General features: G+C 35.2%; 1 pseudogene; it reads right to left on the bottom strand.

Moving 5' to 3' along the window:
- Positions 1 to 49,630: 49,630 nt before the first annotated feature.
- LOC119528779 lies at positions 49,631 to 50,077 on the bottom strand (annotated as a pseudogene).
- Between the last annotated feature and the right edge of the window lie 22,012 nt (positions 50,078 to 72,089).

The raw sequence follows: 72,089 nt of genomic DNA, 5'->3' as shown, positions 1-72,089 counted from the left end.
GACAGCCTAGAAATAAAGAGCATGGGCCCAGAATACCTAATTTAATCCTAATTCTTCCATTTTCTACTTTTGCATGTTTTGGAGAATATCTAACTCTTTTCTGCCTCAGTTTCATTATCCATATGATTGATATTAATATAATTACATTAGTCATAGATTTATTTTGAGTACCAGTGAGTTAATATAATTTAAAGCACTTGGGAGAGTACTTGACTTACAGTATGCACTCAAAGCTAGTCATTAAGCTTCTCTCAAATGGAGTTACGAGGTCATTCTGGAGGTTATTCTTATGTATTTTAGAGACATCCCATTTTAGTTTTTAGTGTATTAGGATAAGTAGAAGGAAATACCTGAAACTGTTGAACAGCAACCCACTATCCTTGATTCTTGAAGATGATTATATAACTATATAGCTCATATGTTGTGACTGTGTGATTGTGAAAATATTGTGTCTCACACTCCCTTTATCCAGTGTATGGACAGAGGAGTAGAAAAACAGGTGACAAAAAGCAAACAAATAATGGAGGAGGAGGAATATGAAATGTCATGGGTGTTCTTGCGTACTTATTTTTATTTTTATTCTTATTTTCACGGTTATTTCTTGGAGTAATGAAAATGCTCAAAGAACTGATTGGGGTGATGAATGCACAACTATATGATGATACTGTAAACAATCAGTTGTACACTTTGGATGATTGAATGGATGTGAATGTATCTCAATAAAATCATATTAAAAAGAATAAAATATAGAGAAGCTATATAAGAAAGGAGAAACCAAGTTATGAGATCAGGATGGGATCTATTTTGAACAATGGTGATATTCTGAATATATTTTGAATGATAAAATCAAGGTTACTGATGGATTGAGAGGAATGTAGTGTTACGGCAGTCATGTGAAGAAAGGGTTTCAAGGAGGAGGGGAGTGATCAGTTGCATCAAATATTGTTGCAAGATCAAATAAGGGAAGAACTGAGAATTGATCACTAGATTTAGCCACATGGGTGTCAAAATGAGGCTGAGGTGTGATTAGGAAAGGCAGGAACTATAGACAACAATGGCAGGAAAAATGTACAACAAATTAGACAACTACTCTGAGGAATTTTGTGACAGAAGTTTCAAAGATATATGGTAGTAGCTAGCAGATGAAGTGATGAAAAATTATTTTTATTAGATGTGAGCAAAAAAGAATATATTCATATGCTGATGGGAATAATCAAATAGAAAATTTGACAATAGAAGGTACAAGAAATTTAAGTGGTTACATGCTCAAGAATATGAGCATTTATATATACATGTATAGTTATACATGATTATAGATAAAGTAATTATCATCATCCAGAACTACAAAATTATGGCATTTATGCTAAATATTATATTGTCAGCTATAACTTATCTAATCAACTAGTAATTTTAAATGCATATGGCAAACTTATTAAATGCAACTGCTTTTAACAATTATTTGAGTTTTAAAGTCATTTTAAATAAATAGGAAAATAGTGGAATTCTACTTTCTCTCCAATTTTTTCAAATTGTTTAGTTAATTAATCATAGAGTAATGGTATTAACTGTTATCAGTCAGGTCCTACTAGATCAGAGATGATGCACTCAAAATGTTGTACACTCTGAAGAGTGTAATGAAGAAATAATATGGGCAGTATTTCAGAGAATCAACAAGGAAGGGTGAAAAGTCCAGTAACTAGCAGTAGCAGGAAGCCTTTAGCATTCCTGGACTTACTGGGACCAGGGGAGAGATTAGTGTTATAAGAACTAACAAGGGTTGGACTCATGGAAGAGGAGTTTCAGGACATGAGGAGTGTCCTATTAAGAAATGCAACAACCACCAGAAAAGTATGGAGTCCAAGGAGATACAGGGCAGGATGGGGAGCTGGGGTTGTAAGATGGAGGGTAATGAATACCCCCAATCTCTCTTTTTACATTCTGGACTCCCACTGGTGTCTGCCATTAGCTGGATCAACTGCATAGTATGAATGATTTAGACACTACAGATTAGCCTCCCGGGCACAAACAGAGCAGTGAGGAAAAAATAAAGCAATTGGTTGGGCAGGGGAGCAAGATGAGTGAAAAGGTGAGTGGAGCATAATCAGCACATTACTTTTGTTGTTGTTTATGTTTTCAAATAAAATAATCTATTAATAGTCATCTGTCCATTTTACAGATAATGGAAGAATGAAACAGTTCTGTGTGAATGAACATTTCAGAAATAAATTTCCTAATTTGCAAAGAAAATAAGTTAGAATTTGTTTTAGATTAAATATTAGATGAATATTGTAGTGCATAAGAAATCAACATTTCTTATCATTTAATATGAACATAATTATGTTTATCTGATGAAAATATATATATTTGCTTTGATTTTTCATTATATATTTTATAGACTTATTTGGTAATTATGACTATGTATTGATAGTTGTAATATAATTTGTTTTTACTCAAAAGTCTGGTTTAGATTTTTTAAATGTATTCCTATTGGTATTTTTCAAATCCAACATTATTTCTTGTCTTTTGTCCTTGTTTCTTAAATAGTAGGAAGAGAACAGTGCACAACCGAGCACTTTTTTTTTAATAATACGAACTGACTGGGAATATATCTTTTTGTCTAGCTCTCTTCTTTGTTTCAAAGCAACATAAATCCTCAAAATCACTGAAAATCATTTGTACAGGGTAATTTTTCTAAATATTTACTGAAAGGGTCAGGGGCAGTTGTTTTCTTATTCTACAAAATGTACACAATATTTTACAAAACATGCACATATTGACAAGTGATATAAAAGATTATAATTCATTACTTTGTGTCAGATATCTTATCTGAAACATTGTTACATCATAATCTCATAATATTCATAATATGTCTAAATATTTCTACCAATAACTGTTAATTAAAGTTTAGTTGATAATGGGGATGGATTTATGTTCTCTATTCTGTGTTTGTTTGCTTATTATCATTATCATTATTGTCATTATTATTATTTGGCATGCTACAAAACTAAATGATGCTCCTAATTTGCTAAGAAATTAAAGATAAGACATTGGTTTTAGTTAAAAATAAAACTGTATATTGGAAATCATTCAGAATAAAACTATAGGAGACACAACAAAAATGGAAAGACAATAATGTTAACTATGTTTTACATCATTCTACACATAAATGCATAACAGCTTTCTCCTTACATGAGAAATTGGCAGTCTTTTGTAAATTTTTCAAATCATTCAAATTTTCTCTTAATTATGCATAACTAAAAATAGAAATTATGTTTCAAGCATCCATAAGTTCTTTGTTAGAAAAATTCACTTTTTTTTCTTTTAAATAGATTGCATATTTTAATCCTTTGTAGAATATTATGAATTAAATAAAAGTTGACATATGTTATGGTCTGAAAGTTTGAGTAATTTCATTACTTGGGGTTCCTTTAATTCTGAATTTTTAAAGTGTATCTGGTCATAGAAATTTAGCTTTTCTTTGCCTAACAATAGCAATGTATTTTATCTTGTTTGAATAAGATTGTGTTGAGAGTCTTAAATGTATCCCATCACTTATTTTTTCTAAGAACTTTAGGGATCTGTATTTATCCCCACTTTACAATTGAAGAAACTGAAAATCTGAAAGGTTAAATTGACAATAATAAGAGAGCAATTAAATGGTGTAGATCAATTCAAACCAACTGCACCAGCCTGGTTCTTCCTCATTACATTCATTGTTACCCTAATTATAGGGAGCATGCCAAAGATGATGCTAACTTATTACCCTCTATATAGCACTGAGTTTGTATTACATTCCATCAAGATAAAATAGATTCCCTATAATTCAACTTTCATGAATTCATATCCATCTTTTTTGCAATAAATATATTATTTTGATTTTTAAATTTTACAAAAAGACCCTAATAATTTAAGAACAAACAGAATAGAGATTTTAAAGCATAGCTTATTGTATGTTCCTAAAACTATGCGTACAAAGCTAAGTTGTCATAGATCACTAATTTTATTTTTTAGAATTATATTTTAACAGTAGTATTTAATATATTGTTATGAAAAATTAGATAATTAGAATGAATTCAATTATCTGTTTCCTATATAGTAATATTACAAGGTTCAAAATCCCAATGGATTAAATTTTCTCTCATTATTAATGCTTTGTTTCTACTATTGATAACAGAAACTTGAAGGAACCTAAAGAATTGTCAATAATATACCCACTTTAAAAATGAAAATATTAAGACCTGTAAAAATTCAATGATTCAACTTTGTTAAGCTAAATTGTATACCTCTTTATGGAATATGAGAGCTCATATACATAGTAAAGGTAATAAGGCATTATTTTCAAATATGTTGCTTACTCATACCACTTAATAAAGGGATTGCACTTTCCATGCAGTGAAATTTCCTTGCCAACTTTCAATGACACAAAGGTGGTAATTAAACGTTTCCTAAATGAGTGTATTTTCTAAAAATATAATGTCCTGTACTAAAGAGAATTCCATGAAGCTTTCATTGCAGGCTTATTGTCCCTTTATAAGAAAAGAGTTTTGTAACAGTTATCTATTTCTCTGTAACAAACCATTCCAAATATAATGACTTAAAACAGCTATTTATTATTTCTCACAATTCTTTGTGTGTAGTGAGTATTTCTTGTGCTGGTCTGACCTGGACTCATTGGTTTGAGTAGTTACTCAGTAGTTACATTGATTTGTTGGTCTGGCTTGGACTGGGCACATCTGGGATGGCTGGGAAGGCTGCTCTCTTTCTACATGTGGTTTTTCCCTCCAATTGGTCTATCAACTTCAAGGCAACTAGCCAGGACTTGTTCACAAGGAAGCAGATCACAAAAGAGTGAAAGAAGATAATGCAAGGCCTATTGATCAAAGCAATCACAAGGCTTAGTGCAGAGACAGGGTGTGAGTAAAGAGGATCCATCTTTTAATGAATGAGGCTGCAAAGAATTAAGGCCATAAATTCTTATTTAGTTAATTTCTTTGTTTTAATTTTTGGCATAAATTTGCTCTGACAGAGAGAAATCAGTGAATAATCCAAATTCAATCATGAATAGCTAGATAATGTGTAAGTATAAACTCTCTGAAGCAGCTTGACATAATAATTGCCCAATCGGAGCTCCCCATTATGTACAGTTAAGACTATTAACACATTCATTTAAAAATTATGGAGTGCATGTAATATACGGACCACTGGGATTCCAGTGGTATGCAAAACACTTTATTTTTGAAAACATGTATATATTAAGAACTCAGGTTGTACCATAAATAAGTTTCTGTTACTGTTCTAGTTGTTCATTATACTTTTGGTGTATCCCAGTCTTGGAAGAACTGAGAACCAGAGTGATTGTGAGGGTACAAAGATAACAAAATGTAATATTCCAAATCACCAAGTGCCCTTATCATAAAATCCCCATTTCTGACACTCATTTATATATGCTCTGCTTTGTGAGAATTCTAAATGAAAAAAAGAGACAGGAACTGAACAGGACAATAATTTATGATTTAGACCAAAAAACTCATGCTCAAATATATTTAATATGGGCTACAATCATTTTTTGAGGTTGGTTTGCTCCTACAAGTATGTAAGTAGATAATGTAGAAGAAATGACATAATATCTGTATCTGCTTTTCATGCTCCAGTTTCCCTGGCATCACCTATAAGCACTGGTGAGATGAGTATATAGTCACACTGAAAATTGTAAATTTAAATAAGTATCACCATACATGTATCCACACACACACACACACACACACACACATACACACACATCTTTGAATCAAAACCTTTGCTTCACTAACTTGCACTCTTAGCTGAACATCAAAGTTTATAATTTGTGAAAAAGAAAGATACTTCTGAGACCTTACAGTATGTTCTTCACTTGGAACAAGAGACATGTATTTGGAAAACACAAGTGAAAGTGAGAGTTTAATAATGATGGGTAACGAGTGGCATATATAAATATATATTAACATGTATCAACATCATGCATAAACATATGTGTGGATAGCTATATCTATATCTATCTATATCTATATCTATATCTATTCCACAAGTTTTCCTATCAAGAGCTCAACAATATAGTAGAAATTAAAAAATTTGACTTAAAAAGAAAATGAAATAACTGCCTAACTGAATCAAATTGAAAAGATAAAATGTGTATAAAGTAAACTATACAACACTCACATTATTTGTTTTATAAATGTTAAAAAGAGTAGAATTATTGTTAGTTAGGTAGTTTTTAAGTAACACACAGAACCTGAATTGGAAATTGAGAAAATTCTCCAGGTTGAAGCAGAAATACAGCACAGCCTTAGAAATTTGAATATAACTATTCCAATTCATAATGTTTGCACATAATAATAATTGCTGAACTTCCCAGAAGAAAGAAAACAGCTTCATAGGAAATCATTAGAGCTGATTACATTATGGCTTCTACAGATCAATATTGTATTAGTCTCAGGACACAGATGCCCATAGGACAGTAATGCAAACTATTATTCTCCTGTTAACAGCATTTCAGACATCTAACTCAATCAAACTCCTGATGGCTTTTGAAATACCAAGGCTAAAATATTTATTAAAGGATTCTAATCTCCTTTTGGCATGCCTGTAGTCACAATCCATCACAATACAGACTTATATAATCCTCACTTTATAGTACTGCAGTATGTTTGCTGTAGTAATCCTTTTTGAGGATTACCCTGCCAAGTCATCTAGTTGTAAATTTCAGAATCTAACAGTTTAGGGATGTGTGTCAAATGGAGTTTGTTCTCCTTATTCTCTATAATCTCTGGGCTCTATGCTTGAGTTAGAAATCTTCATTTAAGGTCACTTAATTCAATGCGGTATTGGTTTATTTTTTTTAACCTTTTGTATCTTCACTTAGGGCATTTGTAATAAGATAGTAAATCTAAACCTTAAGAAAATAAAATGGTATTCAATTCTCAAGAAAGTCCTCAGGTCTGAATTATTATAGTATCTGCCGATAGTTTATCTTACTTAAATAGGTATAAATGACAGGGTGACTGGTTATCAAGTTACGTGTCTTGATATATCTTATTATTATTGGTTTAAGAACATTGTACCTATATCAGCACATATACATATATGTGTATTTATTTAGAGTTTGAAATTTTCATAATATTTCCTATAATCCTGAGATACTCAAGAATAGAACTGATGCTTTTTAAATAATAATTACAGAAAATGCCATTTATCTGCAAGATCTAGAACAAAGACATCATATATTAACTGGTCTATATTTCCTGTAATTGGGAGGATTTCAATTGAAAAATAAACATTTTTGAAATTATCTTAATATGCTGTTTTAGAATTATGTCATAAAATACAATTGCAAGCCATAATTTATTTCTATAACATTGCAGTTTAATAAATAATAGCTATTGATTACCTTCTATCTCCTAGGTGCTTCACATGTATTATTTCTATTCTTCAAGCAACTCTGCAAGGCAGATATTATTTCTGCCATTTTTTGGTATTCTTGTGTAAATTGTACCTCTGCTTAATTTGATTAGATGTTTTTGTTTTGCTTTATTTTGTTTTTATTGGTTGCTATTAAGAAGTAGCTAAAGGTTTATGTGTTTGCCTATAATTAAACATATTTAATTATATTTTTATTTTTTAAACTGATGAAGTTTTTGTCTCAGCATATTGCCCTCATTTTTTCATGTCAGAATATAAATCCAGATAATTCTTTGCTATATATCATCTCATGCTTATGTTATAGAAAAAACAAGGGAAATAAAGAAAATGGAGAAGCTTTAGGGAATGAAATGTGTCTATAGACATGCATGCAAACATATCTGCATGCATGAGAATTTGTACTGATTGTTATTTATTTTATAATATGTGGGACCCCCATGCATTAGCAAAATATATTATTTATTTATTAATGAAAAGTTAAGTCTAGAGACTTTTAGCAGTTTTTTAATTAAATTCTGACTTCTAGCAGTTTTTTAATTAAATTCTTTTTACTTTATGCTATGATAGGATGTAGTACCATTTCAGGATCAAACATGACATTTAGTTATTCATGGACTTACAATATGAGGAAAGGCCACAGACCATAATGTGAGAAGATTGGGAAATAAGTAAGGATTTCCTTTTTTAAAAATGTAGATACTTCTTCAATCAGGATTTAAATGCTTATTATATCACTTAAGAAATTAACGTTTCCCTACAAATCTTCTTTGCTTAAGGGAAAGCCAAAGCAAGAGGCATGTAATTAATTTGAGTATTACCTGATTTGTTTGACATGATAAATAACTGGTCTTTATATTTATATGTCACTTGTTAGTAAACTAGTAAACTAGCAATCATGATGAATAGAATTTTCTGAATATGAGATAGGAAAGCCTAATTATTTATTATTAAATTTTATAAATAATCTGCATTATGTTGATCACTGTAGTTGAAGATAAAATGATTACCTGAATGATCATGACCAGGTTATTTAAAAAGTGAGTTTCATTTTCCTCATCTATTAAACAGAGAAACTATATACATCACAAAAATGTTGTTACTACTAAGTAAAATAGAACAAAATAAATTTTAGTCTATATGGTGAAGTGTCTTATGGAAATAATTATTAAAATGGCTTATTTGTAGGTAAAATTGGCATTTGGACTTTTAAGTGAAACTATTAGCATTTAGAAATCCTTTAGTCATACACATAGAAATAGGAAGAAAATAGAGAAGAAGGAAGGAAGAAAGGCAGGAAGGAAGGAAAGAAGGAAGGAAGGAAGAAAGAAAGGAAAGACAGAAGGAAGGAAGGAGGAAGAAAGTTGGACTAGGAAGAAATAGAGCAAAATATTAGTTAAGTACAAAGTTAAATCTATATTTTCCTTTCCAAGCAAACTTTGTGGGAACAGACCATAATTGCCAGAGTTTGAAAAGTTATAAATATATTGCAGCTAAGTTTAGCTGGAGGAAATCTTCATAATTTATAAAACTGTTATTTGAAAAGGTTTTGGAAATGAATACAATAAGCAATTATATCATATTTAGCTGAAATATTGTTTTGTAAAAGTAGTTATTAATTTAATTATGAAAATCTATATTTATTCCATTCTCCTTTCTAAAGAGGAATTGAAGGTTTCAGAAATATGAATTTAAATATTTGCATTTAATTGAGAACTTAAAAAATTTTAATGTCATAGTACATTGTTATAATTTTGTTTTTCATAAAATTAGACCTATGATAAATGGAGATTTTCTTAGTTGTTTTGGTACTCCACCAATATTGCTTATTTCAGAGTATTATAAAGTTAATCAACCAGTTGTTCAAGAAAAAAATATGGGGATCGTTTGCAAAGCTTCTTTTTTACTTACTTTGCTCATACAAATCATTTTTTTTTTTTTCAGGGAGAGACAACCATTTATTCATTGGACAGGCCAAGGTCATTAAAAGAGAGTAAACATACCCTCAAAAAATGGGTTTAGGTTGGTGTTACAAGCATTGACAAATCATTTTTAAATAGTATTAATTTCATCTTAAAAATACATCTGAAATCTAAACACTTTTCACCATCATCTCCTTTCTTTACTTTCCTAATCCAAGATATCATTTATTCTTTCCAGGAGAAATGCAATAGCTCCTTTAATGACCTTCCAGATATAGTTAGCTCTACACTAAATACTTTAACTTATTGAATATTATTTTAAGCACAAAAACATAAAAATATATGCAAATTATAAAACAAAACAATAAACTAATATCCATCAACCTAACACTCAACTTAGGAACAAATTTGTGCTAATGACATTGCATTTATTTCTGTGCTCCTACTTTATTTCAAACCAGCCTGCATTCTTGAAATAATCTCTGTTCTAAAATTTGTTTTAAATAAACATTTAATTTTTAAAATTCAGTTTTATTGAGATATATTCACATAACCTACAATCATCCACAGTGTACAACCAATTGTTCACAGTGCACAGCCAATTGTTCACAGTGCAATCACATCAGTGTGCTTTCATCACCCAAATCAATTTTTTAACATTTTCCTTATTTCAAAAAACAAAAATTCAAAATAAAATAAAAACAAGAATAACAATACAAGTAAAGAAGAATACCCAAAACATCCCATCCCCCATCCCCCTAATATTCATTTACTTTTTCCCAGTTTTCTACTCATCTGTCCATGCACTGGAAAAAAGGAGTGTGAGCCATAAGGTTTTCAAAATCACACAGTCACACTATGTAAACTACATAATTATACAATCATCTTCAAAAATCAAGGCTATGATGTTGCAGTTCAACAGTTTCAGGTATTTCCTTCTAGCTATTCCAATACACTAAAAACTAAAAGGGGATATCTATATAATACTTAAGAATAATGACCAGAATGACCTCTTAACTCTGAAATCTCTCAGCCACTGAAACTTTATTTTGTTTTATTTCTCTTCCGCTTTTTGGTCAAGAAGTCTTTCTCAATCCCACAATGCTGGGTCCATATTCATTCCCAGGAGTCATGTCACATACTGCCAGGGAGATTTACACCTCTGGGAGTCATGTCACACATGGGGGTGGGGGTCAGTGAGTTTACCTGCAGTGTTGGCTTAGAGAGAAAGGCCACATATTTATCATACTGTTCAATGTCTCTAATTCCTTATTGATCCTTTGTCTAGATGTTCTATCAATTGATGAGAGAAGTGTATTGAAGTCTCCATTATTGTAAGGTGTCTACCTCAACCTTAGTGTTGTCATTGTGTGCCTCATGGATTTTGGGGTGCTCTGTCTCAGTGCATATTTATGATTGTTATGTCTTCTTGATGCATTGTTCTTTTTATTAATGTACAGTGTCCTTATTTGCTTCTTTTAATTGTTTTAGGTTTGAAGTCTAATTTTTCTGATGTTAGTATAGCTACCCCTGCTCTTTTCTGATTTTTATTTGCATGAAATCTCTTTTTCCAACCTTTCATTTTCAACATACTTTTGTCCTTGTGTCTAAGGAGAGTCTCTTGTAGCAGCATATAGCTGGGTCCTGTTTTCTAATCCATTCTGCCACTCTTTGTTTTTTTTTTGTGTGTGTGTGGAGTTTAAACCATTAAGATATAATGTTATTACTGTAAGGGCAGTAATTTCTTCTGCCATTTTGTATTTTGGCTTTTATATGTCACATTATATTTTTTTCTCTCTTTCCTTTTACCCTCCTTTATAGTTTTGATTCTACACTCTTCTCCAAACCTCTCCTGTTTTGTTGTGTTTTGTTTCTATCAGTCTTTAGCACTACCTTTAATATTTCTTGTAAAGGAGGTCTTTTTTTTAACAAACCCTCTCAGTGTCTGTTTGTCTGAAAATATTTTAAATTCTCCTTCACTTTTTTTGCCCCCATGATTCTACTCATCCATCCATATACTGGACAAAGGGGGGTGTGGTCCATTTGGCTTTCCAAATCACATTGTCACCCCTCATAAGCTACATTTTTATACAGTTCTCTTCAAGATTCATGGGTTCTGGGTCGTAGTTTGATTGTTTCAGGTATTTACTATTAGCTATTCCAATTCATTAGAACCTAAAAAGAGTTGTCTATGTTGTGTGTAAGAGTGCCCAACAGAGTGACCTCTCAGCTACTTTTGGAATCTCTCTGCTACTGAAGTTTATTTCATTTCCTTTCACATCCCTCTTTTGGTCAAGATGTTCTCCATCCCATGATGCCAGGTCTAGATTTCTCCCCAGTAGTCATATTTCACGTTGCCAGAGAGATTTACTTCCCTGGGTGTCAGATCCCACATAGGGGGAGGGAAGAGATTTCACCTGACAAGTTTGCTTAGCTAGAGAGAGAGGGCCACATCTGAGCAACAAAGAGGCATTTGGGAGGGGGCACTTAGGCACAATTATAGGGAGGCCTATCCTCCCCTTTGCAGTCACAACCTTGCCAAGGGCAAGTCCCGTAATAGAAGGCTCAGCCCATCAAACCAATAGTCCCCTATGTCTGTGAGCACATCAGCAACCATCAAGGTGGGGAAGCCCAACACCCCTGCATTCTCTACCAGCTCCTCTAGGGAGCTCTGCATAGTTTTTTTTTTTTTTTAATTTTTCTTTAAATTAACTCTTTTTGTTTAAATTAACTATGTCAAAAAATTTTAAAAAAAGACATACAATAAAAAAATTTTTCGAACAAACCATAACAAGGGAGTAAAAAAAAGGTAACTAACCAAAAATAACTACTTTACTTCCAACATGTTCTACTCTATCCCAAGAAAATAACCTAATATAGCAACATTTCTGTGAACTTGTTCCTACCATACCCACCAGAAATTAGCAAACCATAGTCATTCCTGGGCATTCCCAGAATGTTAAATTTACACACAATAGCTTATCTGTTCTTATTGGGTTATTTTTCCCCCTTCATTAATTGTTGTCTACCACTAGTTCCCTACATTCTACATTATAAGCCATTTATTTTATGTTTTTCAATATTCACATTAGTGGTAGCATGAAATATTTCTCTTTTTGTGCCTGGCTTATTTTGCTTAGCATTATGTCTTCAAGGTTCATCCATGTTGTCATATGTTTCACGACATCATTCCTTCTTACAGCCACATAGCATTCCACCATGTGTATATACCTCATTTTATTTATCCACTCATCTGTTGAAGGACATTTGGGTTGTTTCCATCTCTTGGCAATTGTGAATACTGCTGCTATGAATATTGGTGTGCAGATATCTGTTCATGTTACTGCTTTCAGATCTTCTGGGTATATACCGAGAAGTGCAATTGCTGGATTGAAGGGTAAATCTATATCTAGATTTAGAAGTGTCAGACTGACTTCCAGAGTGGCTGAACCATTATACAGTCCCACCAACAATGAATAAGAGTTCCAATTTCTCCACATCCTCTCCAGCATACGTAGATTCTTGTTTGTTTAATGGCAGCCATTCTAATTGGTGTGAGATGGTATCCCATTGTGGTCTTAATTTGCATCTCTCTAGTAGCTAGTGAAGCTGAACATTTTTTCATGTATTTCTTGACCATTTGTATTTCCTCCTCAGAGAACTTTTCATATCTTTTGCTCATTTTATAATTTGGCTGTCTGTACTATTGTATTGAGTTATAGGATATCTTTATATATGCAAGTTATCAGTCTTTTCTCAGACACATGGTTTCCAAAAATTTTTTCCCATCGAGTTGGCTGCCTCTACACCTTTTTGGTAAATTCCTTTGAGGTACAGAAACTTCTATGCTTGAGGAGTTCCCATTTATCTATTTTTACTTTTGTTGCTTGTGCTTTGGGTGTAAGGTCTAGGAAGTAGCCACGTAATACAAGGTCTTGAAGATGTTTCCCTATATTATCTTCTAGGAGTTTTATGGTATTGCCTTTTATATTGAGATCTTTGTTCCACTTTGAGTTCATTTTTGTGTAGGGTGTGAGGTAGGGGTCCTCTTTCATTCCTTTGGATATGGATATCCAACTCTCCCAGCCCCATTTGTTGAAAAGACTGTTATGTGCCAGTTCAGTGGCTTTGGGGGTCTCATCAAAGACCAGTCAGCCATAGATCTGGGGATCTATCTCCGAATTCTCAATTCAATTCCATTGATCAATATGTCTTTGCTCCAGTACCATGCTGTTTTGACTACTGTGGCTTTATAATAAGCTTCCAAGTCCAGGAGTGTAAGTCCTCCCACTTCATTTTCCCTTTTTAGAGTGTTTTAACCAATTTAAGGCATCTTCCCTTTCCAAATAAATTTGATAACTAGCTTTTTCAAGTCTGCAGAGTAGGTTGTTGGAATTTTGATTGGGATTGCATTGAATCCATAGATGAGTTTTGGTAGAATTGATATCTTAATGACATTTAGCCTTCTTATCCATGAACATGGAATATTTTTCCATCTTTTAAGTTCCCCTTCTATTTCTTTTAGTGGAGTTATGTAGTTTTCTTTGTAGAGGTCTTTTACATCTTTAGTTAAGTTTATTCCCAGGTACTTGACTTTTTTAGTTGCTATTGAAAATGGTATCTTTATTTTCAATGTCTCTTCACTTTGTTCATTTCTAGCATATAGAAACATAACAGACTTGTGTGCATTAATCTTGTATCCCACTACTTTGCTAAATTTGTTTATTAGCTCTAGTTGCTGTATCATTGATTTCTCAGGGTTTTCCAGATACAAAATCATATCATCTGCAAACAATGAGTTTTACTTATTCCTTTCTGATTTGGATGCCTTTTATATCTTTGTCTTGCCAGATTGCCCTGGATAGCACTTCTAGCACAATACTGAGTAACAGTGGTAACAGCGGGTATCCTTGTCTCATTCCTGATCTTAGAGGAAAGGCTTTCAGTCTCTCACCATTGAGTACTATGCTGGCTGTGGGTTTTCCACATATGCTCTTTATCATATTGAGGAAGTTTCCTTCAATTCCTACCTTTTGAAGTGTTTTTATCAAAAAGAGATGTTGGATTTTGTTGAATGCTTTTTCAGCATCTGTTGAGATGATCATTTAATTTTTCTCCTTTGATTTGTTAATGTACTGTAATACATTGATTTTCTTATGTAGAAAAGTCCTTTCATGCCTGGAATGAACCCCATTTGGTCATGGTGTATGATTTTTTCTAATGTGTCTTTGGATTCGATTTGCAAGTATATCATTGAGAATTTTTGCAACTATATTCATTAGGGAGATAGGCCTGTAGTTTTCTTTTTTGTAGCATCTTTGCCTGGTTTTGGTATTAGATTGATGTTAGCTTCATAAAATGAGTTAGGTAGTGTTCCATTCTCAAAACTTTAAGTAAGATTGGTGTCAGTTCTTTTTGGAAATTTTGGTAGAATTCTCCTGTGAAGCCATCTGGCCCTGGGCATTTATTTGTGGGAAGGTATTTGATGACTGATTGGATCTCTTTGCTTGTGATTGGTTGGTTGAGGTCTTCTATTTCTTCTCTGGTAAGTCTAGGTTGTTCATATGTTTCCAGCAAATTGTCCATTTCCTCTACATTATCTAGTTTGGTGGTATACAGTTGTTTATAGTATCGTCTTATAATTTTTTAAATTTCTTTGGGATCCACAGTAATGTCACCTTTCTTATTCATTATTTTGTTTATATGAGTCTTCTCTGTTTTTGATTTTGTCAGTCTAGCCAAGGGCTTGTCAATCTTTTTGATCTTTTCAAAGAACCAACTTTTGGTGTTATTTATTCTCTCTATTGTTTTTTTGTTCTCTATGTCATTTATTTCTACTTTAGTCCTTGTTATTTCTTTTCTTTTAGTTGGTTTAAGATTAGTTTGCTGTTCATTTTCTTGCTTCTTCAGTTGCTCCATTAGTTCCTGAATTTTAGCTCTTTCTTCTTTTTTAATGTATTTGTTTATTGCTATAAATTCCCCCCTCAGTACTGCTTTTGCTGCATCCCATTGGTTTTGATATTTTGTGTTCTCATTTTCATTCATCTATATATATTTAGCAATTTCTCTTGCTATTTCTTCTTTAACCCACTGATTGTTTAGGAGCATGGTGTGCAACCTCCAGGTATTTGGGAATTTTCTAAGTCTCTGATAGTTATTGACTTCTAATTGTATTCTATTGTGGTCAAAGAATGTGCTTTGAATGATGTCAAATTTTTTAAATTTATTGAGGCTTGTTTTATGTCCCAGCATATGATCTATTCTGAAGAAAGTTCCTTGAGCACTAGAGAAGAATGTGTATCCTGGTGATTTGGGATGTAATGTTCTATATATGCCTGTTAAATCCAACTCATTTATTAGATTGTTTAGCTTTTCAGTTTCTGTATTTGTCTTCTGTCTGGTTGATCTATCTATAGAAGAGAGTGGTGTGTTGAAGTCTCCCAAATTTATTTTGGAAACATCAATTGCTTCCTTTAGTTTTGCCAGTGTTTGTCTCATGTATTTTGGGGCATCTTTATTGAGTGCATACACATTTATGATTGTTATTTCTTCTTGTTGAATTGCCCCTTTTATTAGTATGTAGTGGCCCTCTTTGTCTCTCACAACATCCTTGCATTTTAAGTCTATTTTATCTGAGATTAGTATTGCTACTTCTGCTTTCTTTTAGCTGTAGCTTGCATGAAATATTTTTCCATACTTTCGCCTTCAATTTCTTTGTGTCCCTGTATCTAAGATGAGTCTCTCATATGCAGCATATTAATGGTTCATTTTTTTATTCATTTGGCCAAGCTATATCTTTTAATTAGGGAGTTTAATCCATTTACATTCAATGTTATTACTGTGAAGGCATTTCTTGAATCAGCCATCCTAACTTTGGTTTATGTTTGTCAGATATATTTTTCCCTCTCTTTCTTAATGTCCTTTAATATACACATAATGAATCTCTTTAGTACTGAACCTTTTTCCATATATCTCTCTTCTTTCTTTGTTTCTCTGTCGGTAGGACTCCCTTTAGCATCTCAAGTAGGGCAGATCTCTTGTTAGCAAATTCTCTCAGCATTTGTTTGTGAAAAAATTTAAGCTCTCCCTCAAATTTGAAGGAGAGCTTTGCTGGATAAAGAATTTTTGACTGGCAATATTTCTCTCTCAGAATTTTAAATATATTTTGCCACTGCCTTCTCACCTCCATTGTGGCTGCTGAGTAGTCACTAATTAATCTTATGCTGTTTCCTTTGTATGTGGTGAATTGCTTTTCTCCTGCTGCTTTCAGAACTTCCTCCTTCTCTTCAGTATTTGACAATCTGATCAGAATATGTGTTGGAGTGTGTTTATTTAGATTTATTCTCTTTGGAGTTCACTGGGCATTTATGATTTGTGTGTTTATCTTGTTTAGAAGGTTTGGGAAGTTTTCCCCAACTTACTTGAGTACTCTTCCTAGGCCTTTACCCTTCTCTTCCCCTTCTAGAAAACCAATGACTCTTATATTTAGACATTTTATATTATCTATCATATCTCTGAGGTCCATTTTTTTGTTTTTCCCCATTCTTTCTTTTGTTCTTTCATTTTCTGTTCTGTCATCCTCGATGTCACTGATTCACTGTTCAGCTTCCTCTAGTCTTGTACTATAAGTATCCAGAATCTTTTTAATTTGGTTGACAGTTTCTTTTATTTTCATAAGATTGTCTATTTTTTTTTTCTCTTGCAATTTCTTCTTTATGCTCTTCTGTGGTCTTCTTCATGTCCTTTATATCCTGTGTGATGCTTTTTTTTTTTTTTTGTCTCTTGTTCTTTAATTGCTCTGAGTACTGTATCTTCTCTGATCTTTTGATTTGGGTGTTTGGGTTTGGGTTATCCATAGCATCTGTTTTTTTTCATATGCTTTAAACTTTATATTGTTTCTGGCTTCTTGGCATTTGCTTAACTTGATCGGGTTCTTTTAGGATATGTAGACTGATTCAAACACTTGTCTCTAATTTTTCAGATCTACACTTTCTCTAACTAGCCAGCATGTGGCGTCTGCAAGCCACCTATTTCCTCAAGCCAGTTCTCCCCAACTTTGTCTTTTGGTGAGTCAGGTGTGAGTCTTTTGGGGTCCAATTGGTGCACCATTTTATGTATGTGTATTTGGTGCTTCCTGCCCTGAATGTAGGGCATGTGTCTGAGCACTTAGGGAGGGAGGGCGGCTTTAATAATCAAATCTCCCAGGTGTTTCTGGAGATTTAAAGCTGTTGCAATAGTCTAATCCTTCAGTTCAGTCTTGCCACAGTTGTTCTCTGCTGCTGACCCACAAGTCCTTGGTATTGGCCTATGGTCCCTGTGACTTTTGAGTGGGTCCGTCTTCCAGCCATGCCTTCCTAGGTCCTCTGCTGAGGGAAGACTGTGCTACTTCACAGGTGAGTGCCGTACCCCAAGGGAAGTTCTGGGCTGCAGGGCCATGTAGGGGCATTCACAGTCTGCTGAATGGATGGCTGAATGGGAAGTGTTAATTTCCCCCTTTTCACACAGCTCTGCCTTCCCAGTTCCAGTACAATTAGCTGCCGGTGCACAAAAGGCTATTGTCCACACCTGATATTGTGATGTGTGCATGTGTTGTTGGAAACACTTCCTGTCACACTGGGTTGTTTGGGGCAGCTCTGGGCTGTGGTACTGGTGCAGAGCAGGAGCATTTCCAGCCCTCCAGGAAGATGCCTGTAAGAGGATGCCCCCCTTTTCTTGGGAAGTTGTGGTGTTTAGCAAATTTTCTCAGTCACTAGACATTGCTTTTTTCTCTCAGAGCTACCTTAGCTCTGTTCTTGCCTGGGCCCAAATTGCAAGTCTTTGAAGCTTTCTTTAATGGGCTTCTTAGGGTAATTGTTTTAGAAAAAGAGAAAACAATAAGAAAAAGTAAAAGAAAAAGAAGGGCCCTCCTTGCAGATCTAATGGGCTACTGAAATGCTAAGAGACAAGGAGATTAAGGCCAATAAGGAGCAATCAAGAAAGCAGAGAAACCAGCTCTTCAGACAAGGAACCTCGCCCTCTGGATTTACATATGAGCCTGATTCTGTTTGAGCCCTGCCCTTTCTGTTTTATGTCCACCAGAGCTCCAAAAAGTCTCTGTTTTTTTTGGGGGGGTGGCATTGCTCTTTTGCTAGCCCTATCTCCTGTCCTCTGAGCTGACTGCTCCTGGATTCTCCAGCATCTAGTCTCAGTCTATCTATGTTTGGAGTTTCGATCAGCAGTCTGAGTTTTCAATCAGAGCTGCAACTGCAGTTCTCCCTCCTCATTCCCAGCACCAACAGCCCCTCCTCCCATGGGACTGAGCCTGGTAGGGAGGGGCACAGGTACCCTGGCCACAAGAACTTACAGATTTCAATGATTTCAGCTGTTCCACATGCTCATGAGTATTGTATGAAGTATGCCCAAAGTCAGATTGCTCTGCAGTGTCTGGTCCATGCAGTTCCTGGCTTTCTACCTACTGCCCTGGAGGGGTAACTCTATCCCTCATTTTTTGAAGAACAGTTTTGCCAGATATAGAATTCTTGGTTGGCAGTTTCTCTCTTTCAGTATCTTAAATATATTGTACCCTTGCCTTCTTGCCCCCATTGTTTCTGCTGATAAATCTGCACATAGTCTTACTGAGCTCCCCTTGTATGTGATGAATCACTCTTTTCTTGCAGCTTTCAGAATTCTCTCTTAAACTTTGTCATTTGACAGTTGTTAATAATTGTCTTGGAGTAGGTCTCTTCTACTCTATTCTGTTTGTGTTACATTGTGCTTCTTGAATACATAATTTTATGCCTTTTGTAAGAGATGGGTAATTTTCACTGATTATTTCATCCATTTTTTTTGTCCCCTTTCCCTTCTTTTCTCCTTCTGGGACACTCATGGCATGTATATTTTTCCACTTCATGCTGCCATTCAATTCCTGAGACTTTGCTCATGTTTTTCCATTCTTCTCCATATCTTTTCCTTTATGTGTAGGTTTTTCAATGATCTGTTCTCTAGTTCACTAGTCCTTTCTTCTGCCTTTTCAAATCTGATGTAAGTCTCCATTGTGTTTTTATCTCTTCTATTGTGCCTTTCATTTCCATAAGTTCTGTCATTTGTTTTTTCAAACTGTCAAATTATTCCTTATGTTCCCCAATGTCTTCTTTATATACTTCATCTCTTTTCCTATATCTTCTCTCAGCTCATTGATTTGAGTTTTGAATGGATTTATCATGTTTTCTTGAACATCTTTAATTAGTTGTTTCAACTCATGCCTCTTGTTTGAAGTGAAAGTGTGTTCCTTTGAGTGGACCATATCTTTGTTTTTCCTAGTGTGACTCATTGGTGTCTAGGAACCGTTTTCCTTGATTAGTTTATTCTAGAAGTTGTTTTCACTCTTTTACTTTGTGTTTTCTGGTCTTTAGGATTAGTTCTCTATTTGTTCTTTGGGATTCAGAAAAATTTATTCTAGACCACTAACATAGCTTCTGTTTAATTGATCAGAATTTTTAGCTATTGTTATTCTGTTTCTTGCCCTGCCTACATGTTTCTCTCACTGGTCAGTTGTTAGATTGGCTCTACCTCCATTATCCCCCTATAACCACGCACCCACAGCACCAGCCTCAGAGAGTGAGGCACTGGGCACCACAGCAAGTTCTCTGTGAGTGGGTAAAACATGTCTGCTGGCTCCCAGCACTGTTCTGTTTTTCACCAGTCAGCAAGCCCTGGGTTTGTTTTAGAGCACTACTTTAACTGTTGGGTTGTCCATATTTTCTCAACTAAAACAGGGCTGTTTTCCCAGGCTGGAAATGTAGACCAGTTCCACTGGGCCTGAGATAAGATCTACTGAGGTTCTGAAAAGTTCTAAACTATCCTTGCACTTTCTGGTCTTCCTAGCAGATGGCAATGTTCAGTGATATAATTGTCCTCAGAAGGTTTTTACCTTCTGGATCCAAGGATGTTTCTGACTGAGTGCAGCTGAATTACCTCTTGGAGGTCATCTGTGTTCAACTGGTTGGGGCTGAATGACATCTTAGAGCTCAGGTCAATCTGGTTGGGTGGGGCTCAATTATTTCTTGGAGCCCCACTGAATCTGGTTGGTGGTGCTTGACTGTCTCCTGGTGTCCCTGTCTGACTGAGTCAGGCTGAAGCTGTGGGTTTCCTGCACCCTCACTTTTCTGGGTTAAGTCTGACTCAATGTGGGGCTGTGTCCCATAGACTCTTTTTTGCCATAGGACTCTCCCAGCTGCCATAGTTTCCAGCCATCTCCTAGGCAAGTATCAGGCCACCAGCTATGCTGTTCCTCAAGGCTGTGGGAAGGGCTTTCAGATCCAGGACTAGAAATGGCCTTTGCCCACATTTTCTCATATTCTTCATCCCTCACTGATCTGGTCCTTGAAATATCCTCCCCTATGTCCCTGATCTCCAAATGATGGGGATCTGTCTCACTGCTGTGAATGATTTTTTTAGTCTGTGTCCATGATGGGAGGTGACAGGAATCCTAACTGCTGGTTCTGTGTTCCTTCTGTGCTGCACAAAACCAAGTGAGGGGAATGGTAGAGGACCCACCAGCTTGGAACAGAGTTCTCCTACCTTATATCTCTCTTCTTCTTCAATTCCAAACCTTTAGGGTCCTTCTCCTATCCATACCCTCCTTCAGAGTTCTGAACAAGGCAAGGTTATCTCCCTTTTTTGCTGACTATCTGGGGAGAATTTTTCAGCAGCTGTTTATATGACCATGTTGATGATGTCACTAAACATTTACTTTTTATATATTTTTATCAAATGTATATATCCTGTTGGGTTTTTAATACTCATTTTTTTTTCATTAATTTTACCCTCAATCTACACAAAAGGCATTCTGGATCACAGACTTTTATATTTCTTATCAATTACCTTACAGTAAATAATAAATCCTACAACACCCCTTTGCACTAGTCCTTCCCACCGACACAATATGATGAAAGCCAGATGGAAAAGCTCTGCTTGCTAAGTGGCTGGAAAACCCCATGAGTGATAGAGAAAGATCAAATCTGTTTAAATACAGGAGAAACAGCCTCCTGTTTCTCACTCCTCTACCCAAAATAGGGAAGAAATCTTTTATTCCTTGGAGAAAGGATATAAAGGTTTCTGGGCTCCCACTCTAGTCTTTTGAAATTAAATGCATCTCTTCAAGGGTCAGATAAGCCCTGGTGAGTGTCTCTGTCTTTTACAACCTAGATATGTCTTCAAATTTCCAGGAGTCATTTTGCCTTGAAATGCAAAAACATACTTTTGGACTTAGGTACACCTCTCTGGAGTTCTTTTACTGTCTATACAGTTGTAAATTAACTTCCCAAGTCTTGGTCTTACCCCAGGATACCATGTGTTCAGCAAAGTTTATTCAGGAAGCCCTTTCTCCATATTTTCTCTGCAACCCACATACCATTAAATATTTTAAAATTTTCTTCTGTCTTCACAGTTCTACTCATTTTTGAAGCAGAATGCTTCTACATAGTTCAACATCCAAGCATATACAAAAGTTACACAGTGAAAAAGATTGTCCCATCCCTGCCCTGTCTTTTGACAATAAACACTTGTTTATTTCCTTATGTTACTTTCAGAGTTTCTTTATATAACTTGTTCTTACTACTGCTACATAAATTACCCACATATTAGTGGCTTTTAACAGCTGCTATTTGCATCATGATGTCTTTGGGTCATCAATTCTGGCAGAGCACAGCAGGGATAGATTTGCCTGTACTCCATGATATCTAGAGTGTCAGCCAGACTGAGACAATTCAACAGCTGGATTCTGGGGTCATTGAAGGCTTATTCACTCATAATTTTGACTCCTGGATTGAAATGATTCAAAGAGAAGAACTTCTAATCAGAGCACATGTACCTGGCTCCTAGACATAGCCTGAATTCCACACAGTGTTTTCAGGGTTGTTGAACTTCTCATATGGTTTCTCAGAGCCCCAAGCATGAGTGTTCCAATCAATAAAGTGTAAGCAAAAATCACCTCTTATGACTCAGCCTCAGTAGTTACACGTAAGACCAGGTACTTAATTTTCTGAATCCAGTGCACAACGAAAATGAGGGCCTCCTCATTAAGTAATTGTTAAGAATTTCAAGATTGTGATCATAAAGCATTAACCATGCCTGGGGACCTTTTAAGTGCAGACTCTGTACAACTAACTGCATACACTTGATATTTGATCACACAGCATCACTTCTGACATATTCTATTGTATATAATTGAGTCACAAGCCCACCAAGATTCAAAAGGAAGGCACAAGTACTTCATCTCTCAATGAAAGGAGTGCAGAATTTGAGGCCATTTGAAAAGAACTACTATAAAATTGAAGCATGTATAAATATATGCACTGATTTTTCTTCTTTTTCCACAAAATATGGCACATAGTATGTAAAATGTTACACTTTGCTCAGTTTACTTAAGATATCTTGGAATATTTCTTATCAATTTAGATCAAGTTTTCTCATTCTTCTATACAGCTGGGTATTATTCTATTAAATATGTTATTTGTTTAACCAAACCCCTATTTGATGTATTTAGGTTATTTTCATCTCTTATTGAAACAAACAAACAAAAATGTTGTGAGAATTAAACCTAATACATTCATCCATACTCAGACCAGTAGGAAAGATCTGAAAAAAAACATATGCTAGATCAAAAGGTAGAGGCATCTATAATTGTTTTCAATTTAATAAAATAAGATGTATAGGTAGAATGAATATTTACACATAATTGTACTTTCCTTCATAGTGGTTGTTTCACTCATAGCCCTACCATTAACATATGACAACATTTGTTTACCCATCCTATTTCCTAACAACTTTTCCATCAATGTTTGCTATCAAACTTTTGATTTTTTCACTGGTCTAATAGGCAAATAATGGTATTTTAGGATGATTTCAATTTATATTTCTTTCAATATGAGTTTAAGGTTTTCCACATCATAAAAGCCATTTATATTTCGTTTTAGGTTAACCATTTGTCAACATCCACCTTTTATTTATTTTTATTATTTTTGTTTCTTATTGATTTGAATGATTTCCTTTTGTATGAAGTGACTATCTGCAGGGCTCATCACTGCAGTATTATTTGCAGCTTTATTTATTAAATTAAAACAATAAATGTTAATTCATAGGATACTGAAGTAATATCTTATGGTAAATTTATCCATCATACAAAATCTGTGAAGCTGTAAAAAAAAAAAATAGGCAAGAACTTTTAATTTTTCTCCTGAATATACTTCAACATGTGCTGTTTAGTTTTAAAAGCAAAATGCAGAACACATTTAATTGTACATTTTTAGTTTTAATAGAGTAAATTTTATTGTACTTCACAGGCATAAAAATAAACTTTGAGAGAAAATGTAAGGGACTAGCATTTGTATAGGAGAAGAGAATTAGATAAACAAGGAAGGGCAGAAATAATGGGATGATTATTTTTTTACTCTAAATGGTTAATTTTTTTAATTTGAAAAAGTAAAGTTGCAAACTATATAAAGGTAAATACATACATTTATGAGTGTGAGAAAATTAAACGAAAGGAGTTATGAAATTGTATAGATTGTAACTTTTATATTTAATTTTTTGAAATTTGAAATAATCTAATTATTTGTTAACTTTTCTAATTATTTCTTAGCTTTTTCAGAGCTAGGATAAAATACTAAAATAAAAGTTTCATTTGTAAATGGAATCTTATTTTTGTCTTCTTTTGAAATTTATTTGCTACTGTATCTCATGAGAATGCATATGAATAATTTTAAAACTGGAGACGAAATTTATTTACAACAGAAACAAAAATGGTACAATGGAAGATTCTGGTTATGGTGTATTTTTTATTTCTTTTCATTCAGTTTTGTTCTGATCTTATTTTTATAATAACTATGAATTATTGTATGGTGAAAATATTTCTTAGTTATATGCCAATTAACTTTACATTTTTAGAATTCTTCTCAATGGAATAGGACTGTTTATGAGTTAATTCAGCTCCTCATATGTTTACTGACAGCTTTTCCCAAACTGAGCTATACAGCTAAAAATATAGAGAGAAAATATAAACTCAGATATCTGTCAAGACAAACTTTCCTTTTTTTTATTTTTAATCATCATCTGAGACATTTTATTCATATATTCTTTCTTTCATATCTATTCAAATATTAGTAAATTTCAAGAAATAAAACTACCATGCATGTCATTTTCTTATAAATCACCAGTTGTATTAATTTCAATAATTTTTTTAAGTCTATGACCTTTATCAGTTCTGACAAAGGAGGATGAGAATATATTGCACTGAGATGTTTAGCATGTAATGAAAATGGTCCAATTTAATTAAAATGCAAGTTATTTTTAGAAAGAAAGGTCATACTAAGAAAATGTCATTGCAAAAGTATATTAGCAAGCACTCTCCAGTGTTTGTTATATGTAAAATACACAGTTAGTACTTGACATTTAGAGAGGAAATTGGAAGTATTCATGATGTATTATTGGATATTTTTGTGGCTTCATGTTGCATTTGTTCACATTATTCATATTATTTTTAATCAGTTAAATGTTAAATATAACTCTATTTCCATTTTATCTTGGGTATCCAAATGCTTTGCTGATAAAGTAATGTATTTGCAAATTCTAATAAAGCAAATATAATTTAGGGAATTTGAAAATATTTTTTAACACAAATTTTATTCTTTGTACTTATACCATTAAATTATTATAAGTGTATGTTATATATTTTATTCAAGATATTTTAGATATAGATTTCATCATTTAATCTCCTGGAGGCATAGGAAAGTGATCCTTTGCATATTGCCAATATCCTTATTTAAAAAAATAGTAATGTTTTAGTTTCCTAGGTTGCTCCAGCAAATATCATGAAATAGGATGACTTAAACAATGGGAATTTATTAGCTTACAGTTTTGAGGCTGGGAAAATACCCAAATGAAGGCAATGATTTCTTCCTGAAGACTGGCGGCAGGTAATCCTTGGCTCCTCTGCCAAACATCAAGGCACACAGTGGTGTCTCCTGGTATGTCCCTTCTCTTCCAGGTTCTGTTTCAGCTTCTTGCTTCCTGTGTTTTCTCTCTCTGTCTGAATTTCATTCTTTTATAAAGGACGCTAATAATAGGAATAAGACCCATCCTGATTGAGGTGGGTCACACCTTAACTGATGTAGCATTATGAAAAATCCTACTTACAATGGGTGCATATCCAGAGGAATGGATTAAGTTTAAGCACATTTTTTTCTGGGCTGCATACAGTTTCAAACCAACATAATCAATATGTTATTGGATATAATATATTTTTTTCTGACACTTATTGGTGGAGTTGAGATTCCAGTTTTAGGCATTCTGCCTCTAAGAAATCAATAGTTAGATGTTCTGCACACTGTCACTGTGTAGAGAAGCATGCCTTCAAGCATGATACAAATTAATAATCACTACATAGATGACAAATTGATACCCTGTTCTCTTGTAATTAATCATTTTCAAGAAAGAGGAACATCTATTTTTGTTCTTCTTGTTGTTGTTAATATCACCAGGTGCTTCACTGAATATTGAAGCAAGCGGATCTTGAGTTAAGGGGCAGGCAACTTAAATTCTGTTTTCAATACTTCCTCTATGCTAATAGGCTATGTTGGAAGGGAAAAACAAAATCAAGCTTAGCTTTAAAAATACCAATCTCTCATTGTACTAGGTATTCTAAATTCCAACCATCATTAAGGAAGATAAGAAATTTACTGTCTCAAACTATATATTTGGTTCCCTTTAAGGATGAATTTACTCTATTACACACTGGCGTCATACCATTTTCTTCTATTGGTAAACACAAAAGAAAATAAATGGTAGAAACTTTATCTTTTTATATGCATTTTTAGGGATGATGTTGAAGATAATGTCCATTTTATTATTCAGTGAAAAAGGTTCACTGGAAAATTTAGTAGTCTGTTTCAAAACTGAAGAAAATTTATACTTTTTAAAATGTCATAATTATTTAATTTTTTGTTGATCTTATAAGTGACTGTGTTTCCATTTTGTAATGATTAGTCAGAAATGCAGAGGCAAATTTTTATCATAGTCTAACATTGTGTAATATTATCAACTTTGATTTTATTTGCCTATACTTAGAATCTGCTGCCCTCAATTCCTTGTTTATTATATGCATATTTTATAAAATATTATGTACTATCTCACAGCATTATATCATATTTAGAATATTTTGTCAAATATTCGCTAATTATTTAATTGATCCTAAGTAATAGTTTTTGACCAAAAAAATAGGACATTTTGGGTGGGAGATATAGATAAAATCAAGTATGTTGGTAATGCTGTTCTGGCATGTGAAGTGCATGCCATATGCTTCTTTATTGATTTATATCTTTGAAATAGCATTATTATTTTTTTTCTTTTATTTCCTTTTTGTTTTGCTTTGTTTTTAGGCAAGCTGTTCTCTTTAGGCTGGAGTATAGCTGTACAAACTGCCTGGATGGATCAATAAGAGAAGGTGGTGTAATTGTCCAGTCACCCTATTAAGCAGAACCAGATCTAATGAAAATAAAAATAAGATAACATGACATAGCTAAAGAAGACCCACATTCATGCTGTAGATGTAATATCATCTTAATTCTTTCTTCCAGAAAGCTGTCAAACAATGTCAGTTTGAATCTAGGTCATGATACATCCCTGACCTAGATGATTAGATGAAAAGAATTAAATATTATTTGCTTTAGAAAATTCCATTACAAATATCAATGATAAATATTTTATTTTATAAAAACAGTAGAATTCATCCATTCATTAAACAAATACTGATTAGTTACTCTGATTAGGCACTGTTCTAGTAAATAGTAAATCTGTGTTCATTAGAAAATGAAAGGTCCCTGAGCTCAGAACTTACATTCATATGGGGAGAGATAGACAATAAAGAATCACAATTAAATAGAAAATAAAATGACAATGATGAGCACTACACATATAATTTTTAAGGAGTGCTCTGAGGCATTGGTGACTTGATATCTTTTGATATAGTGGAGAAGAGAAGTGTCTAAAGAGGTAATATTTAGTTAGAGAGCTGAGATTTTAAGAAATGAGCCACAGGAAATTGGGAGAAACAATTCAAGGCAGAAGGCACAATTAGTGCAAAATTGAAAATTAATAACAATATTTTTTTCCTACAATTTTATAGAGTTATATTCACATACAGTGCATTTATCCACAGAGTACAATCAGTTGTTCATGGTATCATCATAAAGTTGTACATTTATCACCATAATCAGCACTTGAACATATTGATTACAACAAGAAAAATTGTTTTTTTTAGCAATAATAAAAAAGATGATAAAAAGAAAAATAACATCTCATACAATACAGTATAATAGTAAGGACAGAAAATAACACCATTACCAAGAATCCCATATTGCTCCCCTATATCCCCCTCTCATATACACTTAGCATTGGTATATTGCCTTTCTTACATTTAATGGAGGTATACTGCAGTATTACTGTTGACCATAGACTCCAGTTTGCTTTGATTATGTTTTTTCCCAAATACCATCCCTTTTTGAACACCCTACATGGTTAATATTAATTTGCTTTCCCACATGCAAAAACATTTTTATATTGTATATTTAGTAACAGTCATTGGTCAGTCCAGTTTTTGCCAAGTTATACAGTCCTAGTCTTTACCATCTATCTTTACCTCTGGTGTCACGCACTCTCCTATCCCACCTCTTTCAGCTTTACTCATAGACATCTTTGTTCGGTGCACTTACAGTACTGTGCTACCATTACACAGTATTATGCTATCTATTTCTGGATCTATACAATCTATTCTGCTAAACATTCTGTAGTCTTTCAGCATCAAATGCCTGATCTCTGCCCTCTTTCTATCTCCTGGTTGCTATGTTGTCAGCTTTTAACTCTCAAAGTTTGTTCATTAATGTTTGTTCATATTAGTGAAACCATACAGAATCTGTCCTTTTGTTCCTGGCTAATTTCACTCAACATAATGTCCTCAAGGTTCATCCATGCTATTATATGATCCATGTCTTTGTTCTGTTTTACAGCTGCATAATATTCCATCATGTGTATATACCACAGTTTTTTTATCCACTCATCTGCTGATGGACATTTGGGCTGTTTCCATCTCTTGGCAATCATGAATAATGCTGCAATAAACATTGGTTTACAAATGTCTGTTTGCGTCTTAAGTTTCAGTTCCTCTGAGTATATACCTAGGATTGGAATAGCTGGGTCATATTGTAAATCTATATTTAGCTTCCTGAGGAACCTCCACACTGTATTCCAGAGTGGTTGCCCCATTCTACATTCCCACAAACAATGAATAAGTGTGCCTCTTTCTCCACATCCTCTCCAGCACTTGTCATTTTCTGTTTTTTGGATAATGGCCATTCTGGTAGATGTGAGATGATATCTCATTGTGGTTTTGATTTGCATTTCCTTAATAGCCAGTGAAGTTTAGCATTTTTTCTTATGTTTTTGAGCCATTTGTATTTCCTCTTCAGAAAAATATCTGTCCATGTCTTTTGCCAATTTTTTAATTGGATTGTCTTTCTGTTATTGAGTTGTAGGATTCCTTTATATATTTGGGATATTAAACCCTTATCTGATATGTGGTTTCCAAATATCATCTCCCATTGTGTAGGTTGCCTTTTTACTTTTCTGACAAAGTCCTTTGATATACGAAAATGTTTAATTTGTCTGTTTGTTCTTTGGTTGTTCGTGCCTTGTGTGTGAGGTCTAAGAAACCACCTCCTATCACAAGATCTTTAAGATATTGCCCTACATTTTCTCCTAAGAGTTTTATGGTCTCGGTGCTAATGTTTAGGTCTTTGATCCTTTTCAAGTTAATTTCTGTATAAGGTGTGAGATAGGCATCTTCTTTCATTCTTTTGGAAATGGATATCCAGTTCTCCAAACACTGTTTATTGAAGAGGCTGCTCTTTCCCAGTGGCTTTGGCTTGACTGCCTTATCAAAGATCAATTATCTGTAGACGTGAGGGTCTACTTCTGAACACTCAATTCAATTCCATTGGTCGGTGTATCTGTCCTTATGCCAGTACCTTGCTGTTTTGAGATCTGTATCTTTGTAATATGCTTCAAATTTGGGTAGTGTGAGGCCTCCCACTTGGTTCCTTTTCATCAAGATATTTTTGGCTATTCAGGGCATCTTACCCTTCCAAGTAAATTTGATTATTGGTTTTTCTACTTCTTTAAAGTAAGCTGTTGGGATTTGAATTGGTATTGCATTGAATCTATAAATCAGTTTAGGTAAAATTTCCATCTTAACGATATTTAGTCTTCCAATCCATGAACATGGTATGTTCTTTCATTTTTTTAGGTCTTGTTCGATTTCTTTTAGCAGTTTCTTATAGTTTTCTGTGTAAAGGTCTTTTGTGTCCTTGGTTAAGTTTATTCCTAAATACGTGATTCCTTTGGTTGCTATTGTAAATGGGATTTTTTCTTGATTTTCTCCTCTTGTTGCACATTACTTATGTATAGGAACACTAAAGATTTTTGTGTCTTGATCTTGTAGCCTGCCACTTTGCTGTATTCATTGACTAGTTCTAGTAGTTTTGCTGTAGATTTTTCTGGATTTCCTACATATAGAATCATGCCATCTGCAAATAGTGGAAGTTTTACTTCTTCCTCTCTAATTTGGATGACTTTTATTTCTTTTTCTTGCCTAATTGCTCTAGCTAGAACTTCCAGCACAATGTTGAATAACAATGGTGATAGTGGGCATCCCTGTCTTGTTCCTGATCTTAGAGGAAAAGCTGTAAGTCCCTCCCCATTGAGTATGATGTTAGCTGTGGGTTTTTGATATATCACCTTTATCATATTGAAAAACTTCCCCTCTATTCCTCTCCTTTGAACTGTTTTCATCAAGAAAGGATGCTGAATTTTGTCAAATGCCTTTTCAGCATTGATTCCGATGATCATGTGGTTCTTCTGCTTTGATTTATTTATGTGGTGTATTACATTAATTGATTTTCTTGTGTTGAACCAGCCTTGTGTACCTGGAATAAATCCCACCTGGTCATGGTGTATAATTCTTTTAATGTGTTGCTTGATTCAATTTGCAAGTATTTTGTTGAGGATTTTTGCATCTATATTCATTAAAGAAATTGGTCTATAATTTTCTCTTTTTTTTGTAGTATCTTTGTCTGATTTTGGTATTAGGGTGATGTTGGCTTCATAGAATGAGTTAGGTAGCTTTCCCACTTCTTCAATTTTTTTGAAGTGTTTGAGCAGGATTGGTACTAATTCTTTCTTGAATGCTTGGTAGAATTCGCATGTGAAACCATCTGGTCCTGGGATTTTCCTTTTTGGCAGCTTTTTGATGACTGACTCAATCTCTTTACTTGTGATTGGTTTGTTGAGTTCATCTATTTCTTCTTGAGTCAATGTTGGTTGTTTATGCTTTTCTAGGAAGTTATCCATTTCATCTAAGTTGTCTAGTTTATTAGCATATAGTTGCTTATAGTATCTTCTCATTATCTACTTAATTTCTGCACGGTCAGTAGTTATGTTTCCTTTCCCATTTCTGATTTCATTTATTTGCATCCACTTTCTCTCTCTCTCTCTCTCTCTCTCTCTCTCTCTCTCTCTCTCTCTCTCTCTCTCTCTTTCTTTTTTGTTAACCTAGCCAGCAGTCCATCAATTTTATTGATTTTTCAAAGAACCAACTTCTGGTTTTGTTGATTCTATTGTTTTCCTGTTCTAATTGCATTTATTTTTGCTCTAATCTTTGTTATTTCTTCCCCTGTTTGCTTTGGGGTTAGTTTGCAGTTCTTTCTCTATTTCCTCCAGGTGAACAGTTAACTCTTCCATTTTTGCTCTCTCTTCTCTTTTAATATAGACATTTAGAACAAAAAATTTCCCTCTCAACACCACCTTTGCTGCATCCCATAAGTTTTGATAAGCTGTGTTTTCATTGTCATTTGCCTTCAGGTATTTACTAATTTCTTTTGTAATTTCTTCCTTTACCCACTGGTTTTCTAAGAGGGTGTTGTTTAGCCTCCATATGCTTGTGAATTTTATGACCTTCTGCCTTTTATTTATTTCCATCTTCATTTCATTATGGTCTGAGAAAGTGTTTTGTATATCAATATTTTCAAATTTGCTGAGACTTGCTTTGCAACCCAATATGTGTTCTATCCTAGAGAATGGTCCATGAGCACTTGAGAAAAAAGTGTATCCTGCTGTTGTTGGATGTAGTGTTCTATAAATGTCTGTCAAGTCTAGTTCATTTTCATACAATTCAACGTCTCCATTTCTTTAGTGATCCTCTGTTTAGATGTTCTATCCATTGATGAGAGCAGTGTATTGAAGCCTCCAGCTATTATTGTAGAGGTGTCTATTTTTCCTTTCAGTGATCTCAGTGTTTGCCTCATGAATTTTGGGGCATTCTGGCTTGGTGCATAAATATTTATGATTGTTATGTTTTCAGGATGAATTGACCCTTTTTCAAATATATAGTGTCCTTCTTTGTCTCTTTTACTTGTTTTATTTTTGAAATCCAATTTGTCTGATATTAATAAAGCTTCTCCTGCTTTTTTCTGGTTGTTGTTTGCAAGAAATATCTTTTTCCCACCTTTCACTTTCAGTCTATTTTTGTCTTTGTGTCTAAAGTGAGTTTCTTCTAGACAGCATGTAGATGGATCCTGTTTTTTTAATCCATTCTGCCAGTCTGTGTCTTTTTATTGGGGAGTTTAATCCATTTACATTTAGTGTTATTACTGTAAGGGCAGTACTTTCTACTACCATTTTGTCTTTTGGAACTTATATGTCATGTATTATTTTTTCCTCTTTGTCCTTTTATCTTTCCTAATAATCTTCATTTCTGCACTCTTCTCCAACTCCCTCTCTCCTGTCTTTTCCTATCAGCCTGTAGCACTCCCTTTAGTATTTCTTGTAGGGCTGGTCTCTTATTCACAAACTCTCTCAGTGTCTGTTTGTCTGAAAATGTTTTAATCTCTCCCTCATTTTTGATGGAAACTTTTGCTGGATATAGAATTCTTGGTTGGCAGTTTTTCTCTTTCAGTATCTTAAATATATCATGCCACTGTCTTCTTGCCTCCATGGTTTCTGCAGAGAAATCTGTACATCGTCTTATTGACCTTCCCTTGTATTTGATGGATTGCTTTTCTCTCGCTGCTTTCAGAATCCTCTCTGTCTTTGATATTCGACAATCTGATCAGTGTCTTGGAGTAGATCTACTGGGATCTATTCTATTTGGGGTATGCTATGCTTCTTGAATCCCTAATTTTCTGTCTTTTATAACAGTTGGGAAATTTTCAGAGGTTATTTCTTCTGTTACTCTTTGTGCTGGTTTGAATGCATTATGTCCCCCAGAAAAAGACATGTTCTTTGATGCAATCTTGTGGGACAGACATATGAGTGGGGATTAAGTTGGAATATTTGGATTAGCTTGTTTGCATGGAAATGTGCCCCACCCAACTGTAGGTGATAACTCTGATGAGATAATTTCCATGGAGGCATGGCCCCATCCATTCAGGGTGGGCCTTGATCAATGGAGATATATAAATGAGCTGATTGGCAGAGGGAACTCAGTGTAGCTGTGTGTGACATTTTGAAAAGGAGCTACAGCCAAGAGGGACACTTTGAAGAAAGGACAGGAGCTGCAGATGAGAGACAGTTTGAAGATGGCTGTTGAAAGCAAACTCTTGCTCTGGAGAAGCTGAGAGAGGACAAGTATCCCAAGTGCAACAAAGAGTGACATTTTTGAGGAACTGCAGCCTAGAGAGGAACATCCTTGGAGAAAGCCATTTTGAAACCAGAACTTTGGAGCAGATGCCAGCCATGTACCTTCCCATCTAACAGAGGTTTTCCAGACACCATTAGCCACCCTCCAGTGAAGGTACTCAATTGTTGATGTGTTACCTTGGACACTTTATGACCTTAAGACTGTAACTTTGTAACCAAATAAACCCCCTTTTATAAAAGCCAATCCATCTCTGGTGTTTTGCATTCCAGCAGCATTAGCAAATTAGAACACTCTTTCTGCCCCTTTTCCCCTCTCTTCTCCTTCTAGGATACCCGTAACACGTATATTTGTGCATTTCATGTTATCACTCAGTTCCCTAAGACCCTGCATGTATTTTTCCATTTTTTTCACCATCTGTCCTTTAGTGTGCAGAAATTCAAATGTCTTGTCTTCCAGTTCACTGATCCTTTCTTCTGCCTTTCCAAATCTACTGTTGGATCCCTCCATTGTGTTTTTCATCTCCTCCATTGTGGCCTTCATTCCCATGAGTTCTGCCACTTGTTTTTTCAAGTTTCCGAATTCTTCTTCATGGTCATCCAGTGTCTACTTTACATCCTTCATCTCTTTCACTATATCTTCCTTCATTTCATTGAATTTATTTAGCATTAGTTGCCTCAACTCCTGTATCTCAGTTTAACTATTAGTTTATTCCTTTGGCTGGTCTATATTTTGTGTTTCCTGGTATGGGTTATCTTAAGTTGTCTAGGCATCTGATTTTCTTGATTAGTTTGTTCTGGAGCTTGTTTTCTATCTTTTACCTTGGGGTTTCTTGTTGGTTGGCTTTGTTCTCTGGTCTCTGTTATTCAGTTCAGCTTATTCTAGACCTCTAACTTAGGTTCTATTTAGTTGATCAGAATTTTTCACCTCTTGTTTTTCCTGTTTCTTGCCTTGCCTCTATGTAGCCTTTTTGTGAGAGGGTCTCCTCAGATATAGTTGACCCCAGTCAGATTTTCCCACTCTAGGAGGCCCAGGTCTCATTGGGAGGCTTTGGAGTTTTCCTGATAATGAGACCCTTCTATGATGCCTTTAGAATTGGTGCTTTTCCTCTCCTGTCCAGCAGGTGGCACTTGCCAGCCCACAGCCAGCCCCACGTTGTGAGGAGGTATGTAGACTTTAGCTCTCCTGGTGACTCTGATCCTGTTGGGGGCATGGCTGACTGAAGCCAGAATCTGAATTCCAGCCCCTGTGGTCTGAGTTCCCAGAAGGAGGACTGCCAGTTGAGCTGGACCTCCTTCCACTCTCCCAATCCTAGGAACTCCAGTTATCTCTCAGGGGCACTATTCCCTTCTCCCCTCTCCTCTTTGGGGCATCTCCAGCTAGATTCATTGGTCAGCCTGAGTTACCAACTAAATTCAGAGGTGGGCACTTTCTTCAGAAGTGAATCCGGAACTCAAAGACACTGTGGGTACTCTGTCTCCCCCCAAGCCCAACCTAGTTCCTCAACCCATGCTTTCCAATAGAAAATAACCACATGTTATTTTTAGATTTAAAAAAATAGAAAAGAAAAACAAGAAAAAGAAAAAAGTAAAAAAAAGGAGCCCCTTTTAAAAGTCTTTCCCAGCCTGCAAGTTTTGTCAATGTCAGAATAGAGCATTTACAGATGTACTTTGGGCTATTGTCTTATAATTACTCTCCAATAGCTTCAATTCCACCCCTGCCAGGGGCTATTGAAATGCAAAAAGATAAGGAATCAGTGAGAAGTCAGAAGGGATGAAATGTAGGGGAAACAAATGGCTTTTTTGGGGTCTGAGAATGAGTGCCTGCTTTTATGTGCCATCCCTTCTCAGAGCCCAGCAGTTCTTAAAGCACCCCAGGCTCCAAAAATTAGTTAAGTAATTTGTTAATTAATTCTGCAGTTGAGGCTGGGTTGAGCCCCCTTCTTGCCCTCAGCAGATTGCTGTTTTTTGTTTTCTGTTTTTTTTTCCCCCTTTCAGGGAGCCAGCAGCAAGACAGTCTGTGAGGTCTGGCTGGGGAGGGGCGCCAGACCCCTGGTTCAGGGAACTTACGATGTTTGCTGCGATTTCAGTTTTTCCTCTAATTCCAAACTTGTGTCCAATGTGTGACTGGTTACTGGAGACCCTGAAAACACTGTTTCATATAGTTCTTGGGTAATTGCCAGCTGCTCTATGGGAGAGATGAAATTCTGCACCTCACCATTCCGCCATCTTGCCCCTCTCTCAAATAACAATATTGGTATTTTGGAGAAATGGGAAGCAAAACTTCTGGGCTGAAAATTAGTGTCAAGGAGATGGATTATATGTTCATGGAGAGGTTAATCAATGCCAGATCATATAGAAATGAATAAATCAGGCTAAGGAATATGACTATTATTCTGCGTAGAAAAAGACATCACTAGAAAGCAGTAAGCATGAGAGTAGCATGTTCTGGTTTAGAGTTTAAGAAGATTCTCTAAGGATAATTTATGACGCAATGATATAAATGAATGCAGAAAGACCTACTGTGAAGCTATTGATATAGTCCATGTAAAAACGATGTTATCTTGGACTAAGTTGATAGAATTGAAATAGGAAAATGTAGATGGATTTAGACAATGTTATAGATGTAGAGACAATAAGATATGCTAACTCAGTGGATGTTTCTTTTTGTAGAGTGAGGAAAGAAAAGTGATCAGGGAGATGTCTATATTTTGGTTTAGTTGGGTAAGTAGTATAACATATAATGGTGTGTGCCGGTTTGAGTGTATTGTGTCCCCCAAATGCCATTATCTTTGTGGTCTTGTGTGGGGCAGAAGTTTTGGTGTTGGTTAGATTTGCTTGGAGTGTGCCCCACCCAGCTGTGGGAAATAATTTTGATGAGATGTTCCCATGGAGGCGTGGCCCCACCCATTCGGGGTGGGCCTTGATCGGTGGAGCTATATGAATGAGCTGACTCAAAGAGGAAAGAGAGTGCAGCTGGGAGTGACGTTTTGGAGAAGAGCAAGCTTGCTAGAGAGGAATGTCCTGGGAGAAAGCCATTTTGAAACCAGAACTTTGGAGCAGACGCCAGCCACGTGCCTTCCCAGCTAACAGAGGTTTTCCGGACGCCATTTGCCATCCTCCAGTGAAGGTACCTGATTACTGATGTGTTACCTTGGACACTTTATGGCCTTAAGACTGTAACTGTATAGCCAAATAAACCCCCATTTTATAAAAGCCTATCCATCTCTGGTGTTTTGCATTCTGCAGCATTAGCAAACTAGGACAGATTTTGGTACCAGAGAAGTGGGGTGCTTTTGCTGCTGAGTTTGCAAATACCAAACATGTTGGAACGGCTTTTTAAATGGATAAGGGGGAATTTCTGGAAGAGTTGTGAGGAGCTTGATAGAAAAGGCCAAAACTGCTTTAAAGAGACTGTTTGTGGAAATATGGACTCTAAAGATACTTCTGATGAGGACTTGAACAGAAATGATGAATGTGTTGTAAACTGGAAGAAAGGCGATCCTTGTTTTAAAGTGGCAGAGAATTTGGCAAAATTGAGTCCTGGTGTCAGATGGAAGGACGAATCTGGAAGCAACAACTTGGAATACTTAGCTGAGGAGATCTCCAGACTACGTGTGGAGGACGTATCCTGGCTTCTCCTTGCAGCTTATAGTAAAATGCGAGCAGAGAGAGATAAACTTAGAACTGAACTCTTGGGTTCAAAGAAACCAGAAGTTGATGGCTTGGAAAATTACGGGCTTCCAATGGGTAGAATCCCAGAAGCTACAGCCCAACCTGAGGACAAGCCAAGATTGGATAAGGAGTTAAGCAGAAAGGATTTGTGGAAACTCCTATTGTCTGATGGCTTTGACCCCTGCATGCTTCATGCAAAGCCAACAGAATTTTTGCGAGATCTTTATAGACGGAGCCATTGCCGGTCTGGACTGGAGGAGACAGACAAGGAAAAAATTAAAGGAAAAATCTCTTCAAAGACAGAGCCATGGAGGTTGAGGTCTGGAGTCAAGAGGTTTAGGGCTGGGAGAGCAGAGCAGCCCACATGCATGGAAAGGGTGAGTTTGCCCTGGAGGTCGAGGGCGGGCTTTCCGCCTCGATGCTCTGGAAGAGTTTTGCCACCTCAGGTCCCAAAGAGGGTGGAGCACATTTCCAGGGAATTGGGGAGAGCCTGGCTGCCACCACACTGTTCTGAAGGGGTTGAGCGTGTGACCCGGAGATGGAAGGGAATCCGGGAGCTGCCCCGATGTTTGAGGAGGGTGGGGCCGAGAAGGTGGTCTCCCCAATGTGTGGAAATGTTGGAGCACTCACCTAAGTGTTTGGAGAGGAACGGGCTGCAGAAAAGGCCCTTGGGAAGGGTTAGGCTCCAGCTCTCTCAAGCCCCAAGGATGCAACGTTGTTTTGTTAGTGACTCTCGGACTTTGAAATCTAATGGACTTTGTCCTGTGGGTTTTAGGAACTGTTTTGCTCCTGTTAACCCTGTTTTCCTTACTGTTTCTCCTTATGGCAATGGAAATGTTTATCCTATGAATGTCTCTCCTTTGTATATTGGAAGCACATAACTTGTTCTAGGTTCACAGATCCACAGCTAGAGGGGAATTATGCCTTAGAACTGACCAAGCCTAAACTTATTTTGATGGGATTTTGTACTTAACTTTTGTTACTGAAATGATTTAAGTTTTTGTGATAAATGAATGTATTTTGTATTTGGAAAGATAATGCCATTTTGGGTTCCAGGGGGTGGAATGTGCCGGTTTGAGTGTATTGTGTCCCCCAAATGCCATTATCTTTGTGGTCTTGTGTGGGGCAGAAGTTTTGGTGTTGGTTAGATTTGCTTGGAGTGTGCCCCACCCAGCTGTGGGAAATAATTTTGATGAGATGTTCCCATGGAGGCGTGGCCTCACCCATTCGGGGTGGGCCTTGATCGGTGGAGCTATATGAATGAGCTGACTCAAAGAGGAAAGAGAGTGCAGCTGGGAGTGACATTTTGGAGAAGAGCAAGCTTGCTAGAGAGGAATGTCCTGGGAGAAAGCCATTTTGAAACCAGAACTTTGGAGCAGACGCCAGCCACGTGCCTTCCCAGCTAACAGAGGTTTTCTGGACGCCATTTGCCATCCTCCAGTGAAGGTACCTGATTACTGATGTGTTACCTTGGACACTTTATGGCCTTAAGACTGTAACTGTATAGCCAAATAAACCCCCATTTTATAAAAGCCTATCCATCTCTGGTGTTTTGCATTCTGCAGCATTAGCAAACTAGGACAGATTTTGGTACCAGAGAAGTGGGGTGCTTTTGCTGCTGAGTTTGCAAATACCAAACATGTTGGAACGGCTTTTTAAATGGATAAGGGGGAATTTCTGGAAGAGTTGTGAGGAGCTTGATAGAAAAGGCCAAAACTGCTTTAAAGAGACTGTTTGTGGAAATATGGACTCTAAAGATACTTCTGATGAGGACTTGAACAGAAATGATGAATGTGTTGTAAACTGGAAGAAAGGCGATCCTTGTTTTAAAGTGGCAGAGAATTTGGCAAAATTGAGTCCTGGTGTCAGATGGAAGGACGAATCTGGAAGCAACAACTTGGAATACTTAGCTGAGGAGATCTCCAGACTACGTGTGGAGGACGTATCCTGGCTTCTCCTTGCAGCTTATAGTAAAATGCGAGCAGAGAGAGATAAACTTAGAACTGAACTCTTGGGTTCAAAGAAACCAGAAGTTGATGGCTTGGAAAATTACGGGCTTCCAATGGGTAGAATCCCAGAAGCTACAGCCCAACCTGAGGACAAGCCAAGATTGGATAAGGAGTTAAGCAGAAAGGATTTGTGGAAACTCCTATTGTCTGATGGCTTTGACCCCTGCATGCTTCATGCAAAGCCAACAGAATTTTTGCGAGATCTTTATAGACGGAGCCATTGCCGGTCTGGACTGGAGGAGACAGACAAGGAAAAAATTAAAGGAAAAATCTCTTCAAAGACAGAGCCATGGAGGTTGAGGTCTGGAGTCAAGAGGTTTAGGGCTGGGAGAGCAGAGCAGCCCACATGCATGGAAAGGGTGAGTTTGCCCTGGAGGTCGAGGGCGGGCTTTCCGCCTCGATGCTCTGGAAGAGTTTTGCCACCTCAGGTCCCAAAGAGGGTGGAGCACATTTCCAGGGAATTGGGGAGAGCCTGGCTGCCACCACACTGTTCTGAAGGGGTTGAGCGTGTGACCCGGAGATGGAAGGGAATCCGGGAGCTGCCCCGATGTTTGAGGAGGGTGGGGCCGAGAAGGTGGTCTCCCCAATGTGTGGAAATGTTGGAGCACTCACCTAAGTGTTTGGAGAGGAACGGGCTGCAGAAAAGGCCCTTGGGAAGGGTTAGGCTCCAGCTCTCTCAAGCCCCAAGGATGCAACGTTGTTTTGTTAGTGACTCTCGGACTTTGAAATCTAATGGACTTTGTCCTGTGGGTTTTAGGAACTGTTTTGCTCCTGTTAACCCTGTTTTCCTTACTGTTTCTCCTTATGGCAATGGAAATGTTTATCCTATGAATGTCTCTCCTTTGTATATTGGAAGCACATAACTTGTTCTAGGTTCACAGATCCACAGCTAGAGGGGAATTATGCCTTAGAACTGACCAAGCCTAAACTTATTTTGATGGGATTTTGTACTTAACTTTTGTTACTGAAATGATTTAAGTTTTTGTGATAAATGAATGTATTTTGTATTTGGAAAGATAATGCCATTTTGGGTTCCAGGGGGTGGAATGTGCCGGTTTGAGTGTATTGTGTCCCCCAAATGCCATTATCTTTGTGGTCTTGTGTGGGGCAGAAGTTTTGGTGTTGGTTAGATTTGCTTGGAGTGTGCCCCACCCAGCTGTGGGAAATAATTTTGATGAGATGTTCCCATGGAGGCGTGGCCTCACCCATTCGGGGTGGGCCTTGATCGGTGGAGCTATATGAATGAGCTGACTCAAAGAGGAAAGAGAGTGCAGCTGGGAGTGACATTTTGGAGAAGAGCAAGCTTGCTAGAGAGGAATGTCCTGGGAGAAAGCCATTTTGAAACCAGAACTTTGGAGCAGACGCCAGCCACGTGCCTTCCCAGCTAACAGAGGTTTTCTGGACGCCATTTGCCATCCTCCAGTGAAGGTACCTGATTACTGATGTGTTACCTTGGACACTTTATGGCCTTAAGACTGTAACTGTATAGCCAAATAAACCCCCATTTTATAAAAGCCTATCCATCTCTGGTGTTTTGCATTCTGCAGCATTAGCAAACTAGGACATGGTGTTACACTGAAAACAGAATAAACAGACTGAAAAATCAAAGCACAAAATAAGTTTACTGAGCTAAAGTACCACTAATGCAGAGCAGTACCAAAGGAGGTTTCTGATTAAAAGTCTGGGTTTGGGGAAGCAGCTTATATGGCTGTTTGAGACAAAGGGAGGATGTGAGGGGGATGGGGAGTGGCAAGAGTGACTAGAGTTGTGAGGAAATCATGAGCCACATGAGCTGCAAGGGGGATGTGAGTTGCCTGGAGTAGGCTGTCCTTGGGTCACAGTCCGTTAATTAGCAAATTGCACAAGCAGGATTGTCTGTGCAGGATTATGGCTATCTGGTGAAGATTAGAAGACTTGCTGGTGTCAGCTTGACTTGTTTATTACAGTTTTTCTCTCTTAGCAAGGGCAGGGGTCTCTATCAGTACCACAAGGGATCTTTGGCATGTCAGCCTGGCTCAGTTGCCTTCTGTTTCTTCTTTGTAGTTTCCTGGGTAAAATGGGAGTTCCAGCAAATCAAGATGGTTAGTAAAGCTATTTACAATTCCAATTACACAACTGCAAGGTGGGGCGTAGGGATGCTGTGATTGACTCAGTCCAGAGATTAGCTTTGGGTACGTAAACTTTCTCTGTGCTCTCTGTGCTTTTCCTCTGTGTCCTTTATCTTCTCATAAAGGACTCCAGTTAAAGGAGTAAGAACCACCTTGAATGGGGTGGGTCATGTCTCAATTGAAATAACCTAACCAAAAGTTCCCACCCAAAATAAGTGTACACCCACAGAAATGGATTAAAGGAACATGGCATTTTCTGGGGGTATATAACAGCTTCAAACCAGCATACTAGCTATTATTAACAATGTCACACTTACAAATCATCAACTGTGATTAATGGACAAATTTCCAAAAAAAAAAAAAAAAATGCTACCAACCTACTAAAGTTAACAGAAGTAAGACTTTTTTTTTTAATATGCATAACTCTACATCTGTTAAAAAAGTTTAATTTGTCATTTTAGGATATCCCACAAAGAAAACTCTAATCCAGATAGTTTGGTTTTTCTGTTGAATTTTATCAAGCATTAGGGGAAAAATAATATCAATCATACACAAACACTTTAAGAAACTGGAGGATAAGAAAGACTTCTCAATTTATTTAATGAGGCCAGCAATATTCTGATAAAATATCAAACAGAAGAACCACAGGAAAAGAAAAGTATAGACTAGTATTTCTCATGAACATAGATGCAAACCCTTTTAAAGTATCAGAAAATTGTATTCAGAAATATATATATAATCTCTGCTGCTTCAAAATTAAACAATGTGGTCATGTGGAATTTATCTCAGTAATGAAAAATTACTTGAGCTTTCAAAAATCAGTCACTGCAATTCACCATATGATTAGATTGAAGGAGAAAAAAGCATATGTCCTATCAGTAGATGCAGAAAACACACTTGACAAAATTCAACAACAGCATTTACAGTGGCATTTGACAAACAATATTTATGATTACTTTTATTTTTTTAAAGTTCAAGGCCTTTACACTGACATCTATAACACATTGCTGAGAAGAATTAAAATTCAATCAAATTATAAGATACAGCATATTGATGGAATAGAAGATTCAATAGTGTTAAAATGTCAATTTTCACCAAAATAAGCTATGGATTTGACTTAATTCCAATCAAAATTCTAACAGGACTGTTTGTTGAAATTAACAAGCTGATTCTAAAATTATATGAAATCTAAAAGCAAAAAATAATAAGCAAAAATCCTTGAAAGAAAATTAGAGGAGTTTCTCCACCTGATAAAGAGACTTGCTGCAGAACAAAGGATAGAGAGACAGACAAGAATACAGATCTACACATTCACTGTCAATTGATTTTCACAAAAGTGACAACACAATTGCATGCAGGAAAAGAAAGTCTTTTAAATAAATGGTGTGAGAGGAACTGGATAAACATATGGAAAAAAAAATTAAAAAAAGAACTTTTTCCTGGCCCTGGTCTCTGGTTCTTGCATTTGATGTTCCCTACATGTAGAATGATTGGTACCCAAATGTTACACAGACTCACATTCCACACCGTTTCAGAGGTCTTCTCTTAGAATTCTATCATTTTTCTCAATTTTAGTATTCATTTTAGCTCACAGCCCTAACTAATATTGCAAGGCCTATGTCTTTGATGTTTGAATGATTTTGTTCCCCAACTGGAATGTAAACTCCATGAATTGGGGGATTTGGTTGTTTTCTGATCTAGTCCAGGACCTACAATGCTGTCTTGGGTCATAGCAAGTACACATCCAACATTCTTTGCATGACTGAAATGGCCAGTGTCAACGAAAGGACAGATCTCATGAAGCAATGCCTGTTGATGACGTAAAGTTGAAGAAAGCATACACCATGTCCCTAAACCACTTGGAGGCATGAATCAATGACATTGTTTGAAGCCCTGATCCAGCCATGCCTGAAATGTACTTCATGCCTTGAATTTCCCAGTCTTATTTAGGACACTTATTTATTTGTGAAATTTTGGTGACTTGTGTGGCATGCCATGTCTTTCACCTTGGGCTGTAAGTCCATGTGAGCATACATTGTATTCTTGACCATCTCCTGGTTATTTTATTTCTGAAAGTACTTAAGCTGCAAAGAAAACATAATGCTCATGAAATTTCATACAAAGGCATATAAGGTATAGAAATATATACATTTAAAATTGTTAATTGTTTAAATTAAATCACCCTGTTTCGGTAAAGAGAGGGTATGGAAAGACAGTGGTAATTTATATATTCTATAAACTACCAGTGGTCACAAACTATGACCCACAGACTGAACCTGGCCTGCCACCTGTTTCTGTGTAGTGCACCATGTTAGGATCTTTTAAACATGTTTAAATACTTGCAAAAAAGAATAAAAATATTTTGTGACAAATGGAAATTATATGAAATTCAAATTTTGGTGTCTACAAATAAATTTTTATTGTAACACGGCCACACTCATTCATTTACATATTGTCTGCAGCTGCTTTCCTGATATAATGGCAGAAGTGAGTAGTTGCAATAGAGACCACAGGCCCTCAAAGCCTCAAATATTTACTATCTGAGACTTTACAGAAAATGCTCTCTGACTCTAATTTATATTACTATCAATAATATTCCCTAAAAATATCTCTATGGGACATCACAACATCCCACCAGATGATAAAATGCTAGGTTAAAAATATAACCATACAGATTCTGAATAATAGAAACTACTTATCCTGTAATTCTTGATAGAAAATGCAAAAATAAAAAATTACTTTATAAGTAGCAAATAAAGCAAAATCCTGGCTTCTTGCAATGAGAAGTCATTGTTATCCTGCTAGAAATGAAGCAATATGATCCATCATTCTCAGAAGGAGCAAAACATCTGGCCTCCATTTCTTGTTCCTGGGCTGGTAACATGATTTTAGCAACTTATGATTGCTAAAACTCACCATTGTGGATTTCTGCTCTCTTTCTAGTATACAGAGATTTTTTTTTTTTTTTAGTGAGCTAAAATTTACTTAAAAAGTAAAGGCATACAAAAAGAGGGATGCGAAATGAAACGAAATAAAGCTTCAGTGGCTGAGAGATTTCTAATGGAGTCCAGAGGTCAGTCTGGTGGACATTCTTACGCACTATGTAGATAACACTTTTTAGGTTTTAATGTAGTGGAATAGCTAGAAGTAAAGACCTGAAACCACCAAACTTCAACCCAGTAGTCTTGACTCTTGAAGACGATTGTACAAAAATGTAGATTACAAGGGCTGACAGTGTGATTGTGAAAACCTCGTGGATCGCACTCCCTTTATTCAGTGTATGGATGGATGAGTAGAAAAATGGGGACAAAAATTAAATGAAAAATAGGGTGGGATGGAGGGGATGATTTGGTGTTCTTTTTTATTTTCATTTTTTTATTCTTATTCTGATTCTTTCTGGTGTAAGGAAAATGTTCAAAAATAGATTGGTGTGATGAATGCACAACCACATGATGGTACTGTGAACAGTTGATTGTACACCATGGATAATTGTATGGTATGTGAATATATCTCAATAAAACTGAATTTTTTTAAAAAAGGCATAGATTCTAAGTGTACAGTTTGGTGAATGTTGAAAAACATATTCATCCATGTAACCAAAACCACAACCAACATTGAGATTTTTTACCCCTACTAGTGAAACTTCCACCCTCCTAGGAAACCACCGTTCTATTCAAAACAAAATATTAGTTTTTCCTCTTATTGATTTTCTATAAATGGAATCTTATTATACACATTCTTTGTTGTTTAGATTATTTCATCTAAAAAATACCTTTGAGATACATCAATGTTGTATCTCCATCAATAGTTCATTCCTTCTTTTTTGCTGAGTAGTATTCCATTATAGGAATACAAAACAATTGTTTATCCTTGTTTCTATTAATGGACATTTGGATTGTTTTCAGTTTTAGGCTATTATGAATAAAATATCACGTAAGTCCTTTCACATAACAGGATAGAAAGTTCAGATCTAGACCCACACATATATGGTCAATTGATTTTTGACAAAGAGCAAAGGCAATTAAATAAGGAAATGAAAGTCTTCTATAAGGAGTGGTGCCGCAACAACTGGAAAATGATTATAAATGAAAAAATTGGCCTTGGTTCCTCATGTCACATTACGCACAAAAATGTATACAAACTATGGAGACGTTTAATATCTTCATAAAATTTTAGACTTTCAGTCATTTTAGAAGTTATTTATATATACAGGACAAAATCTTTGTAAGATATATTAAAGTCTGTGTTTGTTTTTAAACCTGTATATGACTGAAATAGAGGTTTCTGGGAGGTGGGCTAGAGGTGGGGGGAGGGGCCCTCCTATACTAAATTCATGGGCATAAACAGGAATTCCCTTATTATTCCTTCTTCAGTCCTCCACTAGCCAGTTTTCACCCATCATTGCATCTATTATAACATTCTTCTTGTCTTATCGTCACTTCAGTGATCAATATAATAACTCACTTTCTTAATCAAAAGTTATTGTGAGACAGACCACATGCATATACTAAGAAAATTGTTTTAAGTTATTTAACCTCTCTGGGACACAGCATGGGTAGTATGGGGCAAAAAAGAAGAGAAAGGATTTGGGTGGCATTTCTTTGGGGGAAAGCCATGCTGAGGATCCTGGTTTCTCCAAGTAGAGACCATGTCAACTCCTAGGAGAACTTCATAGGTAATCCCTGTAGTTGTGGCAGGGTGTGAACTGCGATTCCAGGGCTAACTAATTTGGTGGCATATCCAGAAGAATCCTGTTGGATTGTTTGTCTTGCATTGTTTATAGGGAGTATTTCTGGTAGACTGAATACATGCTGTACAGGGAAGCAAGCCAGGCTGTTGCTATGTTAATTTCTACCCAGTAATATTGCCTGGAAGAGCGGGAAGTTAAAATCTTAAAAGCATTAAATTGAACAAAATAATCCAGACACCAAACAATGCATAAAGTATGATTCAATTTATATAAAATCTAGAAGAGATAAAATTAATATTTGGTTTTGAATAAAACAGTGGTTTCCTCGGAGGGTTGAGGGTTGACTAGCAGGGGTACAAAATCTCAGTGTTGATTGTGGTTTTGGTTACATGGATGAGTATGTTTTTCCACATTCACCAAACTGTACACTTAAAATAGTGAGAATCTTTTTGTGTTGGCCACTTAGAAAACAAGAGGCAAGGAAGAAACAGCTGGCCGAGTGAAAGAAGCCCATCTCTGAGGCCTGAAAACTGCAGAGGATGGTTCCTCAGTGAGGAGAATCTTTAAAGAACCAAGAAAACCACACAGGGAAGGACAATGAATAAAGCCAATTGGCAGGACCAACAGAGCTTGAATGCAACAAGCCGATTTGGAACTATTTCCTACCCTAATTTCTATATACACGTGAAGGAGGACTTGTAATGTTCTAAATACTGAATTCACGCTATGTTTTGTGAGTGAAAGTGACTTCCAGAGTACTGTCTGTTATTTAAGATAAGCAGAAAATCCATGGGCTCTGTTACATTTTCCATTTAAAAAAAAATTAAAGGGGTAAGGGCGACAAACTTAAAATTGCATTGTGATCACGTCCTAGAAATTATACATCCCACCTACCTGTTATAAGGATATCAATGGCAAGAATTGTCCTTTAATTAGAAATAATATGAAAATATTATTTTCAAGGATCAACAGAGTGGTAAGGAATACAGTGAAATTAAAAATAACCTTAAGCATAATTATTTATCAAAAAAGTTTTAAAGGGAAAAGAGAAGGGTATCAGTGTATAGGGTAGCTGATAACAACTTTTAAGAACTCAGTCAGAAGCTAGCAATAATTCAGAGTCAGAACGGACAGAGAAAAGGACTTTGATCTAATTCAGTCTGAATTCTTCTGAGTTGATGGCCAGGTGACTTGAATATTAAAATTAAGTAGTATTTTGAATGCCATTGTGGATCTATATTAGGTTCACTGTTCTTCTTTTTCCTCTTTTTCTCCTTTAAACTTAAGATTTTAAAAAATTATAACTAAATATTCAAACCTTGCCAACTTGAGCTCAACAGTTGTAATCAGTTAATATTATCAATGCCAATAGCAGATATAATTAACAATCTAGGGGTAGATGCAGAATATATGCCGTCTGACTAGCCATAGCAGGTTAATGCTGGAGGAGGTTTTAAAATAATATGGCACACGCATCTCTTAAATGATGAGATCAACTAACAATATAGAGAAGCTAAATATCCTCTCCAAACCATGGTAAAAACAATACTAGAATTCAATTCTCCTAAATATACCACTCCAACAATATTACCCTACACAAAGTAGTAAGTGTTTTCAGTTTTTTCTCTCACGCTTAACTAATCTTAAAAAAGTATTGGAAAACTGTGTTGGAATATTGTTTACGTCCCTGTGATTAAATGGTTTGTCTTTAATAAGATGCAGGGGTAATTAGCCAAAATACACTGGCAATTTCAATAAAGACATGACATACATGCAACCACACATCATCAATTAGCCAGCTCTGTGACAGTTTTTAACAGTATTATTCAAAACTCTGGAATGTAGTTCCCCATATCCTTTATTATTCCCTTTGCAGACTTGGTACAGTGAGTCATAACCTTGAGTGAATGAATAGATTAAAAATAAAAAGATGCAAAGGGCATTGCCATAGCAGGACAGCTGACTGCCTATTCCTTATTGTTAAAAAAAAGAAAAAAAAAAGTGCTTGCACATTTTCAGAGCATTAGGAAGGTGACTTAGGTTTTAAAATCTTTGTTCTTTACTGAATCTCAAGTATATGCTAATACGAAAGCAAGAAAGAGACCATAATCAACATTTCAACCCAGGATAAAAGCATAGTAGTGTAAAAATTGCAATCTAACCATCTCCTTTGTTTTCCTTTGGTGCACTTTATGTTTATTAGGAGAGATAAGTTCTTGAGAAAGGACAGGATTAGGAGGAAATCCAACTGATCAGTTTATAAAATAGATACACAGAAACCAAACATATGCCTTAAAATAACACAAATATGAATGCATAGCCTCTGTGAATAGAGGAATAGTTGGACTTGCTAGACTTTATTCCTTCACCATCTGTTAGAAAATATGTGCCTTTGTCACTAAATTTAACATATAATTGAAATTATCACTAGTCACATGATTGTACAAAGATATAATTCATAAACTAGGAGTATAGGTAATTATTTTTTAAATTCCATAAAATATCTAAAAAAAAAAACCAGTGTCTAATTCAATTATCCATAATATTTCCCTACAAAACAATCATATTTCAATGGATAGAGCACATATTAAAATCAGCCCTTTTCAATGGAGTTCAGTGAGAAATTTAAGTCCTTAGAGCCTAGAGGCATCCATTATGTGCAATAATTTAACTTCTCTCCTAGACATTGAGAAAGGTAATAGCTTTGTGCCATCCTTGAGAGAACTGAGAAAATAAGCCATTCAAATAATTATCTACAGGACCTTATTCTCTCTTCCTACAGAAATATTTTTATCTATTAGATGAAAGTACTGTAAATGTATGTCACAAATAGTGTCAATTCATAATATGAAAATTTAAAATTTCAAATCCTGCTTGATTCCTCTTGTTTTCAAATATTTCTCAGAAACAGGGTTGATCACATGGTCTGAAAGTAAGCAAATAATCTGCAAGTTTTCAAAATGAATTTCCAAAAGTACAGGTGGTTTATTATTATAGTTAATGGAATGTATACTTTAAATAGTAGTCCATTGCATGGATGTGCAAAAATCAGTTTAGCCATTCACTGATGTGTATATTGGTTGTTTCTAATTACAAATAAAGCTGCTAAGCAAATTTGTGCACAAGTTTTTGTGTAGACTTATACATTTATTTATTTGGTGGGAAAACTTAGTAATTGAATGGGTGTGTCATTTGATAGGGTATGATTAATATCTTTAAACACACTGCCATTATATTTTCTAAAGTAGTTTTATCATTTTTACATTCCCACCAACAATGTATAAGAGTCACAAGTTGTTCAACACCCTCACCAACAATTCGTATGGTCAGTCTTTTTAATTTAGGCCATTCTAGTGGGGGTGTAGCAATATCTTGTTGTGGTTTCAATTTGCAGTTCCTTAATGAATAATAGCATTCAACATCTTTCCATTTGCTTATGTATCATCTATAGATCTTAATGAAGTTATTCTTTAAATATTTGCCTAATTTTAATTCGTTTTGCTGTTTTCTTATTATTGACTTTTACAATTTCTTTGTATGTCCTAAGTTCAGTACTTTGTCAAATTCATGTTTTTTAAAATTTCTTCCAATCTGTGTCTTAGCTTTGGAAAAAATAAAAGTACTGTGCAGTTTTATTAACCATTCAAGTACAGTAGCATCTGGTAAAATGGGGGATGGAATTGGGATTTAAAAGTGAACATATTCAGCATCTAATAGTTTGGATGAAGCCACAACATACTCTTTTCACAAACATGTTTTCACAGAGCCAATACAATACTAGCGATTAACCCAGTACACCAAGTGTACTGAAGTAGAAAAGAGGCAACAAGAAAAATAGTTACATTAGAAAGACCTCAACACTTGAGAAAAAGAGTAAAACCCTTTTAGTTTTTCCCCTTAGCTCCTAAAACATCATACATTCTGGATCTACCCATATAGTCCTACATCAGCTTCTAGAATATTTGTCAGGAGGGAAAAAATAAAATGACACTGACAGTACAATATTTGGATATTTAGGAAGGGTAGGGGGAGAAAGTCTGTTCTCAGAACAAATTAGTCAGCTTCTGACTCATCAGCAGGATCTTTGGATTCTTTGTTCTTCTGCAGTTTTTCAATGTGCTTGTCTTTTTCTGGAAAACGCTCCAGTTTGGCAGCCATTGTTGCCTCTCAGTTCTCTTTGTTGGCTTCCATTTTGTGGGTCAATTTCTCTTCCGTCATTTTACTGAAGTTGTTGTTCTCTTCTGTTGCTTTTTGAAGCACTTCTTTCTCACGCTCTTGTTTCTCAGCAAGCTGCTTCATGACCTCAGCTTCATGGGATTTGCCTCTTTCTAATGCAGCTTCTAACTTCTGAATTTCCTCCAGGGAAAGATCCTTCTTCTTTGGAGGGGAAAGGGGCAATTCTGGGATGGATTCTTTTGATTGAGGGCTGAGAATCACCTCAAAAGCTTGGCGTGAGGCACGCTTCTCTAGTTGTTTCACCTGGATATCAGAAGAATCCATGGTGAACAGAAGACAAGAGACTGGCAGTGTATTTTACACAGTCCACTGGTATGGAGAGCCTTGCTGGGTCCGAGACGCCTGGCCACACTCAGGAGTATTTTTTGCAGGACCAAAGTTATTAATTTTGATGAAGCCTAAATAAATGACTTCGTAAAGAGTTCATGCCTTTTGTAATAAATAAATTGTTGTTCACTTCAAGGTCACCAATGTATAACTTCTGTGCATCAACTTAATTTTTATTTTTGAGTGATACATGGGTTGAGATTCCTTCCTTCTATTCTGTCTTTTTCTCTCTCCCTCCCTCCCTCTTTTTTTTCTTTTTCTGTTTTCACTTCCCTTCCCTTCCCTTCCCTTACTGTTTCCTTCTCCCTCTCCTTCTTTCCATTCAATGTTCCATTTGTTCCAGTATCATTTGTTGTAAAGGTCACCCTTTTCCCCATTGAAATGACATGTAACTTTTCCCTAGATCAATTGACCAGATGTCTGGGGACTCTATTCTGCTCCACTGATCTCTTTGTCGATGTTTACACTTATTCCACATTCTCTTGATTACTGTAGCTGTATAATGTATTGAAAATTAGTAGTAAGTGTTCTCAAGTTTGTTATCCATTTTAAAATATTGTAAAATCCATTTTACAATAAAATTTAAAATCATCTTGTACTTGCATTTTGATTGGGATTGCATTGATTCTATTATCAGCTTGGGGAAAATTGACAATATTGAGTCCTCCACCTATGTTTACGGTATATCTCTCCATTTATATATGCTCTTTTTAAAGACTCTTAGGAATGTGTTGTGTTTTCCAAATACACATCTTGCAAAAGTATTAACAGTTTTATCCCTATCAAGTAGTTTAATGCTATTTTGAATGGCATATTTTTCTTTAAATTTCTATTTCTTGTTCATATATAGAAATGCAAATTGAATTTTGCATATTTATCTTGTGTCTTCCAAACTTGCTAAACAGACTTAGCAGTTCAAATAACTACCTTCCACCCCCAGAGGAATTTCTGTATAAATAATCATTCATCTACAAGTATGGAAAGTTTTACATGTTCATTGCCTGTCTAGATGACGTTTATTTCTTCTTCTTGACCTAATTGCACTGTCAAGAAACTTAATTACAATGTTAATAGAAGTGGAAGAAATTGATATTTTTTCTTGGAGGAAAGTATTCAGTCTTGCATAATGAAGCCTGATGTTACTGAAGGGATTTTGTAAATGTCCTTTCTCAAGTTGAGAAACTTTCTACTCATAGTTTGCTGAGAGTTGACGTTGACTTTTATCAACTGCTCCTTATGTATCTATTTTGATGATTCATACTTTCCTTTCTATTTAATTTTGGTAATATGGTGAATTGCATTGTTTGACTTAAAAATGTTGAGTAAGATGTATCTATATTCCTTGGATAAAACACACTTATTGGTGCTTTTTACATGCATGAACATGTTTATATCATATTTTATACATACATACATACATAAACAGGTATGTGCATGAGCTATGTGGGAATGTATGATTTGATTCGCTAAAATTTCAGTAAGAATTTTTCCAACTATGTTTGTGAGTGATTTAAAGTGGAAGTTTCTTTACATGTAATCTCTTTGTCTGGTTTTGAAATAAGGGTAATGCTGATCCCTAGAATGAGTTCTTCAATTTTCTAGAACAGTTATTGTAAAATTGGATCTATTTCTAGTTTAAATGTTTGTTAGAATTCCCCCAGTAAAACCGTCTAATGCTGGAGTTTGCACATTTCAAGGAATTTGTCCATTTCATCTAACTTGTTGAATTTATTGTCATAGGTTATTCATAATATTATTTTATGATTCTGTTAAAACATGTAGAAACTGTGGTGATGCTATCTCTATCACTATCTGTCATTAGTAAATATTATCAACTCTTCTTTGTCCTGATTAGTCTGGCTAAATGCATAGCATTTTTTTTTTTAATCTTCTCAAAGAATGAGGTTTTTCCATTGATTTTCTTACATTTTCCTTTTTTATGTTATTGATTTCTTCTCTGATTTCTATTATTTCCTTTCTTATACTTGCTTTGTGTTTATTTTGTTTTTCCTGTTTTGCTTTCTGAAAGCAGAAGCTGAGATCATTGCTTTGAAACTTTTCTTCTGTTTTAATATAGAATTTTAGTGGTACACAATTTCCCCTAAGTAATGTAGTAGTTATATAGAACAAATTTTGATATGTGATATTTCCATTTTCATTCCATTAAAGATATTTTCTAAATTTTCTCTTAATTTTTTAAGCAAGTGTTTTTTAAAAATATGTTAGTTAGCCTCCAAATAGATTAGTCTCTTGAAGTACTTTTAAGACAACATTTTATTCTTATTATTTAATTCCACTGAAATCAGAGACTCTAGTTTGCATGATGTGAATCTCTGTTAATTGAGAGTTTTTCATGTTCTAGATTATGGTGTATCTTGGTAAATGATATATATGGACATGAAAGCAATGTTTATTCTGTGCTGTGGGTTGAGTGTTTAAGAATATCATTTATATCAAATTGGTTGATAGTATTTTTCTAGCCTTCTGTGTCCCTACATATTTAGTGTCTATTCATTCTGGAAATTATTGAGGGTGGGATATTGAAATCTTCAACTAAAATTTTAATTGGTCCATTTCTCCTGATAGTTCCATCAGCCTTTGTTTCATGTATTTGGAAACACATTTCTTATGTATATAAATATTTAGGATTTTTATATCCTCTGGATGAATTGACCCCTTATCTCTAATGAAATGACCTCCTTTATTTTGTTAATATTTGTTGCTCTAAAATCAAGTTTGTTTGTGATTAAAATGACCTTTATGTTCTCTTTTGAGTAATATTAACACTGAATTTTTCCCATCCTTTTATTTTTAACATAATTACTTTCTTATAGGGGTCAGGTGTTTGCTTTTATATTTTATGTATTCTAATAATACTTGCCTCTTAATTAGGTTGTTTTAAACATTTAACTTTAATGTTAGTATTGCTTCTAATATCTGACTTTAAATCTACCATCTTGCTATTTGTTTTAAATTTCTTGTTATCTGTTCCTTTTCTGCCTTTTTTGCCTTTTCAAGACTGAGTATTTTTTATGCTCTCTGCTACTACATTAGCTATGACTGTTTGTTTTGTGTTTCTGTGGTTGCTTTAGAGTTAATAGCCTATGTCTTTAACTTTTACAGTCTACCTTCAAGAGCTATTGTGCCATTTCACATTTATTTTAAGCATCTTAAAACAGTATATTTCCATTGTGCACCTCATGGCTTTTGTGCAATTGTTGCCATACATTTTAATTCTACACAAATTATAAATTCCATAATACTTTGTAATTTTTTTTGTTTAAACTGTCAAATTTTTAAGGTTATTTAAAAGATCTCTCATATTTACCATTTTCAGTGCTCTTAATTCTTTTGTGTAGATACAGAGCCTCACCTTATATTATTTTCCTTCTGCCTGAAGGACCATCTTTAGTATTTATTGTAGCACAGTTTCGCTGGTCATGATTTCTTTCAGCTACCTTATATCAACAAACTGTCTATTTCACCTTAATTTTTAAGGAGATTTTCTTTGTTAATAAACTCTAGGTCAGCAGCCTTTATTTTCTCAAAGTAATTTAAAAATGTTGCTATGTTCTAGTCTAGATTTTATTTCCAAAATGAATTATGCTATAATCCTTATTTTTTTCCACTGCATGTAATGTTTTTATTACCTTCCAATGATTTTCAGATTGTCTTTATTATTAAAATTATAGATTTTAGGGAATTTGATTAAGAGTTGCCATAATGTAATTTTCTTGATGTTTCTCATGCTTGGGGGGTTGAGCATCTTGGTTCTATGAATTCAGACTTTTCATCAATGTTAGGAAGTATTTGACCATAACTGTTTCTTAAAATATTTTCCTGTCCTTATCCCCTTTCTAGGATTTCAATCACACCTCTTGAAGTTGTTTCATAGCTCAAGCTTTGCTCATTTTCTATTTCAGTACTTTTTTCTCTTTCCTTTCAGATCATTTCTATTGTTAAATCTTAAAGTTTACTATATTTTTATTCTGCTATCTTTAATATGCTGTTAGTTTCATCCAGTGAAGTTTTCATCTCAGAATTTGTATTTCTTGTGTGTAGAAGTTTTATTTGGACTTTAAAAAGATAATGTATTTTCCATGTATCTGTCTAACATGCTCAATCCTTCCTCTGCATTTTAAACATATAAAATATGTTTTAATAACTGTTTAACGTCCTTATCTCCTTATTCTATAATCTTTGTCATTTATTGGTCAGTTTTTATTAATTGCTCCTTTATTTGGTTATGGTTTCATATTTACCTGCATCTTTGTACACACAATAATTTTTTATTGGATTCCAAGACTTGTGAATTTTACCTTCTTATAAGTGACTTGTAAAAAGCTCGTTCTTTCACACCTTACTTTTAAACTTTGGATTCAAAGCAGTGATTGGTTTAGAGCTAACTTTGCCCCACTACTGAAGTGGGAAAAATCTTTCTGAATAGTTAACCTAATGCCCCCTGAAACGTGAGGTTTCCAATATGGCTGGTTGAAACAGAAACTATTTCTGACCCTCTATGACCTGTAGGAATTATTACCTCTGTTCCTTTCAAGTGATTCTTTTCTTAGCCCATATAGTTTTGGTACATTCATGCTTTGATCGGTAATCATCTAAATATACAAGGTGCACTCTGCCAATCTCCAAAGCTGTTTCTGTCTGTGCAGCTTTCTCCTCTCCAGTACTCTGGCCTACAAACTCTAAAATTATTTTCCTCCCAAATGCATAATTCCATCTCCCCTACTCAAGGAGACCACCACGTTCCTCCTCCCAAGCTAGAGCCCCAAAACTTTCTCTAGACAGTAAGATGGGACAATAATAGGCATCATCTCATCGTCTTTGATCTCAGGAATCCCAGTTCTGTGCTGCCTGGTGTCCAACATTCAAGTACCATTTTTTCATACATATTGACCTTTTTTTTTTTTTTTTTTTTTTGAGTTGCTTCAGAAGGTTAAACTTTGTCCCATTTCTCTATCTTGGCAAGAATCAAAAGGCTTTGAAATTCTCCAGGTATTCTTGAATAACAAAACATTTCCCATTTCTGGAAGGTCTTTCAAATATACTTCCAGACATTATTTAAGAGAAAAGCCTTTTATATTTATCCATGCTTAGAACTAACATATATACATGTAATTTTTTGTAGAAGTTTAATAAACAGCTTTTTTAATGCAATGATCACACAAATCAAAGGAAAATTTTAATTGTGTTATATAATAGGATTTGCTCAGCATTAGGAAAAATCACTTTTCCTATGGCAGAAAGCTTTTGTGTTTTCTTTGCCCATGCAATACACCTAACTTGGACTCTATTTGTGGTTGCCACCTTCATGGAATTCAAAACATATACACAGAATAAATACTCATCTACATTTGAAAAATCCCAACTAAAAAGAAAAAGTATGAACAATATTGAAATGGATGGCTCAAAATGGATTTTATACTTTTGCTATCAAATGCCTACACATCCCTCTTTTTTGTAGGAGCAAAAAAAAAATGGAATTAATTAAATATTCCACAAAGAAATATGCATACAAAGTTGGAAGACATATGACACTTCTGAGACTTGAAGAATGAAAGTAAATTTTTCTTCAGAATAATAGAAAATATAAAAAACAAAGCTGTGCAAAGCTGCTATATTGACTAATGCCTCTTTCCAACTGAGCAAAGATGATTATACAATTATGGAGGTAAATCTAATGAAATAATTAATTTTATTCCATAAGGCAATGACAGTGTTTAGAGAAGAATGTACAAGAGAGTAAATGTTCTCAAATGGGTGTCAAATGGGTGTCAGCTGTGTGTCAGCTCTGTGTCAGATATGTGTCAATGGCATAATAAGCTCCAGTCAAGCAGATTTTCATCACCAGTCAATGAAAGCATCCTTCTTGGAAAATGAGGCTTTACTGCCAGAATTTGTAATGTTCATAAGGAAAGAAATATCTCTGAAGAAATTTGTTTTCAGTGTTTGAAACTATAAAATATGTTTCATAAATAAGTAAAATAATTTGTTTTCCAATGGCATTTTTGTGCATATAGGGAGCACCATTCAGACAGGTCAGAAATGCATTCTTACCCAGCATAAAAAGTCACATCAGGTGTTTAGCATTTCACTGCACTGTTCGTGTATAACACTTAATAACAAAGAAGCCTAGTGAAAGACTCCACAAATCAAAGACAGTTATCCCTGCAACTAGTAATACTGAGAGCAATCTACTGAATAATTGATAATTTCATAAACATAGAGAACTTTAAGAGATTTATCTACACATACGAATAAGATTGTTCAACCAAATAAATTTTTAAAAGATTTTGTTCACTATTAAATGTGATAAAAATTTTATTCAGTCAATAACCAATAAAATATCTAAAAGCAATTTATATTAAAACATTTAAAAATAGCGTAGCTTTCAGATATATGTAAAAAATTAAATCACGTTCTTCTAAAGATGAAAAAAATTAAGGAATCAATCATATTAAAGTGAATGGAATTATCAAGCTTTTCATGGACAAACGTTCTTTAAAAATAATATTGCTCTTTAAGAATTTTCCAGTTTCTCTCACTACTGCCTTTATATAAGGATATAGTTACATATACTTATTTAGAAATATATTATTCTCATTTGGTTAATATTAAGATTATGGTAAGTACATTTAAAGTTCTCTATATCTTTATAATACAAAATTGAGTGATTAAGTCATGAGATGCAATGGTTTAGCAATCTTTATAGAAAATATCAATTAGGATAAAAGTGACTTTCAGGTAAAAGAAAAATTTAAACAGCCAAATTGCAAAAGGTTTTATTCTCCTTTGGACTAAGATTCTTAAGACTCCTTTGAACAGATTTAGAAAAAAATGTTAAATTTGCAATGACATGCAATGCAGTGATATCACTCAAACTCAGTAAAAGTAATTTCCAAAATATTTCATATTTTGCATAGTAAAAATTATTTGTATCACAATGATAAAATATCAATGTTGTAAAACTTACGTATTGACTCACAAATATTTATTTGTTGTCTACTTGTTGCAATCTTAATGATATTCTCCCTTGAGTTCTCCCATACAAATGATCTACAGCCTTTCATCCTACAGTTTCTCCTCCCAGTCAATCCTCTGCTCTGTAAAACTTATCAAACAATATGGTCTCCAATGCCTTCCATAAGTGCCAGGGGCTGAATATATACCTCAATATATTGTGGGATTTCAAGACAGAAGATGGGTTTTCTGTACTACTTCATCATTTTCCCACCCTACATCATAAAATTGAGAATGAGTTTGTCACTGCTCTTATAAATAAGGCCCTGGTCACCTGAAAGAATAGTATACTTCTTCATTTTCCATTTTCTTCAATTTGACAGTCCAGTTACTATTTTTTCATTTACAAGTTATTGCTACTTAATTTAAGCTTACACTCCTCTTTCTCATAGCATATACAAATAAATCTTATGGTTTATTACTTGCCCTTAATAACTGTTTTTACTCTAATTTGCATCCATACATGTTTTTAAACTTTTCTGTACTTTTTTAAAAACCAAACTGATTCACTTATAAGTCAATGCAAGAAGCTGACTATTTTATTATGTCTTCTAGAGCAATCACATCTGAGAACATGGTTATGCTATAAACTGTGTTTCCTTTTATCCTTCCCTTACATAATGGCTGTTGAGGATTGAATCATGTCCACCATAAAAGGCATGTTCAGATCCTAACCTCATGTTCTGGAGTGTGAGCCTATCTGTAAATAGGAACTTTGAAGATGTTGCTCGTTAAGGTGTGCCCAAACTGAATGAGGGTGGGCCTGAATCCAATGTGGCTGAAGTCCATACAAGCAAAGGAAATTGGACAAGGCAGGAGAAGCACAGGAGAAGCTGGAATTCCACAGAACCAGAAGAGAAAGGAGAAAACACCACTAGGGCATTGCCATGTGACTACTGAACCCCAAAGAATGCTGGATAAGTAGAATATACTAACCCCAGGAGGAAACAAACCTTCTAGCCTCTGAAACCAATAGCCAATAAATTCCTGTTTTAAAGTCAACCCAGGGTATGGTATTTACTCTAGCAATAAAGAAACTAAAACAATAGCTAAGTCTTCGTTTTACCTTTAAATGAATTTTATGGGGAAATTTTCATGTGAATTAACTTTATATCAAAGTAGTAAAAACAAATTTATAAATTATTTTTTATCGTAAGGAGCAACTGGGTCTGATACGGTTAAAAATACTAGACTAGGATTTCTCTGATTTTACTATTAAAATATCGCTATTTCTTCCTCAAATTGATACATTTACAAAAGGTTTCTTATCCAGAAGACATAAAAGAGAGGGGATCTCACTGATCTAACACTAATAGTTATATGCTTGTTTTTTTAAATATATATGCCTGTTTTTATGCTTCTTGCTAATAACTTCTTTTATTGGCAGCAGAATTCTATCAGAGACTATTTTGTTGTATCATATCATCTTTTAGAGAAGTAAAGGAAGAAGAAACATAGTTCTCACTAATTTCTAATCATCTAAGTCCACTGTTACTTATTAAAAGGATGTGAGAATTATTGAAAAAAATAGACTCAGTTTGGAATTGGTGCCAGCTCTAAGAAGTAGGAGGCACTGTGTAAGCTAAACCTCAGTACATGTACTCTCTCTTCACTTTGGTTTCTTTGAAAATCAAAGACTACAATTTAATAACTGTATACATCATTGGGCTTTATTATGCTATTCTTCCTCTCCACTGGTCTTGTCTTTCCTTCAGGGTATAAAAATGAATGAATATATAAATTGATATTGCTTCCTTACATTCTATATCCTCAACTACTGTGAAAATAAAATGAGAAAAAACTAATGTGGAGTATAAAGCAATGCATCATTGGTGATTTTAATCCCAGATAGGTGCTGAAAGAGATGTACTGACTACTGGCAGTGTGTATATGTGAAGTGCCCTGGCCAACACGAGTAGCTATACTTACACCCTTAGGTAAGCAATCACCCAGAGCCCCTGAGGTACAAGTATATATACGTGGAGCAGATGGGGAGAAATCTTGACTTTCTTCTTGATCTCACTCTTTTGACTCCAGATTCTAAAATGTTATTTATCAATATTTACTGATTGAGTAATCCTCTACTTTATAACTCTCTATGATCTTGTTACTATTTCAACTTTTAGGGATGGTAAATCATGACCAGTTAATCATTAACATACTACTTGAAATTATATGCTATATTCAACATCTCCATTTCCTTAATTTGTACTCCATCATCGTTATAATAATAACAACCATTTGTATTTAATACTCATAAGTCTTTTTTTGGGGGGGTGGGGAGGACCTAAAATTCCAGGAATTTGTTTCTTTTATTATTTTTTTATTTTTATTGTAACATATATTTAATGCAAAATTCCCACATTTTTCAGTGTGAAATTCAGTGGTATTAATTACATTCACAATGTGCTGCCATCATCACCACCCATTATCAAAATTTTTTCATCATCATAAATAGAAACTCTATCCATTAAGCAATTAACTCATCATTCCCCTCTCCCCTCAGCCTCTAGTAACCTCTGATCTGTCTTCTATCTCTTTGAACTTGCTTATTCTAAGTGCTTCATTTAAACAGAATCATACAATATGTTTTTTGTGTCTGACTGATTATACGCATTGTTGTCAAGGTTCATCCATATTGTAGCATGTATCAGAACTTCATTCCTTTTTATAGCTGAATAATATTCCATCGTAGGTATATGCCACAATTTGTTTATCCATAAATTTGTTGATGGATACTTGGGTTGTTTCCACCTTTTGACTATTATGAATAATATCCTATGTACATTGAAGTAAAAGTATCTCTTTGAGTCTTTTGGGTATATGCCCAGAAGTGAAATTGCTGTGTTATGTGATGATTCTATGTTTAACTTTTTTTTTTTTAAACAGTTTTATTCACACACCATACATTCTATCCTAAGATTATAATCAATGGCTTTAGGAGTAATCACATAGTTATGAATTCACCAACACAATTAATATGAGAACATTCTCATTTCTTCCAGAAAAAGAAATCCCATACACCTTATATCTCCCTATTTTGAAGTTTAGCCTTGGTATAGTGCAGTTGTTACAATTAATGAACAAATATTACAGTTACTGTTAGCTACAGACCTGTTTGCATTAATTGTATTTTTTCTCATATACCACCCTATTATGAACACCTTATAATAGTGACATATGTTTTTTCTAGTTCATGTAAGAACTTTCTTATATTTGTACAATTAACTGCTGTCGTCTTCCATGCTAGGTTTCACTAAGTTATGCAGTCCCAGTTTTAATCCTCTAACTTCTGGTGACATACACGACCCTAGCCTTCCTCTTTCAAGCATACTCACACTCAGCTTTGTTAATTACACTTACAGTATTGTGCAGAGCCAATCTTTTGAGTGAAGAAAATATTCTGAATAATCCCACTAAGATTAAAGAAGGGTGTGTGTCAACCTAGCTGATTTGTTTTAATCGATAGTCTCTTTGAGACTTCCTCATTTTCAGACAGTGTTTAATTATGAGAAACAACGTTCCCTTTCCTCCTGGAAAAATTACTATTTGAAATGAGCTTTTTGCCCAAAATGGCAAATAGAAAATAATTTAATCAGGAATAGCAGAATTTGATAGTGAAAAAAAAACTTCATTTTTTCATCTGAAACTGAATATTTGTTCCATTTTTAGAATTGAATTTCCTTACTTGCTAAAATGAAAAAACAGCCAAGATTCCCTTTAATATTTAAGACACATAGTAATAAAGGTGTAAAATGTATTTGAAAATTCAATAGTCTCTAAAATTGGTGTTTTATATTTTATAAAAAGTTTGCATTTTGGGAAATGAATATCACCTTTATAAGAATTCAGATGTTCTTAATTACAGTTTCTTTGTGATAAGGACTCTTTTCATATTTTATTGCAGTTATTTCTAAATGTATTATTTCCCACTAGACTTGGACCTCTCTAAGGGTGGACTGATGTCGACCTTGCTCAGTACTTAGCATAAGGCCTACCACCCAGTAGGTCCTGATATATATTTGTAACTTACCTGATGATTTCCCTTCATCAGGTCTAAACACAGTCCTTCCCTCCTCTATATTATTGCCAGAACCATCATCTTTAGACTTAATGTGAATTATAATAAAAAATACACAAATCAATTCTGAAAGCTAATATTGTTTGCAAGCTTTATTTTGAACTATTCTCAGCTAATTTCTTTAGTATTTCAGTGCTAGTGTTTTAACAAAAAAGAAAACTATATAAATGTCTTTTAAACTTTTCCATATAAAAAAATAGAAAACAATGTATGCTTTAGTGGGTTTATGATTATGACTGTTATAATGTATCTGTTATTATTGTCTAAGGTAATTCCAGTAGCAGAAGTTCTGGAAAAATCTTTTTTTTTTTTTCCTGTGATTTCTTTTTAATTAAAAAACACCAACATTACACTACTAGGCATAGTACAATAAAGAATATCTAATTTGAGTAAAACAGTTATGTCAATATTCAGCATGTTATTTCACATACTTTAAAATCCAGTTTGTACCGTTATATTTAGAAGTTACTTTAGAAAAATAACTGGATATAGAAAAGGTAATTTAGTGTATTGCTTTGTGTGAAATGCAGCTCACTCATCATCAATATTCAGTTACCAAATTTTCACATATTTTTTACACTCATTTTTGGTTGGCATATGAAATGGCCAAAGTTAAGTATTTTTTCAATTGCAAAAGCATTAATTTCTTATGACATCTATTAAAATGGAGAATGAAAAGTTAGTTATTATAAGTTATTAAATGCATGGATTCTTTATGTTTTAGACAATTTAAAATTTTGCCATTCTTTTGATAGGATACCAAAATTGTGTAGTTGAAATATTCAGTGTATTTATTACAATAGTAAATGTAGACAGAAGCATGCATAAATCCATTGCTTCTATCTAATGTTGACTCTAAGTGATACAGAAACCAGTGTGACCTGTATTCTATAAAGAAAAAGGCCTTATTTTCTCCCTTAAATGGCACTAATGTTTCTTTGCACATTTTAAAAGAATTTTTGATGATACCTCATTGCTAATCATAGATAATTATTTTGGTCTTATTCTAATCATAATCATTTATTGAGGTATTGTTCAAAATTCTAAGGGCTATTGTGCTTCTGGAAAGTAAAACAATGTCTTTTGAAAGGAAATAAATATATTTAGTTTTTAAAATTAGTATATGCTATTTAGTCCTGTTTAGTGACTGTGGCTTAACTTGACTGATAGCACAAAAGATTGCTAATACAAGATTGATTAGAAATGAAAATGAACACCACGGTAATATGATCATCACCTTTTCGTAATGTTAAGACCAGTCACAAATAGATTTTAGGGCTTATGATAATAACTTTCCCGACAATGCCGTCATTTGAATTCATCTGTACTTTTGCAGATGCTCCAAAGTCATGATTACACCCTTTCATTCCAGAACTTGTCTCCCTTGTGACAAAGAACCTCTGTCCCTGTCCTTTCAATAATGTCCATCACCATATTACGCTGCTAAATAAACAAAACAGAAATAGACAAGACTTGAATGTATGAATAATTTATGAGGTGTGCAAATTTTAAACTGCCTGCTCATAGTAAGTCAGAATTCTCCCAAATAAAATTTGTACAAAATGACCTCCACAAATATATGTATTCATAAGCCATATATATATGTATATTTTTTTTTAATAAGGTAATACACCATTATCTGTTGTTGGTATTGGTATTGTAGTTGTCGCCATCAACTGTTACATTAAAAAACAGGTCTTAATTAATATGACCAGAATGTCTAGCATGACATTTTACAATGTCATTGCTATAGGTACTATAGGAACTTTATTTATTAACTACATGAGCTGTCACTGAGAACTAGAATCAATTTTTAAAATGTACTTTAATTTGAAACCATGTACAAAAAATCAGGTAATAACAAGACAAAACTTGGTAGACCCAGCATAGTTATTTTGAAATACACTATAAAAGGAAATGCCAACAGTAGAAAATTTAAAATAAAAGACATTTTAAATCAATGACATACCATATAACTAAGCAAAAATTTATTTTAAGCATGAATCTCCAGAGGGAGCAAATAATTTAAAGTGAAGGTCACAAAGCTTACTGCAAATGAGGGAAAGACCGACAAATTATAAAGACATTGTCTACAATATTACTTTTATGTGGCATGGTAAAATGTTCACATAAAAACCTGTTTCTTCAGCATTCCCTTTTCTGCTTCACTGGAAGTAGAGGTTAATCCTTGTCTTCAGAGCATTCCACTGAATTTCCTCATATCTATCATTTCTGTCCTCATCCCAAGAGCCACCTTGGCAAACCAAGATTATAGCTTTAATAAGCCAGATATAGCCACGTGGCGCTCTACCTAACATTTCTTCCCTTAAAATCCCCATAAAAATTATCTTTTTTTCTAATAACATTATCTCCTGAATAATTATTATGAATCACTTTAATAAGTGAAAGAAGGTATTTAAGGGGCTATTGCACTGAAATATTTTCTATAAAAATAAGTTTTAGTAAAACTTACTTCCTTTTATTCCCCTCTTCTTAGTTTGGTCTTTAGCTTGCCTCCAGTATAGTGGCAACTTAAAATGTATCACCAAGCTGCTCTCTGAAACCTGCCCTCCTGAGGCAGTGCCTTCAGAAGATGCACTGACTCACCATCTCTTTATCCCAGACACTATGTTCCTTGTAGAAAAGCTTCTGATAAGCCAATAAAGATTGACGCCTATTCACAAGAGCACCTCAATTTGTCCAAATTTATTGTTAGAGTTCCAGATAATTAGGAGGTGCAGTTTCATGTGCATTTTGAGTATTAAGAGACTTTACAGCCTATTTTCAAAACATACTCCAATCATGTAAAAGTCTGGTCCTTTGTGAAACATAGATATGCATACTAGAGTGCCTTGTTGTATTAGCCTATGTGTAGAGTAGGAAATGCAATTTAGGAAGCTGTGAAGAGTGTGCCTATTTACATTTTTATTCAAAAATTATTATTTAATATAAAACATGAAGCTTGTTTATATGTGCTCTTATCTGTTCTTAATTTAATAATTAAATATATAATTTTTATTTTAGAATATGTAATTTAGTGCCGGAATCAACCAGACATTGTATTTTAACAGATGTAAGTGAAAGGAGAAAAATATGACAAGCCGCCTACCATGGGTTATTGTTGCAATTCTCAGAAATAAAGAATGAAGAAAAATTAGTTTGAAGAAGAAAAAAGAAATGACTGAATTATGATTTCATGTACACAGATTTGGAAGATTCATATACCAGAACATTTGAACTGCAATATCTTCCTTTATTCAAGTTAAAATACTGCACTATAATTCTAAAATCCAAGGTTTGTGTTTAGGGAAACTTTTTGCACTTCTTTTTTAGAATCATAATGGTTGTTTATGTAAATGTTTTAGTTTGATAAATCTGATGAAATACAATATACCAGAAATGGGTTGGCTTTTACAATGGGTATTTATTAAATTGCAAGTTTACAGTCAGAGGCAGTGAAAAATGTCCAAATTAAGGAATCAACAGGAAGATAACTTCGCCTTGAAGACTAGCTATTAGAAATCAACTCCTCTGTCACATGGCCAGGCAAGTGGTGACGTCGCTGGTCTCTCCCTTCTCTCCTGGTTTTCATTACTTCCTGCTTCTGGCTTCAGCAGCTTTTTCTCTGAGCTTCTACATGTGTCCTTGTCTCTCATGTTCTCTGGGGCTTTTTTCTGTGTCTTCTCTCTGTCTTTTATTCTCTTAAAAAGGACTCCAGTAAGAGGCTTAAGATCCACCCCAGGACACTCCCCAACTGAAATAACCTAATCAAAAGTCCACACACACAATAGTTTCACACCCACAGGAATGGATGAAAAGAACATGATGTTTTCTGGGGTACATACAGCTTCAAGCCATCACAGTAGGTAGTCTCCAATTATTTCCAAAGACATAGGCACCTGAATAAAGGACCTCTAACTCTCCAACTTGCCAGGTCACTTAACCTGAGGCCTAGTCTTCTGAAGTTTCTAATCTAACAATTCAGAATTAAGCAAATTATTTTATCTCCTCTGGGACTCAAACCAGGCAGCTCTTTTTGTTCATTGATGCATCAGGCACACTCCCACTCAAAGCCTTGGCTATACCATCTAGCTAAATATCTTCCCACCCCTCACACCCTCCTCTGGTTACTCTCCACCAAATCTTGTGTTATTTCCTCAAATGTCTCCTTCCTTTCATCTGGAATGAAAGCTCTAAGAGTGCAGAGATGTTCATTGATTAGTATGTTGGTTCCTTGATTAATCTCCATGTTTGCACTGTGCCTAGGAAATAATAGAAAGCATTAGTGGTTGGATGAATGAAAAAGTGAATTACTTGAAAATAGAGAGGGGGGGGATACACAAACTACATAATTACATAGTTAACTATCCAGATAGATTACTGTGGCAGCTTGGAGCCATGTACCCCAGACAAACATGATGTTAAACTTCATCTATTCACCCCTGCATTCGGAGGGGGAGACCACCTGCCTTGGTGCTTGATGTGGGGGGCCTTGGACACTGATTTTCAGGGATGGTGGAGCTTCACCAGTGTTCAGGGAGAGCATGGCCACTGTGCAAACACTTGGAAAGGGTGGGGCTGCTACTCATTAGGCCTGTAGGAAGAAGTGTCTATCCAGAGATGACTCTCAGACCTTGACAACTAATGAGGTATGCTTTCCTAGGTTTTGGACTTGTTTGGGACCGTGACTCCTGTTTCCTTCCAAACTGTCCCTTCTGAAGTAGGAATGTTTATCCTATGCCTGTTCTTCCATTGTATATTGGAAGCAGATAACTTATTTTCTAGGTTTCATAGGTCCACAGGCAGAGGGGAATTTTGTCCCTGGATAGACCATAACCATAACTGATTTTGAGGAGACTTTATACCTAGCATTTATACCAAAATGACTTAAGGCCTTTGGGATGTTGTGATGGAATTAATGTATTTTGCATGTGTAAAAAATGTGTCTTCTAGGGACAAAGATGGTGGACTTTGTGGTTTGGAGCAGTATGTACCCAAGAAAAACACGTTCTTGTGTTCATGTTTATGTGAACTTAATGTAAATAAGACATTTCAATGAGGATACTTTGGTTAAGGTGTGACCCAACTGAATAAGGATGGTTTTTTATCCTATTACTGAAGGTCTTGTAAGGAAGGCCATAAACAGAGAGAAAGGCACAGAGAACATGCAGAAGCTGGAAGGACAAAGGATCACTTTCATCCAGCCCCCAAACACCAGTCTTCTGAGAAGAAGCATGGCCTTATAAACCTTGATTTTGGACGTCTCCCAGGTTAAATTCCCATTGTTTAAGCCAAGCCATTGCATGCTGTTTGCTTTAGCAGCCAGGAAAGTAAAACAATTACCATTTGTTTTGCCCTAATTTGCAGTGCCTTTCCCACAATTGGTAGAGGCCCATATCTTCCTAAATCTTTCTCCTTTTTCCCTCTTAGTTTTTTTTCTTTTTTTTTTTTTCTTTTTTTTTTTTTGTAAAATGCCCACAATACAAATGTTCATGCCATTGCAAAATTCCATTACTGGAAATGCCTAGTACAACTTGGGTCTCTGTGTATGGGTCCTGATTTTCCCCTGATTTAAATGGACTGTAAATAAAAATGAGATTACAATAATGCTGATAAAAAAGAAGAAAGATAATTTTTGAGCAATTATTACATCTTACACAGTGTTCAAATTATAAATATTAAAAATATATAATATTATCCTCAAGGCTCATTAGGAGAATGTAAGCAAATGATGGATTTTAAGAAAGGAATAATTATATGTCACTATCCTTTATAGAAACCTTCATCTGTTAGCAGAGATTGAATTGAAGCAAAGTTCAGAAAAGAGAATTCCTAGGGAAATCATGAATTGAGGCAAGGAAAGTAAGATTACTTACAATATAGTTGCTCTGGTTTGAATCTGTTATGTCCCCCACAAAGGCCACGTTATTTAAAGCAATCTTGTGGAGGCAGATTTATTAGTCTGTTGATTAGGGTGGAATCTCTGATTGAATTTCCATGGAGATGTGAACCCTGCCCTTCAGGGTGGGTCTTAAGTAGATCACTGAAGTCCTTTACAGAGAGCTCAGTCAGACAGAGAGCAGGGAGGAAAAAAACACCCCACACTCTTGGGAGCAGACAGAAATGCTGAGAGATGCCTAGAGATGTTTGGAGATGCTAGCACAGAGTTTGATCCAGAGAAACTAAGAGAGGAACCCAGACACTTAGAAGCACAGGAAATGCTATGGTAAGAGAGAAAAGCTCAGAGAAATTTTGGAGAAAGCCATTTTGAAACCAGAAACCAGGAACAATTGATCAGCAGACACCAGCCAGTGTCTTCCCAGCTAACAGAGGTGTTCCGGATGCCATTGGCCATTCTTCAGTGAAGGTATACTCTTGTTGATGCCTAAGTTTAGACACTTTTATGGCCTTAGGAATATAAATTTGTAACCAAATAAGCCCCCTTTATAAAAGCCAATCCATTTCGTGTGTGTGTGTGTGTGTGTGTGTGTGTGTGTGTGTGTGTGTGTGTAACAGCTGCATTAGCAAACTGGAACAGTAGTATATTTTTTTGTATATACAAAAATAGTATCTTGAGATGATTACTTGACAGGACCATATCAGATATCATGACTAATTGACTACGGCATGAGTAGGAGAGGGAATAGTTTTGACCACACTTAATACTAACTTCTGCAACTGGATAAGCTATAGAATATAGGCAGAGTAAAGCTGATGGTGAATTTGTTCAGTTATATTTGGATTAGTTTAAAATTTTTGTCCTAAGAGTAGTTTAAATTTAAAATGTAGAGCAGCTAGGAAATAGGAACAACTAGAAAATAGTTGGGAACAACTGATTTGGGACATCCATGACTGGACAACATTGTACACCAGTCCAGAATGGGTGGAACAGCTGAGATTGCAGCATAGAACTGTAAGTAAATCTCCTGAACTGTGGAGCTCCCCCACCAGCATGGTAGGCTTAGTTGTAAAATTTAATTAAGGGAAAAAGAAGTGGTCCCTGCCAGGAGCAATGCAATGTAGCTCAAACAAACTATAACTGTAGTTTTAATTAACAAATTTGGACTACTGAATATATGCTACAATCACAGATAAACACAGAGCAAGCAGGAAAGGGACCCAGAGGTTTATCCTGGCAGAGAGGAGGCAGGGATGATGTTAAAAAAATACATGGATTAATAAAAACAGAGGCATTTGGAGTCTGCTGAGCTCAGAATACGGGAAAAGAGCTGTGTCCCAAGAAATGGGGCATGCAGAGCGAGGTATCAATTCCAGTTATTGCCTGGTGATCTGAAGGGGTGGGGACTGTCTCCAAAAAGGGGACATCTTGCTTTCTTATTTTTTCTCTCATTCTAAGTAGCTCATTAGAGAAAGCCTCAGGCAGTTTCAATTGTCAACACTGACCCAGGTAAGGGTAGAATTAAGATAGAGAGTCAAACAAAAATCTTAAGTGCAGGAGACAATTCCCTAAAGGGCTTATCTTCCCTAAAAGATAAATGGGACCCAATTCAAATGGAGGTCCTCTCTTAGAGAACTAGATACCAGGGACTTGGATGGTGGTTTGGGAATGAGAAACAACCTAAGCTTGACTTCTGACACCCTCAGACTCTGTCAGGGACAGGGTCCACTGAGAATTAAATATACTGCACCTCTTTATGCTGGTGTGGAGCTGTGGGCTGACAGGCACCACCTGCTGAGCAGGATAAGAAAAGCACAGGTCTAGAAGCCTCATAGGAAAGTCTTGACAATCTGCTGGGTTTCAGCCTCAGGGAAACTTGATACTGAATACAGCCTCCTCCTGAGACCTGGGCCTGTCTGCTCTGAGAAAATCTGATTTGGATAAACAAGGGTACCAGATGCCTAGATAACACAAAAATTACAAATCACACTAAGAAAAATGAAGATTTGGCCTGGCCAAAGGAACAAACTTACACTTCAACTGAGATACAAGAATTGAAAGAACTAATTATTAATCAAACAAATCTCCTAAAAAAAGTTCAAAAATCAAATCAATGAGTTGAGGGAAGATATGGAAAAAGATACGAAGGATATAAAGAAGACATTAGGCAAACCTAAAGAAGAACTCAAAAACTTAAAAAAAAAAAGAACACAAAAAACTGTTGGCAGAATTTATGGGAATGAAGGCACAATAAAAGAGATGAAAACACAATGGAGGCATACAAGAGCAGATGTGAAGACGCAGAAGAAAGGATTCATGAACTGGAGGACAGGACAGCTGAAATCCTACACACAAAAGAACAGATAGGGAAAAGAATGGAAAGATATGAGCAGGATCTCAAGGAACTGAACGACAATATGAAGCACATGAGTATACATGTCATGTGTGTCCCAGAAGGAGAAGAGATGAGAAAAAGGGCAGAAAGAATAATGGAAGAAATAATAACTGAAAAGCTTCCAACTTTTATGAAAGACATAAAATTTCAGATCCAAGAAGTGCAGCATAACCCAAACAGAACAGATCTGAGGGGACTGACTTCAAGACACTCAATAATTAGATTATCAAATGTCAAAGACAAAGAGAGAGTTCTGAAAGCAGCAAGAGGAAAGTGATTCATCACATACAAAGGATGCTCAATAAGAATATGTGTAGATTTCTAAGTAGAAACCATGGAGGTGAAAAGGCAATGATATGATATATTTAAGATACTGAAAAAGAAAAATGGCCAACCAAGAATTCTATATCCAGCAAAGCTGTCCTTCAAAGATGAGGGAGAGTTAAATGATGCTGAGAGAGTTTGTGAACAAGAGACCTGCTCTACAAGAAACACTAAAGGAGCCTGACAGGCAGATAGAAAAAGACAGGAGAGAGATGTTTGCACAAGAGTGTAGAAATGAAGACTATCAGTAAGGGTAAAAAGAGATAAAGAGAAGGGAAAAATAAAAATAAAATAAGATCTGACATATAAAATCCAGAAGACAAAATGGTTGACAGTAGACATTATGTTGAGTGAAATTAGCCAAAAACAAAAGTACAAATACTGTACATTCACTAATATAGACTAACATTGATGAGCAAAATTTGAGAGTTTTGAACACAGGTTTTAGGAGATAGAAAAAGGATATGTATTGAGCATTTGATGCTGAAGGATTACAGAATGTTCAACAGGATTGATTGTATAGATCCAGAAATAGAATGGATAGCATAATAGTGTGTGAAGGTAGCACAAGTACTCTGAACAAAGATGAGTGTGAGTATGGTTGAAAGAGGAAGGTTAAGAGCAGGGATGTCACCAGAAGGAAAGACAGAAGATAAAGACTGTGATTGTATAACTTAGCAAATCCTAGAGTGGTCAAAGATGGTGATTAAATGCACAAATATAAGAATGTTTTTAAATGAGGGAGAATAAATGAATGCCAACATTGCAAAGCATTGAAAATTGGATGGTATAGGGGAAACGTACAATCAAAGCAAACTAGAGCACATAGTTAATGGTAACATTGTAAGATGTTCCAAATAATTGTAACAAAGTCAATATATCAAAGCTAAATGTCTATAAGATGGGGATATAAAGGAGTGACATGGGATTCTTGGTGGTGGTGATGCTGTCTGACTTTTCATCATATTTTATTTTTATTTTTCTTATATCTCTTGTCTTTTCATTCTTCATTGTTTTTCTCCTTTTCCTCTTTTTTGGGGAAGACATGGAAATGTCATCATATAGATTGTAGTGTTAAGTGCATAATTATGTGATTATACTGGGAGAAATTGATTGTTTACTTAGGGTGGATTGTATGGTGTGTGAATAAAACTGTTAAAAAAATAACCAGAGGAAAACAAGGGCTGGAGAAAATGTGGAGAGAGGGATGTATATATTTCCTCTTGGTAGGGAAGCAGAATAGCACAGCCCAGTGGGGGAGCAGTGTGATGACTCCACAGGAAGGTAACTATGGGATTGCAATGTGGCCCTGCAATCCCAGTACTGGGTATATACTTGGATGAACTGAGAGCAGGGACATGCATGAACATTACACACTGGCGTTTGGGGCAGATGCAGCCCTATTCATGATTCACAATGGATGGAGGTGACCTAAGGATACATTGACTGATATAAGGAATGGTGAACTGTGGTGCATGCATACAATGGAATACCAAGCAGCAGCAAGAAGAAATGAATGTGTGAGGTATGCACCTAGGTGACTAGAACTTGAGGACAGTATGTTGAGTGAAATATGCCAGAATAGAAAAGTCAGGCTTTATAACGCCTCACTAAAATAGACTAACTATAAGGTGCAAACTCTGAAAATTGATCTGAGAGTGTAGGTTATCAGGGGAAGGGTTATGGTAAAGGTTCCTAGATTGTAAGCTTTTACAGCAGTCACATCTATTCTTGATTTGTAATGGTTATCTCTCAATTCTGAGACACTGAGCTAGTTGGTCCCGGTAACTTGGGGCATCTATATGACACCTGAAACTCAGAGCCAGAGTTTGGCAGCTGTGAATGTCAGCATTACCTCATAAAGCAATTGTTAAAGAAGCTGAAAAAGACAGCAGACTTCAATTAGAGGGATGAATGAAAGGGACTAAGGTAAACAAGACTAAAGTGAAAACTATGATACTGACTGTGCTTTAAAACTTCAACTTCTGTGTGAGACCAAAGGAAGAGATGTTTAATTAATAGAAAATCAATACTTTCTGTAGCATGCTATATAATTTAACTTGTATGGTCAGTTTTTTCAAAAATCACAATTACATGGAACCTTGAATGGGGGTGAGATCTGGTTGATTTTTACAGGTTAGTGTGAAACCCCGATACATCCCAGGATAATTTGGGTAGAGAATAAAAATTATTTGTGATTCCCCCTTGAGGGCCT

This window comes from Choloepus didactylus, chromosome 3 (assembly GCF_015220235.1).
Source record: "Choloepus didactylus isolate mChoDid1 chromosome 3, mChoDid1.pri, whole genome shotgun sequence".
Taxonomy (NCBI): domain Eukaryota; kingdom Metazoa; phylum Chordata; class Mammalia; order Pilosa; family Megalonychidae; genus Choloepus; species Choloepus didactylus.
The sequence above is the reverse complement of the archived record's forward strand: the minus strand, read 5'-3'. Positions and strand labels throughout refer to the sequence as shown.